Source organism: Silene latifolia, chromosome X (genome assembly GCF_048544455.1).
Source record: "Silene latifolia isolate original U9 population chromosome X, ASM4854445v1, whole genome shotgun sequence".
NCBI lineage: Eukaryota > Viridiplantae > Streptophyta > Magnoliopsida > Caryophyllales > Caryophyllaceae > Silene > Silene latifolia.
The window spans coordinates 175,295,975-175,350,549 of NC_133537.1; the positions used below are offsets into that span (position 1 = coordinate 175,295,975).

At 38.7% G+C, this 54,575-nt stretch overlaps 2 protein-coding genes and 1 non-coding gene across 3 annotated transcripts; all 3 read left to right on the top strand.

The window, feature by feature from the left end:
* The first annotated feature begins 2,232 nt into the window (after nt 1–2,232).
* Nucleotides 2,233–2,339, top strand: LOC141625877 (small nucleolar RNA R71). The gene has a single exon (XR_012535623.1). It is a non-coding gene; the product is annotated as a small nucleolar RNA R71 (small nucleolar RNA).
* Nucleotides 2,340–30,002: 27,663 nt separating this feature from the next.
* Nucleotides 30,003–31,777, top strand: LOC141618763 (uncharacterized). The gene is made up of 2 exons (XM_074435845.1): nt 30,003–30,059; nt 31,046–31,777. The coding sequence occupies exons 1-2, from the start codon at nt 30,003–30,005 to the stop codon at nt 31,775–31,777; spliced, it is 789 nt and encodes a 262-aa protein (XP_074291946.1).
* A 295-nt stretch (nt 31,778–32,072) lies between these two features.
* On the top strand, nt 32,073–42,791 carry LOC141618764 (uncharacterized). Its single transcript, XM_074435846.1, has 4 exons — nt 32,073–32,199; nt 32,306–32,799; nt 32,896–33,042; nt 42,045–42,791. The coding sequence occupies exons 1-4, from the start codon at nt 32,073–32,075 to the stop codon at nt 42,789–42,791; spliced, it is 1,515 nt and encodes a 504-aa protein (XP_074291947.1).
* The last annotated feature ends 11,784 nt before the right edge of the window (nt 42,792–54,575 follow it).

Consider the following 54,575-nt stretch of genomic DNA (forward strand, 5'->3'; position numbering starts at 1 on the left):
AAGTAAATAAAATAAATCCAAAGATGACAAAAATGCAATACAAGAATTGAAATGCGAGTTAGGGAGTTAGAAATATTTACAAGTGGTGGTTTAGGGAGGACTCCACCAAACTCTCATTCTTGATGAGATGTCAAGGGGGCATGTTCAAGGTGTTGTTGATGTTGCTCAACACCTTGAAAAAGTAATCAAAAGCTTGTTCATTATTATGGTAGAGGTCTTCAATAGTCCTTTGCCCTTGTTTTTGGTCTTGATCGATGGCATTACCAATGTAGGGATTAAAAATCCCTTCAAATTCGTCGTCCCAAAGACCACAAACTTCATTAAGTTGATCATTGAAAATCTCTTGATTCGATGGAGACAACTCTCCCAAATTCTTCTTTTGGCCAATGAGGCCTTCCTCTTCTTCTTTGGTTGATTTTGATGAGTTTTGCAAGCTCTCCTTGTCACAATTCACTTGCTCTTTGAATTGAGCATCTTCAATTTTTTTCTTCCATTGGAGTTACGATTTCTTCCTTTCATCCTTTCGGCTATAATGATCAATCATAAAACATGGTTCATGCAAATGAGGAGCTCTCATAGTCTTGTCAAGATTAAAGGTTATGCTTTCATCTCCCACTTCTAGAGTGAGCTCACCATGTTTCAAATCAATCACCGCACCCGCGGTGTGTAGGAAAGGTCTTCCTAGAATGATTGGAATGTTGGAATCTTCCTCCATATCAACAATGACAAAGTCCACCGGGATGAAAAACTTCCCAATTCGTACGGGGACATCTTCCCATAGCCCTAATGGTGTCTTTGCCGATCTATCGGCCATTTGGAGTGTGATGTTGGTGCATTTAAGCTCTCCCATCCCCAACCTTTTACTCACCGAGTACGGCATGACACTCACATAAGGCTTTGTTGATCGTTGTGTCGCCAATGGTACACGGTATTGAGAAGCTTCCCGGATCCTTTAACTTTGGAGGTGAACTCCCTTGAAGTATTGCACTACTCACCTTAGTGAAGGCGATAGTCTCAAGCTTCCGGATCGACTTCTTCTTTGTGAGGATATCTTTCATGTATTTCGGATAGGCCGGCACGTGATTGATTAATTCCGTGAAAGGAATCGATACTTCCAAATTCTTCACAATTTCCATGAACTTTCCAAGTTGATCATCAAATTTGGGCTTGGCTTGACGACTTGGAAAAGGAAGTCTAATCACAATGGGCTCCTTCTCCTTGACCTTGTCTTCATTTTTCTTTTAACTTTCTTCTTTTGATGATTCTCCATCTTTGGAGCTTTGCACAATTTCTTCCTTGTTACTAGCTTCCACAACTTCATCCTCAACTTGCTTCCTTGGTGCTTCATACCTTGTACCACTTCTCAAGTGAATGGCACTAACCGTTTCATGTCTAGGGGGATTACTTTGAGGTGGTAATTGCACCTTTTGTCTTTGTGAGCTTGAAGATGCTAGTTGAGTCAATTGTGTTTCCAACATCTTGGTGTGAGCTAGGATGTTGTTGATGGTGGTTTCCTTTGCTTGGCTATCTTTTTGCATTTGAGTGAAAAATTCTTGTTGATTCTTTTGCATTTGGAGGACCGCTTTTTGGACATCAAAACCTTGGTCATTTTGGTGATTGTATGGATTTTGATTTTGGTAACCTTGGTTTTGATTGTAAAAGGGTCTTTGATTTTGGTTTCTCATGGGTGGTGGAGTGTATATTGTTTGAGGGTTTTGAACATTTTGGCTTTTGTATGAGAGATTTGGATGGAATTTGGTGTTTTCATTGTAATAGTTGGAATAAGGGGTACCACTCTTGTATGCTTGGAAAGCATTCACTTGTTCATTTGTTCCCCTACATTCACCTTGGTCATGTCCCAAAGTTCCACAATTCTCACATATCCCACTTGGGATTGATGAGGATGCCGTCATGGCATTAACATGATGCTTTGGTGATTTTGAGACTTCTTCAAGTCTAGCCATAACTTTTTCAAACTTCAAATTGATTGTGTCAATATGAGCACTAAGTTGAGCACCCAATTGAGTAACGGAGTCCACTTCATGCTTTCCTCCTCTAGTAGCCTTGCGAGGTCTACTATATTGTGAGTTATGGACCGCCATTTCCTCAATCTTGTTCCAGGTTTGATTGTCATCAACTTCGGTGAACATTCCATTTGATCCCATGTTGAGAATGTTCCTTGAATCCTCATATAGACCATTCCAAAATTGTTGTACCAAAAACCATTCGCTAAGTCCATGGTGAGGACATGAGCGACAAATTCCCTTGAACCGCTCCCAAGCTTCATACAAAGATTCTTCATCCCTTTGCTTAAAACCCGTAATTTGAGCTCTTAGCATGTTAGTCTTTTCCGGTGGGTAGAATTTTTTGTAGAAGGCTAGAGCCAACTTCTTCCAAGAATCTATTCCGAAGGTGGCCTTATCAAGGCCCTTCAACCATTGCTTCGCGGTGCCGATTAGATAAAAAGGAAATAAGACCCATCTAATTTGGTCTTGAGTCACACCTGTTTGAGAGATTGCATCACAATAGTCGCAAAAGGTTTCCATATGAGAATGAGGGTCTTCACTAGGCAACCCCCCAAATTGGCTCCTTTCAACTAATTGGATGAAGGCGGACTTGGCAATAAAATTTCCGGTTAGATGTTGCGGTGTAGGAGTACCATTTGGTAGGTTCTCCTCGGTGGGTACGGAGTGTGACGAGAATTTAGGCATTGTAGGTTGATTTTGTGGGGTATTGTGTAATGGGTTCTCCTCTCCTTCTATTGCGAAAGGATTGACGAACTCAATAGTTGGTTGAACAACTTCACTAATACCTCTTAAATTCCTCCTAACAAGTCTCCTATTGTTCGTCAAGGTTCTTTCGATTTCACGGTCAAAAGGTAACAAATCACCTTGTGACCTTCTAGACATACAAAATATCAAACAACTCGAAAATAATTAGAACAAACCTTGAGGAATTTTACTTCCCCAAGGCGAAGAAAGACACAACTAATAACAATAAAAAGGAAATCTAAATCAAACAAACACCGTCCCCGGCAACGGCGCCATTTTTGATCGGTCCGTTTCGTGTGAACAATTAAAGGTATGGTCGTTGGGTCACGTCCGAATCAAAACACAATTTATAACTTCACAAACAACTCTACAATTAGTAAAGAGGCAAGTAAAGGTCGGATCCCAAGGGACGGGTATTGAAATGAGATTTCTATTGAAACTAGTGGTGTCTTAGGGGTGTCACAAATTGGGTTGATGTAGAAGGTCACTAACTAAAATAGCAATGAAAATAAACTAGCAAGATGAATTAAAAGGGGTGTAAACAATTGATTAAAAAGCACTAGGGTGTCATGGGATCATAGGGGAATCATGGGAATTGATCATACAAACATGTTTTCAAATTATAAGCAAGCAATAATTGTTGTGATGGATTGAGTTGGGTTATATCTTACAATCCTAGGAAAGTTTGGGTCCCGGAGCCGAATCGATTAGATTGTACAACACCTACAAGTCGACTTAATCTTCCCTACTCAACAACATGCATGGTCTAATGAGACTCGAGTTGGGTTATGTCTTACAAGTCTCATTGAAAAGATAGAAGATGATAGTAAATGCAAGGATTCATAGGCTTAGCATTTCATCAAATATAACATGTGCATGAGTTGAGATCAAAACAAGCAAGCAAATAAAACATGAAAACATATTAATTTAAGCATGAATCATTCCCCATGTTGGTTTCCCCTAATCACCCATTAACCCTAGCTAAGAGACTACTCACTCATTATCATGTTGATCATGCTAGCAAGGTTGTCAATCATACCAACAATATGAAACATGATGAATAAATGAAAGTAATTAACAATAATTAAAAAGGGATTAAGAGAATTATACCTACTAATGATTCCAATAATAAAGCAAAGATAAAAGAAGTACTTGATGCTTGATTGAGAGGTTGTCAATCTCCCAACAATAACCCAAATAATCTTCAATTACCCAAAATAAAGGATGAACAAAAGAGAGATTAAGGAAATAAAACTTGTATTAGAACTTGATTAATTGTTGATTACAAAACTAAAGAGAGATTTTATTGATATTAACTACTCTAATTATTGATAAGAAGAACATGCTCCTCTAATTAGACTAATGGGGTATTTATAGTGGAAATTAGGGAGGATGCATTAGGGTTAACTAAGGGCTAAACTAGTAATTACACTTTTTAGATTGAGCAGGGAGGAGCCGGTATTTTCCGAAGGAAGGGCTTCTTTCTTTTTAACTTGGAGAAAAGGAAATCGTGCTGTAGAGGAATCCGGGCGTATTGGGGTCGGGACGGGCGGATTCTGGTGGTGGAAGACGAGCGGATTCGAGGGAATCCGGGCGGATCTCAGCGGTGCAATCCGAGCGACTTTGGAGGAAACCGCTCGGATTGTGCTGTGAGGAGACGGGCGGATTGGAGACAATCCGCTCGGATTGTAGCTCAGCACAAATTCTTCTTCTTTTCGTCCCTTTTCTTCATGAAATCCTTGGGGATTTCCTTGGGGACTCAAGGATCCTTTCTCAACATTGCTCATCTACTATCATATGTACAAAGGCCTTCTAATCTTGTCTCTCCTTGATGCTTGGACATTGAATTCGATCAATTTAATCTTGTTTTGCCATGAAAATGCAAGATTCTTACTCCTTGCCTACCAAGGGATCAAAATCTCAAAGAATATGCAAAACAAATAACTAAAGATAATAAATGACCCAAATATGCACTAAAAAGCATGGGAACAAGGCTAATTCGGGGGCTAAAAATGCGCTATTATGGTCACATCAGGCATGTAGTTGCATGTTAGAAAATTTTGCGAAACCGTCTACTTGGGAAGCTTGACAAGTATACATAGGCCCTAGTAGATGCTTTTTCTTCTTAAGACTTTGCTTGTTAGAATACTTGTAAAACACCCTAGGATGTGTCATGCTAGTATCCTTTGACCCATGGATTAAGGCCTAGTCAAGAGTACCTTGTGGTGTGATAACTCCTTGGCTACCGTTTATTCCAAGGTGACCCTTGAAACCATGTGTCCATCATCCATGTTCTACCACATTTTTGTCATCAAAGGGAATGGGCACAAAAAGAAATTATTCAAATTTGAGTTCAATGAAATGAAAAGTGAAAGGAAGTTTGCAAAATGCATCAAATGAAGAGAGGAGCAAAAATAGACTCCTAAAGCTTCAAATATAAGGCACCCTCACTACATATGGGGTGACTTTGAAAATGTTCAAAAAGAAATGCAAAATGTTGAGAAGTTGCCAAGTATTGAAATGCCAAAAATCAAAAGAAATGGCAAAACAAAGTGTTCTCAAATGTTTTATGCCACAAGAAATTGGGGGGAAAACAAACAACAAAAGCAAACTCCCAAAATGAAACTCAAATACTATCGATCCCTTTATCCATCGTATCCATTTTTGTGCATGGTAGAGAGGGGACGGCCCTTCTTCTTGTCTAGGCAAGAGAGGGAATTCCGCGATCCTCCAGTGTTTCTAACACCATAGGGAGTATACTCTTGACAAAAGCATTTAACGATTGAGTACAAAGGTACCCTAGCTTGACACAACTTGGACGTGATTTATTGGTATCTTTCTAGGCTTAGTAGTTTGAAGAAATTGCATCTATGAAGGAGTGTGTAGCCTTGAATTGCTTCCCCTTTAGATAATTTCCGCCACTTAGATGAGGAAAGTGGCTATTCTTTTGTAGATGCATCCATTACTTGATTTTATGAGCTTTAATGTTTGGATTTGTCGCCATTTTGGCAAGACCCACCTTGCCTTGCAAGAAGGCATCCTACCTCATGGTTGTCTTGTTATGAGTGGAAGGGGCGGAGTGAGACCCGCTAATTGTCTTATATCGGCTATGCTATTAGGTTAGTTTAAATAACGGTCCTAGTCTTTGTCACCTCTTTACTCGGGACGAGCAAGGGTTCGGTTTGGGGATATTTGATGTGACCATAATTTGAGCATATTTAGTCCCCAAATTAGCCTTGTTCCCATGCTTTTTAGTGCATATTTGGGTCATTTATTGTCTTTAGTCCTTTGTTTTGCATATTTTTTGAGGTTTTGATCCCTTGGTAGGAAAGGAGTGCAAACCTTGCATTTTCATGGCAAAATGGAGCTAAATTGATTGAATTCAATGACCAAGCATCAAAGAGAAGACAAGACTAGAAGGCCTTTGTACATACTATAGTAGATGGGCAATGATGAGAAAAGATCCTTGCATCCCCGTGGAATCCTCAAGGATTTTATGAAGAGAAAGGAATAAAAGAAGAAAGGAAGAAGCTGACAGGGAATCCGAGCGGATTGACCACAATCCGCCCGTACAGCACATGCAATCCGAGCGTCTTCCTCACCTGGACGCCCGTCCAGAACCACCACAATCCGCCCGTCCACCCCGCGAATCCGCTCGTCCAAGACACCCACAATCCGCCCGTCCCGTGCCCTGGACGCTCGGATTGTGTGACAGCTAAATCCGTCTTCTACTTGCTCAAATGAAGGATGCGCATATTTTTCAAAGACCGACGAAAAGGAGACCGGAGTCTCTCTTGAGACCGGCGATTCCTCAAGGACTTAATCATCATTTAAGCCCTTAGTAAACCCTAATTTATGTACCTAATCCCCACTATAAATACCCCATTAGTCTAATTAGATTATCATGTTCGTTTTAGCAATCTCTAGTGTAGTTTATATCAATCAAATCTCTCTTTAATCTTGTAATCAACTTTTAATCAAGTCTTAATACAAATCTCATTTCCTTAATCTCTCTTTTGTTCATCTTTCATTTTGGGTAATTGAAGATTATTTGAATTATTATTGGGAGATTGACAACCTTCCAATCAATCATCATGTACTTCTATTATTCTTTGCTTTATTATTGGAATCATTTGTAGGTATAATTCTCTTAATCCCTTTTTAATTATTGTTAATTATCTTCATTTATTCATCATGTTTTACTTTGTTGGTATGATTGACAACCTTGCTAGCATGTTCAACATGATAATGAGTGAGTAGTTTCCTTAGCTAGGGTTAATGGGTAATTAGGGGAAACCAACATGGGGGATGATTAATGCTTAAATTAATAGGTTTTCATAGTTTATTTGCTTGCTTGTTGTGATCTCAACTTATGCACATGTTATGTTTGATGAAATGCGAGCCTATGAATCCTTGCATTTTTTTTACCCATCACCTATCTTTTCAATGAGACTTGTAAGACATAAACCAACTCGAGTCTCATTAGACCATGCATATAGTTGAGTACGGAAGATTAAGTCGACTTGTAGGTGTTGTACAATCTAATCGATTCGGCTCCGGGACCCAAACTTTCCTAGGATTGTAAGATATAAACCAACTCGATCCATCACAACAATAATTGCTTGCTTATAATTTGAGAATATGTTTGTATGATCAATTCCCATGAACCCCCTATGACCCCATGACACCCTAGTGCCTTTTATCAATTGTTTACATCCCTTTTTAATCATCTTGCTTGTTTACTTTTATTGCTATTTAGTTTAGTGATCTTCTACTTCAAACCCCAAATTGTGACACCCCTAGACACCACTATTTGCAATTGAAAATCTCATCTCAATCCCCGTCCCTTGGGATCCGACCTTTACTTGCCTCTTTACTAATTGTAGAGTTGTTTGTGGAGTTATAATTGTGTTTTGGTCTAGGTGCTCCTAACGACAAGTACCGAAAACTAAACCTCCAAGTGAGTCCGACCACTAGGCTTGGGGTACAAGCCCACAAAGCCGAAACCCTCGAAATGCATACTGATGTTCAGAATCGCAAAAGTAAGGGAGTCCAAATGCAACCCTATCTCCCTACACTAAATTGGTACTTCAACAGGGAAGGAGATTGTGAAAATTTTTATGGATTTCCCGAACCTTGGTGGTACAGAGGCGATCAACTAGCTATAATCGGGGTCTTCCATGATTTCTACTTCATTCCTCCAGAAACGGTTCCTACCGTCAAAACCCGTCAGACACATTGTCTTGACGAACAGGTTGTTAGCCTTCTAATTAGAGAGGATCGATTCATCGAGGCAGTGCAGGATGAGATCATTATCATGATACTTCAAGACGAGCATTTCAACCCTACAACACTGATCATTGACACCAGATCAAATCAGCAGAAAGGATGGAGAAAGTCGATCAAGTGGACCAACAATCAAGGAAACCTCTTTAAGGTCACTACTGGAGAAGGAGAGATGTTCAAAGGAGAACCCGAAGACGATGAATTCGAGTAAGTCGGAATCAGATTCGGAGTCGGAATCTAAGTATAGAGAAGTCGCTAGAGAGTCTCGTCCTATCGTCACTCCCCACCCTCTTGTTTCTCCTAGCAGAGTATCGCCTAGTAAATGTGATGGCAGCTTGGGAATGTTCCAAAGAATCTGTCCCTTTACCGCCATCGATCATCTGCAAGTGGTGACTTCTTTGTTTCAGCTATTTTCGAACATTAATATGAATAAATCTGATTCTGCGTACTCCTTGTGTTATTCTGAATACAATTCTGTTTACGATGATAATAAGGATGATCCTGACCCATACTCAATCGAATTACCACCCTATATAATTAAAGAAATACTAGAAGAGGGGGAAGTGGTACCAGTTATAGAAAACACCGACCCTATCAACGTAGGAACGGAATTAGAACCACAAGAACTTTTGATAGGGATGACCCTAGACCCAACTGAAAGGGCCAATTTCATCGACATCCTACACGAGTTCAAAGACGTCTTCGCTTGGTCTTACAAGGACATGCCAGGGATCGACAGGGATATTGCAGAACATCGCATTCCAATTAAGTCAGGTTTCAAACCTGTAAAGCAGAAGCTTCGTCGGATGAGGACAGAGTGGGCTCTTAAGATTAAAGAAGAAATCGATAAGCAATTCAAAGCCGGATTCATCAAAGTTTCCGAGTATTCAGACTGAGTGGCTAATATAGTCCCCGTAACCAAAAAGGATGGGCGAATCCGGATTGTGTTGATTTCAGAGACTTGAACAAAGCGAGTCCAAAAGACGACTTCCCTTTACCACACATCGATATATTGGTAGATAATACAGAAGATGACACGTTTTTATCCTTCATGGACGGGTATGTAGGGTATAACATAATCAAAATGGCCAAAGAAGATATGCACAAGACAGCCTTCGTCACTCAGTGGGGCACATACTGCTATACTGTTATGCCATTCGGGCTAATCAATGTTGGGGCTACGTACCAACGCACTGCGACTACTTTGCTACATGGCATGATGCATAAAGAGGTGGAGGTTTATGTGGATAATATGATCATCAAATCTAAGGATAGAAAAAGGCATATCGCTAACCTCAGAAATGTGCATTCGGAGTAACGTCACGCAACCTTCTGGGATACGTTTTCAGCTAGAGGGGGATAGAAATTGATCCACCCAAGATCAAGGCCTTAATCGAGATGCCACAACCCCAAACAGAAAAAGAGGTTAGAGGATTCCTGGGCAAAGTGCAGTACATAAGTCGATTCATATCGAAACTTACTATGATCTGCGAACCTATCTTCAAAAAGCTCAAGAAAATGGACCATACCGTGTGGGACGATAACTGTCAAAAGGCATTTGATAGGATAAAGGAGATATTGGCCAAGCCACCAGGGCTGATGCCTCTCCAACAAGATCAACCTCTTGGTTTATATCTCACGGTTACCGAAATAGCCATGGGGGCTATGCTCGCACAGACTGTTGGAAAAGAAGAAAGAGTTATGTACTACCTTAGTAAGAAGTTCTTGGAGTACGAAAGTAAGTATACACCTCTCGAGAAGACATGCCTCGCTCTTGTGTGGGCAACAAAGAAGCTACGCCATTACATGCTTAGCTACTCGGTCAAAGTGTATTCTGAAAGGGATCCCGTCAAATACCTCTTCGAGAAACCCGTCCTCAATGGACGCTTGGCAAGATGGACCTTAATGCTCTTAGAGTTCGATCTCAAATACATACCTTTGAGAGTCATAAAGGGGACGCGCCGTGGCTGAATTCTTCGCAGATAATCCTATCAATGATACGCACGCAATAGACACATGGTCGTTTCCAAATGAGGATATTTTAAAAACCAGTACGGATTCTTGGGATCTTTACTTTGATGGGGCATCCAATTTGAGAGGATTTGGAATAGGAGTGTTGCTCATTTCTCCTAAAGGCGAGCACACACCACTTTTTGTCAAACTCGACTTCGAGGTGACAAACAATACAGCAGAGTATGAGGCTTGCCTCATTGGTCTACAAGCAGCAGTGAGTTTAGGCATCAAGAACCTTCGAGTTCACGGGGACTCGTCTTTAATCGTTAACCAAATCATTGGATCCTGGAAAATCAGAAATGAATGTCTGGCACCCTATCAGGCGAGGATATATCAGATTGCTCAATTCTTCGATCAGGTTACTTATTTACACCTGCCTCGCAAAGAAAATCAGTTTGCGGACGCTCTTGCAAAACTCGCATCCTTGATTAATATGCTAGACAACATGGTTGAAATGCCTTTGTGCATCGAACGACGGTCAAAGCCAGCCTATGTACACTCCCTTACAGATGAAGAGGAAAACCCAGGGGAACCTTGGTTCCATGCCATTCTAAATTTCAAGCTTAATGGTACATATCCACCAGATATGGATAAGAGAGGACAACGCGCCATACGCCTACTTGCCTCTAAATACCTCCTCGTGCAGGGAGAGTTGTACAAAAGAACACCACTTGGTGTCCTCTTGCGTTGCCTTGATCATTCACAGGCACAGAAAGTAATGGAAGAAGTTCACGATGGAGAATGAGTGGACCTATGATGGCAAAGAAAATTACGCGTCTAGGGTATTACTGGACGACAATGGAGTCAGATTGCATCAAATACGTCAGGTATTGTCATAATTGCCAGATCATCGGGAATGTGCAACATGTTCCTCCCTCAATGCTATATACCATGACATCTCCTTGGCCATTTTCTGCTTGGGGAATATACATCATCGGGAAAATCACTTCAGCTGGGACAAGAGGTCATTGTTAAATTTTAGTAGCTATCGACTATTTTGCTAAATGGGTCGAGGCGGCATCTTACACTAGCCTTACAGCCAAATATGTGGCAAAGTTTATACAAACCAATATCATTTATTGATACGGTTGCCCACATGAAATCATCAGTGACAACGGGTCACATTTTCAGGCCGAAGCTGCATAGTTGCTAGCTAAGTATAAGATCAAGCATCACCATTCCTCGCCATATAGACCTCAAACTACTGATGCGGTAGAGGTAGCTAACAAAAATGTCGTCACGATCCTCAAGAAAATGATCGACAATTATCGCGATTGGCCTAGCAAAATACCCTTTGTGTTATGGGGATATCGCACGTCAGTTAGGACGCCCACTGGGGCTACTCCTTTCTATTTGACTTACGGCATGGAAGCTGTACAGTCAGTAGAGCTAGAGATCCCATCCCTACGCATTTTACTCGAAAGTCAAATTCCAGAAGCTGAATGAAATAGGGATAGGTATGATGAACTCATCCTCTTGGACGAACGGAGGCTACGCACATTACATAATGTGAAGACATATCAGGCACGTATCAAACGAGCCTTTATTAAAAGGGTCAACCCCAGAATTATCAAGGAAGGGGATTTAGTAATCAAGTCAGTCAGAGATCTCTTACCTGTTGATCCACGGGGAAAATTTAAACCTAATTGGGCAGGACCATTTTTAGTCAAGTCCATACTTTCAAGGGGTGCGGTTAAGATCACAGACCTAGAAGGGAATGAGTTTTCTAATTCGACTAACCTAGCCCAATTGAAATGGTACTACCCTTAGAATAGGATAAAACGCGCCTCGCGTGACACACGTGCCACTCTTGCGACACGAAATAAAAACGACCCCTGGCCCGCTAAAAATCTTATGACATTTCGCTCTTGTGTTTTGACATTTTAACATCCTCATATCATCAAATAAATTGAATTTCATTTCCTTGGGAGTAAGTAAAGCACACGCTTATATTTCTAAGTTCATTACAAGCTCTTTCTTCGAACATTTATTCTTTTACATTTTTCTGAACTACGTACAGGGTTTGATTTCATTTTTCTAATGAATACGTAGGCAATCCTTTACATGATAGAACCCGTCATTTCAAGATGTAAATAGAAGGACATTTGCATGTTGCATTTGAAAATTGACAAGAATAAATAAAGAAAATTTATAAAAGTTTCTTAACTAATAAATCATTTATTCATTACTCCTTAAATAATAGTAATATGCAAAATACATATAAATTTAAAAATGCTAAAAATTAAAATGCTAGGCTAGGATTCTAAAAACCCCGCTATTTATTATAACTCAAATAATAAATAATACTATTTAAAAATGACTAAGGCTACTCTTCCATTTTCCCCGTGCCTTTGTCGCCTTTGTCACATTTCTTGTCTCGACCGCAAGCGGAACGCTCTTGCGTTATTTCCGACCTAATCACTAGCGGCCGTGCTCGCGGTCTAGTTTTCCCATTTTGACCCACCACCATCTTCTCTTCAGGAGCATTCTTTGGTTTCTTTGACGGACGAACGACCCGATATCCGGCCTCTTCTTCCTCCTCAGTTACGTACTTTTGGTTCTCCTTCGCCACTTTGCGGATCTTCTAGTCTACGGGCTCGTGCTTCCTTAGCTTTTCACGATCCTTGGGAGTGCTAGCTTTCCTCCACTGCAGATAGGGATGCTAATTTCACCCGCACCCGATCAAAATCCGATCGACCCGATCCTAAAAGACGGATGAATACTCGACTTAAATGGATGATGGATGAAACGGATGACGGATGGATGGTGGGTTAGATGAAATCTCACACGTTATCCATCCATCACCCGATATTTATTTTATCTTTTTAGAAAATATATATAATACGTACAAATTTTCTAATGCTCATCTACTGGTCATGTCATATGGTACAAGAGTAATGAATTTAATTGTGAGGGAATGACATTAATTAAGTATCAAAATGGCACTTATGAACCAAAGTCAAATTAAACTGACTTTTATACCATGTAAATGAATTAAATTCATCTTTTATGAATTTATATTAGTCACCCGTCTATCACCCGATTCACCCGTTTCATCCATGGATGATGGATGGGTGGATGACAGATGATAAATTTCGCGGATGACAGACGGGTTGGATAAGATTTTAAAGTGACGGATGGATGACGGATAAAGACTCATCCGATCCAAAACCGATCCATTGACATACCTAATTGCAGATATGAGTCAGATACCCATAACGAGCCAACCGGAACGGGTATGAACCACGTATTCCTTTGGGGCCAACGAATTTCCCACTCTCGACAAGACTCAGAAGTATGCGCCAAGGCATTTTGAGGGACGGTGTCTAGCTTCAGGATTTTCTGTCTCCGGAAAAGTATAGACCATGAATTCCGGAAAAGTATAGACCATGAATTCCAAGCCGAGAATGCGAATTGACCGTGTCGGATCCAAAGACGATACTCCAGTCACCGATCTAAGATGCCACCATGGCACGATACACCTAATCAATGGCCCACCTTCACTCTTTAATTTATTTTCCCAATAATTGCATACTCGAGTGAAGTCTACCATGTATAGGATCGTTCTCATCATAATTGATCGGGAGCAATATCCTGTCACGTCAACTGGGGGCTCGATTAACCGCAGCCTTTCCATTAGCTAGAACTTCAAAAAAGGGGACGGGAGTTAATATCGAAAACCGGCCGAAAAAAAAACGGCCGAATAGGACAGAAAACGGGTTCTTACCTGTAAAATAATAGGACTCCCAAGATAAGGATGCTCGCGGTTGGCCTTCCTATTGTCCAATCCTAGAATGGTCTCCCCTAGGACTAAGCATGTTGGGCTCCTGCGCAGTTTCATTTGCTCCACTATGCCTAAAAATCGAGGGTCACCCCTCATCTCTTTGTCCACATGCCCTCGCAGGACATAGAAATGAAGAAGGCAAAATCCATAAGCTCTGCGCCTCACCACATAAGAGATAGTAGGGTCGTCCCTATTTATAAATCGATCGACAAATTCAAACATACGGACACCTTTTGAGGTCACAAGACGGTCAACCTCAGCCTTGGTCAATCTAAGCAAATCCCTAAATTTATTTTTATAGTCTTGAGAGCTAGGGGGTATAGTCAGAACACTTTTTGTGTCACATCCTCAAACCGAAGCAATTCCATTAGGAAAGGGACAAATTTCGCCTCCCGGAAAGGCAAATACGTGAAAATTCGGGTCCCAATATTCAAGACAAGAATCCAAAAAGAGCCTAATTACCTTCACTAGTTTAAAACTTATGATTGATCCTAAGTTAAAAGCACCCATGTCGTGTTTCTCCACATTCCCAAATTCATCGTCCACTCCTTAATGCGATTTTCAAAGGCGTCCATATTTTTTGGTACAATTTAAGAAGATATATGAGATTTTATGTAATAGACGAAGGGAGAATTGTGGGAATAGAAGCTCAACTGAGGCCTCTATTTATACTATTCGACGTTTCCTAAATTCTGTCGAGAAGCGACTAGCTGGAGATAAGACGCAGCAGCAGCTGCGCCTCTTCGAAAGGTCGCAGCTCTTGTTGCGCCTCTTCCCCATGCTCTTATCCTCGTTTGACAGCCGTGGGATCTTTCCTAATCTGTTTTAGTTAAAGTTTCCTATTCCTATAGGGACTTATCTCAACAATTTCGATTAATTACCAAATTTATGTTTGCTAATCTTTTACGGGTTCGCTTTTCGAGGCAAAATCAACATTTTCGCCAACGCACACTTACTCGTTTTTTTTTTTTCGGGGAATCGTTTCACTCTCTCTTTTCAAAAATGTTCATGACACACTTGGACGTTTCATTTAAATTCTTTTTTTAGGGGGTAGCCCTCCCTACCGTCCGGTCGCGTCATTTTGTCCATTTTCGGACACTATTTTTATTCATTTTCTTTGTTTTTTCGCGCTAATTTAGGCCATTTTAATTTTCTACGTGAATTATTTTTTTGCTATATGTTTTGCTTGTGATTTTCTACGTGAATTTCGACAGCATGACGACGGAAACCGTCACATGCCAAACCTGTTTTTCAAAGCTAACCTGCAGATACGACAAACACCCAGCAGCAAAAGCACGCATGCCGCCATATATACAACCAAAATGCAAAAATATACATAAAAAAACGGGCTCCTGCCCGAAGGACATCCAAAATGTACAAATGTACAAACATAAGGTCAGCAAACTAGTCCTGACGACCCCTCAGCTCAGCCACTGTCGCCTCAAGGGCAGCGATCTCAGCATCTCTGGCCTCGAGCTCTCTCATCACACAGGCCATCTCCTCCTGGGACTGCGCCAGCTCACGCTCCAGGTCATGCTCTCTCTACACAGAAAAATGGAGTAATGCTTCACTTCACAAAATTGGAGGTATTAAAAATAAAGACGGGTACAAAAGGTTCATACTGTTAGGTTTATTTACCTCTTATTAGACTCCTCTAATAGTGAACTGATTAACTTCTTAATTATTTGTTCTTGAGATCCAGTGCATGCATAACAAAATAAGAGATTTATGAGGAAAAACAATGTCCCTTACATTGTATATAGGTCCGAAATATAGGGCACAAATAAGGTCACTTTCCTTATTTGTTCTTGAGCTTAATATGTTGGAAGATCCTCCAAAAATCCCAAAGTAGAGATCCTCCTTAGATTTCACCCAAGACTAATCCCTTAAACTAGTATAGTAATTAATCTTAGATTGCACCCAAGATTAATACACTAGTACCTTTAAAATTAATTCTAATATCATTACTATTACTACACTAGTAATCTTATTTTGATATTAGAATGGATGAACAAATGCTTGTATTTCTAAAAACTTGTTTTAGAGATATTGAGAGAATATGAGAATGTTTTGCATGTAGAAAATGTGAATGAATGAGTGAATGGAAAAATGAGAACAAAGTTCTCATAAAGAGGAGGTGGAGGCCGGGTAGGGTGTGTCCAAAGAGGGCATCTTACTTTCCCCTTTTTGTCTTCACAAAAATTGGATGTGTAAGATGTGTAAGAGTAGGTGTAAGGCTAGTTGTAGGTAGGCATCATCATGCTATTTTATCAAATAAAATAAAACAACCATTACCCACTAACACTCCCTCCATTTCGGTCCAACCTACATAAAATGGACTACCATTTTATGTTGTCAATTCGTCATTTGTCACACAATATGTTACATATAGTATTTTACATGTTATTAATTAATTTAATGCATATTTATCACATAAATATCATTTTATAAATTAATTAAATTACATACAATAAATTGACTAGTGATACTTTATCACATAAATAAAATGGGTCATATAATTATAATTCACAACATCTTGTAATTATAATCAACCATTCATTCTTATCTCAATTGTTTCTCAAACAATAAACAATTTTAGTAATAAAGTATTTCAATTATTAAAATGAATCTTATTTAATCCCGTTACAATAAGATAAAAATATTCTCTCTCACAATTGAATTGTTCAATTTTAAGGAATTGATTAACTTGTATCATCATACAATTAATCAATTTATCCATTAAGGAAGTTATCCTTTAGGTGTGACCTTAAGGGATCAGCTGACCACCACCGTCATATGGCAGTAATATCAAACTCTAGTCAGCCAATCATTACCGATTAATGATGATCAGTTTATTATATAATGAATCATCCCTTACGTATTCTTATTATGAGTTTTAATTATGATATTAAATCATGTGATCGTACTATTGTTGAGGACACATATTCCAACAATCTCTCACTTGTCCGAGACATGTGTGCGTCGCTAATTCTCTTGTACCATTACAATCTCCCACTCAATGCAAGGTGTCTTGTAGGTCGTACTTGCACTCAATCATATCTTGAGTGGTTTCCTCGATCTGGAGTGTAACTGTCTGACTTGAATTATCTACCATAGATACTTTCCTAGCGTGGCCACGCATTTCCAGTTCACTACTCCTCGCGTGGCCTTGAGATTTCAAACAACCCTGACAAGGGGTGGACAATTCCTATCACCTTATTCCCTTCATTCAAACACGGTTCATCATAACCCAAAATATACCCATTTGACCTCATTTACGGCAGTCTTAGAGCATAAATCAAAGCTAATCAGAATTTGTGCCAACTTGGGCGAATAGTCTCTAGGCAAAAGAATTGACTCATAAGAATACTATAGCAGCACTTGCCACGACCAGGCTTTATGAACTACCAGAACTCTATAAGCGGTCACTGCCCAACAGAGTGTCCCATACAGTCTGCCTATGTGATCGACTAGTCATCCCGTATGACTCTATGGCACTTGAACTTGCCATCAATCGCATCACACTCCAGTCACTTCGAGACGTCACCTCATATAAGTAAGTAGGGGCGAATACCATGTCAATCCAGTTCACTTTAATGGGGTTCAATTTGTCTCTACAACCCATTTGGATATAACAAGGTAACGGGTGAGTTTAATAAAACTAAAACGATAAATGCGATTCTCACATATGAATAGTCAATACACTATTACTACTTCATATCTTATAATCTCTAGTGTACCTTTTACACCAGTTTAAAATGCAATAAAAGCTTGGCAAGTGGATATACCCTATATCCATATATTCCAACTTTATCAATTGATATTTCCTTCTTTTCAATGTTATATCTAATAACATGTATTTATCTAAGTATATGTCTAGACTTCTTACTAGACTTGGACTCTTGATGTGACCATAATTAGCGCACATTTAGTCCCCTAATTGAGCCTATTTTGCATACTATTATAACATTCAATGACCATTTTATCCGTCAAAACCTTCCTATTTGCTTTTCTATCGCATTTCATGTGTTTTGTAGAAAAGGAGATAATAAGGCGGAAATTCCCGTCTTTCGTGCATATTTGGAAGCTTATTGATGACACTAGATGGACTAGTATGAAGAGGAAGCAAAGGCTAAAGACCAATCTCGCAAGAATAAAATGGAAATGAGCAAAAAGGGGAGAAAAGAAGAAGAACCACTGCTGAAGAACAATCCGAGCGGATTGTCTCAAATCCGCCCGTCTCCACTAAACAATCTGAGCGTCCTGCTCAGAATCCGCTCGGATTCATCCACCCGAATCCGCCCGGATTCTTTTGAATCCGCTCGGATTCCTTTGCCAGATTCCGTCCGTCCCGACCCCAATACGCACGGATTCCTTCACAGCATGATTTCGTCTTCTCCAAGCTTCAAAGAAAGACTCCCTTCCTTCAAGAAATACCGGAGTCTCCCTGCTCAAATCTAAAAAGTGTAATTACTAGTTTAGCCCTTAGTTAACCCTAATTGCATCCACCTAATTTGCACTATAAATACCCCATCTTTGTAATTAATCAAGTGTGTTCTTTTTAGCTAGAAAATCCTTCTTTAGATTAGATTAGGAGTAGATTAGAATAGATTACTCTTTAATCTTTCCACAAATCTAACATTAATCTCTCTTAATTATTGTTCAAGTTTATTATTCAAGTTTATTATTGGGTAATTGAAGATTATTGGGTTTATTGGGAGATTGACAACCTTCCATCAATCATCAAGTTCTTCTATCATTCTTTGCTTTATTGTTTGGATCATCTTAAGTTGGTATAATTCCTTTACTCTTTACTCTTTATTGTTCATTTCTTCATTCCATTATCATGTTTATACTTGTTCTGATGATTGACACCATTAATGACATGTTTCCCATGATAATGAGTGAGTAGTCTTTTAGCTAGGATTAGTGGGTAATTGGGGGAAACAAACATGGGATTGATTCATGCTTAATCTAATATGTTCACATGATTAAATTGCTTGCTTGTTGTGATGTCAAATTTATGCACATGTTATGTTTGATGAAATGCTAAGCCTATGAATCCTTGCATTTTCAACCATCTCTTATCTACTCAACTTGACTTGTAAGATATAAACCAACTCGAGTCTTGTTAGACCATGCATAGAAGTTGATTAGGAGGAAAGTAAGTCGACTTGTAGGTGTTGTACAATCTAATCGATTCGGCTCCGGGACCCAACTCTTCCTAAGAACCGTAAGGTATAACCCAACTCGGTTCCTCCACAACATTAATTGCTTGCAACCTTGTAAACATGTTTGTATGATCAACACCATGAATCCCCTATGACCCCATGATATCCTAGCACTTTTAGCCATTTGTTTACATCTTTCCTTTTATTGCTTGATTTACCTTGTTGTTTGCATTAGCCTAGAACACAACTACAAACCCCATCAATTGTGACACTAGCATAAATTGAGATAGATAGACTTAGAATCCAAAGCACACCGTCCCATGGATCGACCTCGACTTACCGCTAACTAGTTGTTTGTTGAGTATTATAAATGTGTTTGATTGGATGAGTGACGACATCGTTCCACATCAAAATGGCGCCGTTGCCGGGGATGGTGCTATGTGATTAAGTTCTTACTTGTTTGTCTATTTTAATTGTGCTTTCACCTTGAGGAACTCGTTCCTCAAGGATTGTTCTTACCGTTTTTGTGTAGTTTCCATGCTTGTAGTTATCTCCTTGTCTTAGTTATGATGACTCAAGACATGTGTTGTGGAGTATGTGGTGGATCTTTTGAGTATGACTATGGGTATGGGGAGTTTGAGGAGCAAGGCAACACAAACCTACCTTACTATTTGTACAATGAAAATCCTAACCACTACCCCAATTTTTCCCACCAAAATTACCACACCCAATATCAACAACAACCACCCACTCAATACCCATTTCACAATGAACTTCAATTACCACAATACAACCATTTTCACACCCACCCACAACAAAGAAATGAACCCATTCAAAACATGATCCTCCAAATGATGGGAGACCAACAAAACTTCTTCAAACAAATGCTAGAAGAGAGCCGAAAAGAAGAAGATGTTCTTAAAAACATCGCTATCCAAAGAAAGGAATTAGGGATTCAAATTGCCCAATTAAAAGAATCCCAAGCAACCCCTCACCACCGTTCTTTGGATATTGAGCATAAATGCGAGTTTGAAGTAGTGACATTTGACATGGAAGATGAAAAGTGGGAGGAGCCAAGTTCCTTGAGCTCTTGTGACTATGAGAGTGTTGTGTTTGATGAAGAAGACATAAGGTTGAGCAAACCAAATGTTCTTAACCTTTGCGAGTATGAAGGTGTGTCCTTTGATGTGAACGTTGTGGTGTTGAAAAAGGAGCTAGATAAAGCCCTCATTCATGATTTACATGAAGATAGCAACAATGATGATGAACCTAGAGGAGAGATTCACAATATCGCCTTCTTTGAGGAGCCTATCCTTGAGACATTTGAGATACCTTATCAAGAAGAAGAACGTCCTTCCTTTATCCTTCATGAAGACCACTTGGCACCTATCATGGAGCCAATGATCATTGAAGAGGATATGTTAGATCTTCTTCAAAAAGCCAAAGTGTCTTACAAGAGTTATTTGGTGAAAAAGCTCAAAGAGAAAATTGCTCGTGAGGCTACTTGTGAAGATTTGGCACCCATAATCTCAACTCCTATGGTATCCGATCATCAAAGTCATGAAAACTCTCCTTCCACCTTGGAAGGATTGAAGAATCAAAATGCTATCATCATCACCAAAATTGAAGAAGAAGTTGGTAAGTGGAAGTCCACGGATGAAAATGAACCACACTTCAAGCTCAATCTTAACAAGAATCATGAATATGTTTACTTGAAACATTGGGAAAGCTCTAACGCTAAGGAGGAGACAAGAAAAAGAGCATTTTACAAGCCTCCTTGGCCAAATTTCATTTTCAAATGGAGCAACCCATACTTATGCTTGTTTGGAGCTTGTTCACAAGCTTTTGACCTTTTGTTGAGAGCCTTGAGCTCTATGGATAAGAATTGTTACAAATTGAACTAGTTTGGTGGAGTCCTACCTCAAACCACCATTTGTAAGATATTTCTTGAACCCTTTTATTTTGTATAATATTGTACATTTTATTTTTGCATTTAATTTCTTGCATAAGAGAGAAGAGAGAGAGAGTCATCTTACATGTTTCCTAAGCAAATTTCAGAAAAGGATAAGGAAAAAAAGAGGAAATCGGTGAAAAAGGGTTTATCATTTCACGAAAGAAGAAAGAAGAAGGAAAGAAAAGCAGAGACGCTCGGATCCAAGCAAATCCGCCCGTCCAGGGCCAAACGGAAAAGAAAAGCTGAAATTGAGCCAGAATCCGAGCGGATTCAAAGAAATCCGCCCGTCCCAGACAATCCGTCCGTCTTCTTCACGGGACGCCCGTCCCGTATGACGTCCAGAAGCAAGATTTTAATCTGTGCCAAAATCCGTGCGGATTATCAAGAATCCGCCCGTCCTGATCAAGCCGTCCGTCCTTTGCAGAATCCGCCCGTCTTCTTCCTACTTCTCAACCAACAGATTTCTCTGTTCTAGAATCCGTGCGGATTCTACAAAAGACGCCCGTCTTCCCCATCGAGAATCCGCCCGTCCCGACTGCAATCCGCTCGGATTGTACTGTTCACACGAGAAAAACGGGTTAGGTCCAACCCTATCCGTTCGGATTCCCTTCTTCTTCTATATAAACACCCCCCCTTCTCCCTCATTTCCTCATCTTACCAAACCCTAAACACTCTCTTCAATCCTCAAAATCACCTTCATATCCTCAAAAACACCCACATCACTCCCATCACCAACATGAGTTCAAAGGGAAAGGCCAAGAAATTGATTGAATCGATCGGGAAGAGGCGCAAGGGATCATCCTCTTCAACACCACGAGATGTGATAATGAGGGGAGGTATTGAACAACTCAACAACTTCCAAGAAGTGATCTTCCTATCCGACGACCACCGCGAAAAATTCGTCGAGCTTCTAGGTAAGAAATACGAACCTACTCAATTTGTTGACACTAGGGTGTTGGAAATCCTTAAGATAAGGTACCCTACCGAGATGTTCTTCAATGGCCTTGGCATTGGGGACCTTTTCCATGCTCATGAAGAGACTTACCTTAGTCTCACCCTTGAGTTCTTGAGTAGCCTTCGCATTATAGCGGATGCCCGCAACAATTTAGGCATGGAGTTTAGGTTATGCAACCGAGACCATGTTCTTTCTCTTGAGGAATTTGCCTATGTTTTTGGTCTTCAAGTACCCACCGCCTATACCGAAAAGCCCGATAATTTTAATGTGGATTTTCTTTGGAAAGCTATCTCCGGGAGGGACTTTACCAATATAAAGCGTTGCAATACATTTGCTATCCAACATCCGGTGATTCGATTCACCGAACGCTTTGTAGCCGGGTGCATCAATGGGAGGTACGAGCAAGATCGGTGTACTCTCATCGACTTAACTTTTCTTGAGTCTTATTTGAATGTTCGAGCGGTGAGGCGTTATAACTTCAATACGCCCCTTGAGATACTCACTAGGTTCCATGACTTTGCTCAAGGGACATCTCAACTTAAGACCTTCGTGATGGGAGGTCTAATTACAATTTTGGCTAAACACCTTTGTCCCGGGTTCAATGCCCGAGGGGCCTATATTCCTCTTGAAGGGAGGACTTTGATTGATGAGCACACCATCTTCTATAGTCACCGATGGTGCAACTACACTCAAGATGGGAGTGTGGAATGGTACACCAAGGGTTGCACTTCGATGATCCTTGAAGGATGGAAGATACCGGGCATTGACCCAAGATTGAGTCCATACTCTCCTCCACCAAGCTACCTCCTTGATATCCAAATTCTTGAAAATCCCCCTCAAAGGGAAGAGCCACACCGTCAACCACCTCGTGGAGGGCCGGGCATACAAATGCGCCCACCTTCCTACGTCCCTATCCCACCTTACCCTATTCCGCATACCCCTTTCCAACCGGCAATCCCCAACACCCCGGGTATTAATGATTTGATGGCACTCATGAATAGAGTGGACCTTGGGGTGCATAAAGGGAGGGAAGACAACTACTTAGCCCTCTACCCCCAATACTATAACATGGCTCAACAAGGGTATATTGACCCCAATGGTCCTAAGCCCTCTTGGGCACAACCGGAGCTCTTGTTCCCAAATTATGGGGACCAAACTAGGAGTCGCGGCGATGGAGGGCATTCTAGCAAAGGTGGAGGGTACTCGGGACAAGGAGGAGATTTTGACTAAGGAGGATATTGGGGCCAAGCTCCGGGACATGATCAAGCCGGAAGCTCTCATGGTTATGGCTACGACCAAGATGAGGATGACGAGTGAAAGAGGCCTACTTCACCACTTCCACTTGTATGATACCCATCTCTCCCTCTCTCTTTTATATTTACATTGCATTTAGTATAGCATTTAGCTTGCATGTGTATTATATTTCATATTGCATTTTGCATTAGTTAAGTTCATTTACATTAGTTTGCATTGTAATATATCTCACATGATTCATGTAGTTAGTTGCATATAGACTAGAATTCATGCATAGGCACTAATGGCCAAACCTATTCATTTCTACACTAGAAATAGTGTTTAAATCGGTTTGGGGAGGTTTGATCATAGGTGACCATAGTTTACTACAAAACATGCATCATATAGTATAGTTTAGATTGCATTCATTTGTTATATATGTCATATAGAATTGCATTTAGTTAGAGCATGCATTCATATCATATCATATTGCATTTGTACTTCAATTTCCAAAAAAATCAAAAATCCAAAAACATGTTTTTCTTTTTATTCCTACTCCTACATGTACCTTGAGGACAATGTCCAAAATAAAGTGGGGGATGGGAATTTATATTCCAAAATGCATAAAAATTGAAAAATTTCGAAAAATCCCAAAAAAAATATGTTCTTTAATTTCATAAAATCAAAAACCATAAAAATTGAAAAATTGAAAAATCCAAAAACATGTTCATTTCCTTTGTAGTGTAGTCTTGTATATATTGTGTTTGTTCATCCTTGTTCACATTGATTGACTACGCCACATCCGAGACATGAGAATATTGAAGACCGCATGGTATGATCTTTCCAATCTCCTTTTTCCTCTTTATGTTAATGACTATGTGGCTTTATTTTGATTGATGCGGTATAAACAATGTGAATTTAGGACTTGCATTTAGATTATTTGGCATATTAGTTGGTAGAAACATTTGCATTAGGATGTTTATATGTTAGTTGCATCATGGCATGTAGTTGCATGTTAGAAAAATTTTGCGAAACCGTCTACTTGGGAAGCTTGACAAGTGTATATAGGCCTTAGTAGATGCTTTTTATTCTTAAGACTTTGCTTGTTAGAATGCTTGTAAAACACCCTAGGATGTGTCATGCTAGTATCCTTTGACCCATGGATTAAGGCCTAGTCAAGAGTACCTTGTGGTGTGATAACTCCTTGGCTACCGTTTATTCCATGGTGACCCTTGAAACCATGCACCCATACATCCATCATTCATCCATGTTCTACCACATTTTTGTCATCAAAGGGAATGGGCACAAAAAGAAATCAATTTGAGTTCAAAGAAATGAAAAGTGAAAAAAAAGTTTGCAAAAATGCATCAAATGAAAAGAGGAGCAAAAATAGAAATCCTAAGCTTCAAATACAAGGCACCCTCGTTACTAATTGGGGTGACTTTGAAAATGTTCAAAAGAAATGCAAAAAGTTGAAAAGTTGTCAAGTATTGAAATGCCAAACATCAAAAGAAATGGCAAAAAGAAAGTGTTCTCAAATGTTATATGCCACAAGTAATTGGGGGGAAAACAAAAACAAAAGCAAACTCCCAAATGAAACTCAATTACTATCGATCCCTTTATCCATCGTATCCATTTTTGTGCATGGTTGAGAGGGGACGACCCTTCTTCTTGTCTAGGCAAGAGGGGGAATTCCGCGATCCTCCAGTGTTTCTAACACCATAGGGAATCTACTCTTGACAAAAGCATTTAACAATTGAGGACAAAGGTACCCTAGCTTGACACATTTTGGAGGTGATTTATTGGTATCCTTCTAGGCTTAGTAGTTTGAACAAATTGCATCTATGAAGGATTGTGTACCCTTGAATTGCTTCCCTTGTAGATAATTTCCGCCACTTAGATGAGGAAAGTGGCTATTCTTTTGAAGATGCATCCATTACTTGATTTTGTGTGCTTAATGATTGGATGTGTCGCCATTTTGGCAAGCCCCACCTTGCCTTGCAAGAAGGCATCCTACCTCATGGTTGTCTTGTTGTGAGTTGAAGGGGCGGAGTGAGACCCGCTAATTGTCTCATATCGGCTATGTTATTAGGTTAGTTTAAATAAAGGTCTAGTTTTAGTCACCTCTTTACTCGGGACGAGTAAAGGTTCGGTTTGGGGATATTTGATGTGACCATAATTAGCGCACATTTAGTCCCCTAATTGAGCCTATTTTGCATACTATTATAACATTCTATGACCATTTTATCCGTCAAAACCTTCCTATTTGCTTTTCTATCGCATTTCATGTGTTTTGTAGAAAAGGAGATAATAAGGCGGAAATTCCCGTCTTTCGTGCATATTTGGAAGCTTATTGATGACACTAGATGGACTAGTATGAAGAGGAAGCAAAGGCTAAAGACCAATCTCGCAAGAATAAAATGGAAATGAGCAAAAAGGGGAGAAAAGAAGAAGAACCATCTTTGAAGAACAATCCGAGCGGATTGTCTCAAATCCGCCCGTCTCCACTAAACAATCCGAGCGTCCTGCTCAGAATCCGCTCGGATTCATCCACCCGAATCCGCCAGGATTATTTTGAATCCGCTCGGATTCCTTTGCCAGATTTCGTCCGTCCCGACCCCAATACGCACGGATTCCTTCACAGCATGATTTCGTCTTCTCCAAGCTTCAAAGAAAGACTCCCTTCCTTCAAGAAATACCGGAGTCTCCCTGCTCAAATCTAAAAAGTGTAATTACTAGTTTAGCCCTTAGTTAACCCTAATTGCATCCACCTAATTTGCACTATAAATACCCCATCTTTGTAATTAATCAAGTGTGTTCTTTTTAGCTAGAAAATCCTTCTTTAGATTAGATTAGGAGTAGATTAGAATAGATTACTCTTTAATCTTTCCACAAATCTCACATTAATCTCTCTTAATTATTGTTCAAGTTTATTATTCAAGTTTATTATTGGGTAATTGAAGATTATTGGGTTTATTGGGAGATTGACAACCTTCCATCAATCATCAAGTTCTTCTATCATTCTTTGCTTTATTGTTTGGATCATCTTAAGTTGGTATAATTCCTTTACTCTTTACTCTTTATTGTTCATTTCTTCATTCCATTATCATGTTTATACTTGTTGTGATGATTGACACCATTAATGACATGTTTCCCATGATAATGAGTGAGTAGTCTTTTAGCTAGGATTAGTGGGTAATTGGGGGAAACAAACATGGGATTGATTCATGCTTAATCTAATATGTTCACATGATTAAATTGCTTGCTTGTTGTGATGTCAACTTTATGCACATGTTATGTTTGATGAAATGCTAAGCCTATGAATCCTTGCATTTACAACCATCTCTTATCTACTCAACTTGACTTGTAAGATATAAACCAACTCGAGTCTTGTTAGACCATGCATAGAAGTTGATTAGGAGGAAAGTAAGTCGACTTGTAGGTGTTGTACAATCTAATCGATTCGGCTCCGGGACCCAACTCTTCCTAAGAACCGTAAGATATAACCCAACTCGGTTCCTCCACAACATTAATTGCTTGCAACCTTGTAAACATGTTTGTATGATCAACACCATGAATCCCCTATGACCCCATGATATCCTAGCACTTTTAGCCATTTGTTTACATCTTTCCTTTTATTGCTTGATTTACCTTATTGTTTGCATTAGCCTAGAACACAACTACAAACCCCATCAATTGTGACACTAGCATAAATTGAGATAGATAGACTTAGAACCCAAAGCACACCGTCCCATGGATCGACCTCGACTTACCGCTAACTAGTTGTTTGTTGAGTATTATAAATGTGTTTGATTGGATGAGTGACGACATCGTTCCACATCAACTCTGTATTTTGAAATATGCTCCCACTGTTATCGCATAACTTGTGATAAAGTCATTTGTAGAGCGATTCACCCTTATTCCCTACATTGACCATTTTATCACAATTTACTTAGATTCCTTTTGTAGAATTTGCAATGCGTGAAACTAAAACACTTTTCTAGTCTCTTACTCCCAAGTCAATAAGACATCCTAGGATTTCAGCAAATCCCTTTTGGTTTGGAAACTAAAGTTTGTGCAACCCTTAAACACCTAACTTAGTTTATCATCCAAACATATGAACAAATCCTTAATTCTTCTCAAGAATCTCAAGGATGTTCTTTAAGGCTTTCACAAGCCATATCATGGGAATTATCTTGTCATTGACTTATTATTCCCTAGGCATATATCATATCATGACATGTACGTCTGTTGGCATACATGATCATTTTAATGGCGGAAACATTAGAAATCGATTCCATGTAATCAACAACTTAATAGGTTCAGTGAACGACTGTGACTTTATCATAGTAATTCCACTTCCATCAACATGAATAACCCATTCAACCTTGTTGATGTTAAACAGATACGAAAGATCTTATCATCATAAGATTCTTAACTCTTTGCCAATATTCTCTCACATAGATTCAAAAATATAGAATACTTTGCATCCTTTTCCAAGTCTCCAATCACTCTTTCACATAAGAGAGCATTGGTACATTATTCTAAATAAGTAATATGTCATCAACATATAAGACATGGAGAAACAATTCTAACTCCCACTTAACTTCATGTATAATCATATGATTCTTCAATCATGTGAATGAAACCATTCACTATTATCACATGAACTAAAAGTGTAATCCTTTAATACTTGCTTAAGACCATTCTAGGATCACTTAAGAAAGTTACGCATAAGATGTTAGGATTCTTAGATCTTTATCTAAAGTTTTGTGTTCCAAACACATCCTTTTCTAAATTCCCATTTTAGAAAAGTGAATTTTTAATATCATTTGCTATGAAATGTGGCAATTCCTAACATAATTTTATCTTGATCAACATCTTCATGTCAATCTATGCATTGGAGTACTCTAAAGCTCTATATTACTTTTAAAGAGACCCTCGCTTTAAAGTAAATCTACTCTTGAGTAACAATTTTCGGATTGTAATGCTACGGCTCGTATGTAACAAGGTCATAATACTATCACTTTCACACAACAATATTTTAAACAATAACACATGTGCGATAAACTCCCACTGAACTATGCTCCCACGCTATATTTATAGATTATAGTTCAACTATACACCCACTCTATAGTTCCATTACTTTCACAAAGTAACACTACAAGACATGTTTGTGACGATCCAATCTACTCCCACTCTATCTCTCAGAAATACATCTATCTTCTTGAGAGATAGCTTTGTGAGTTACAAACATATATACGGTGGAGTATTAGGAGTTTATCTAGACTATGCATTAGCTTTCAAAAGGCCATCCCTATCATGGCAGCTTGATTCATGTGATATGCAAGTCTTATCCATGTCATATGTTTAATAGACTCTCTATTTTAGGTATCTCCTAGTTGACCATTCGTTTTAGAATAATGTGTCTGTAATGTCTCATAAATTCCCTACTTTATGAGTTCAATAGCTCATTACAACTTTATAATTGATTTTACATAAGTAAGTTGTCACTTATAGTAACAATGACATAAGCAGAATCAAATTCATTGCTTATGGACATATAATGATCTAATCACTATATCTTGTCTATTTGATCAATTTAAGTTGATAATCTAATGTTTCACTATGCAAGTAGTATATGATGATGGTCTTAGAACAAATGATAAAATAAGTGACTTTGGTTGAAAACCAAATCACAAATATCCAAAGCACAACAATTGTTTAAAGGATACAAACAAATTTCCAAGTCACACAAGGAAATCAAAATAGTTCTAAAAATCTCAAATACATCATAAAATTAAAGACAAAGCAAATTGAAGCTATAGATCCATCATCACGGTTGGCTACCACTAGCTTCCCTCATGATCATTTAAGCTTCATTTTCCTTGCCGTTGTCCTTGATAGGAAGCCTTATTTACAATAAAAAGGGTAATAATCACAACTTGTATCAACATACCAAAGTTGAGATCGAAACATAAAAGATAGGGATAGTTATATACCTACTGGAATAACCTTTCCAGCCATAATGTCGCCAAGGTATTTTGAACAGTTTCTCTTCCAATGCCCAACACCACAACAATAGTTGCACTTGTCCCCGGAGGAGGCACTGTACTTGGGCTTGGAGGAACTAGCTTCACAAGCTTTACCTTTCTTCCTGTTGGGAGTTCGCTTCTTTCCCTTGTTCCCACTTTTATTGAAAGTTCCCTTTCTCTTATGATTGACATTGAGCACATCTTTGGTGGAGCTAACACTTAGCCCCATATCCCTTTCGGTTTGCACAAGCATTTTATGCAACTCGTCAAGGGAAACTTTCTTGTCTTGCATATTAAAATTCACCCTGAATTGAACATATGCTTTGACTTTGTTAAGGGAATGAAGAATCCGATCAATCATGAGTTCCTCAACAATCTTTACCTTATGCATTTTCAATGTCTCAACATGCTCCATCAACTTGAGCACATGAGGGCTAACTTTTTTGCCCTCCTTAATGTTGAGATCAAAGAATGCGGATGCCGATTCATATTGTATGATCCTTGGAGCTCGTGAAAACATGTTCATAAGTTTCATGTAGATCTCATGAGCGGTGCTAATCTTTATAGCACTTCTTTGGAGTTCGGCCTCCATTGCAATGATCAACACATTTTTGATCGCGGCCGACTCATTTTGGTAAACCTCATAGTCTTGCCTAGCGGCGGTGGTAGACCTAGCATTAGGATCGGCGGGAAAGGCCTCGGTAAGGTAACGAAGCTTGTCGTCACCCTCCGCGGCTAATCGAAATTGCGCGACCCAATTGGCGAAATTGGACCCATTCTTTTGTAGCTTATATCGATCTATGAAGGATCGGAGTCATGACACATTAGTAAGCGTGTTGGAACTAGTGGTTGCATATGTGATTGGAATTGCCATTGCAATTGAGAAAACAATTTTGACTACAAAATAGGAAGTGGAAGAATTAATGAACATCTATCATTTTGACAATACTTGTAAACATTTTAAACAAGTTTTAAGCATTTATATAGTGACCTCTACCCAACTATTATAAATGATCCCGAGATCTAAATTCATATTAACTCGGGCACGGTGAGCCGATTCATCCCTTATTAATATAACTCGGTGGATTAACTCTTAATCGATTCTACTTCTAGAACTCTCGGTCGATAAAAATTACTTTAATATTTATCTTTAGCCCGAAACACATGCGACTACGGTCACTAATACTTCCGTTGAGCTCAATCCAAATTTCGATGTAATAACATTTTATTACCCACTTACCGAACGTAACAAGTTTAGTACCCCAATGAGCCGAGCCTACTTCCTCATGAAATTGGAACTCATGGTTTCTACTATTTGGTAAGGCTAATTCTCAATTATTATAAGTGAGAGGTCTTGTCAATTTATTATCTATCACATTTTAAGTGAACTAAAGCGGTGAACTACGATAATTTTAATTGACACGGTCGATGACACGATATAATATGCATGTGTTGTTATGGCGATTTGGCAATGCACGCAACATATTAAAGAAATGCAAAGCAATAATAAAAATTACTAGTATGGCCTTCCTAAAAATAGAAAATCAAATAATCTATTACATATTCGGAAACCAACTCCTTTGGTCCCTTAAATCTTCAAGTGGCATGCTTCCCAAGAACATCGTCTTCGTCGGAACACCTTTCCGAATGGCACCATCTTGAAGAAGCTCCATAATTACAAATAATAATAAAAATACAAAGCTATTCCTATTATACATTTGTAAAATGGAAAAACTAATAAAATAAAATAAAAGTGATACGATATCACATTAAATTATAACCGAATCAATATTCCCTTTCATTACGGGTAATATCGATTAAAACTGCTTTTGGTCACTTTCAGGAGCCTGGTCTATATGATCACTCTCTTGTTCTAGTCCAAATTTCTCAGGAAAAAAAAGTTGTTAAGAGATTTAGTTTTCTTAATAGTTGGGTTGGCCATCCTGACTATTTACAAACTATAAAGGCAGCTTGGATTACTCCTTTGCAGGGTAGTCCTATGTACTGTTTCTTTCAGAAATTAAAAAGTGTTAAGCATGCTCTTACCCATTTTCATAAGCAACATTTCAGCAATATTTCTCAAAGAGTTCAGTCTGCTAAGAATGCCTTGGTGGAGTGTCAACAAAAACTTGCTTCCAATCCTTTCTGTGATATTCTTATTCAGGAGGAAAGGTTCTTAATTCCTGATTATACCAAGCTTAAAGATCATGAATTTTCAATTCTTTCTCAGAGGGCTAAAATAAAGGATATCCAGGACTCTGATTGTAGTTGTAAGTATTTTTTTGCAAAAATTTCTGAGAGAACTCAACAGCAGGTTATTGGTGGAATTCATGATCACCATGGCAAGCTTCATATGGGGTTTTCTTCTTTTAGTAATGCTTTTAATCAGTATTATGAGGATCTGTTGGGGCATAGCCCTCCCACTACCCCCTTAGATACTGATTTTATCTCTACTGGTGCTGTGGTTACTTCTTTTGATAGGCACTCCCTGATTAGAGAGATTTCTCCTACTGAAATCAGAGATGCCCTTTTCAGTATGGATTCTAATAGTAGTCCTGCTATTGATGGATTTTAAGCTGGGTTCTTTAAATATGCCTGGCAGATCATTGCCAAGGATTTTTTTTAAGGCTGTGAATCAGTTTTTTTCGTCTGGCAAAATGTCCAAGCAGGCTAACTCAACTGTTATTTCTCTGATCCCTAAGAAGGCCATAACTAATGCTGTTACTGATTATAGACCTATCTCTTGTTGTACTGTCTTCTATAAGACAGTTAGTAAGATCTTAGCCAACAGGCTTCAAAGTGTTCTTCCTTCCATTGTTGGTGTTTAACAAGCTGCTTTTATAAAAGGTCGTAGCATTTTTGAGAACATAATGTTATCTCAAACATTGGTTAAAGGATATAATAGGGCTAATGTTTCACCTCATTGCATGATCATGTTGGACATAAGGAAGGCTTTTGATTCCCTCCAATGGTCTTTTATTGCTACTATACTTTCAGGTTTGGGTTTCCCTCAGCATCCAATTCATTGGTTGGGTGCTTGGTTGCATTCAAACTCCTTGGTATTCTTTAAAAATCAATGGCAAGCTTTCTGGTTTTTTTCAAGGAAAAAGTGGGATTAGGCAGGGTGATCCCCTTTCCCCTTACTTGTTTGTGCTCAGCATGGAAGTCTTATCTAGATATCTTAGGACACTTTGTGATAAGCCTCTTGTTTCTTATCATCCTAAGTGCTCTAAGCTTAAACTTAATCATTTGATCTTTGCTGATGACTTGATGATCTTTGTCAGAGGGGATGTTCCCTCTGTTGCAGCAGTTAAGAGCACTCTTAGTCTTTTTGCTAAGCTATCTAGACTTCATGCTAACATTGAGAAAACCAACATTTATTTTGGAGGGGTGCATCCTGATGTGAAGGAGGTTATGCTTGCTGCAACAGGTTTCTCTGATGGTCAGTTTCCCTTCAGATATTTTGGAGTACCATTGTCTACTTCTAGAGTCTCTGTGACAATGTTTGATTCCCTCATTCTCAAGATCAAACACTCTATCCAGCATTGGTCCTCTAACTTTCTTACCTATGCTGGTAGGGTACAACTGATTAATTCTGTAATATTTGGCATGGAAACTTTTTGGTGCTCTTGTAATCTTTTACCACAAGAGGTTCTGCATAAGATGAACAAGCTATGTAAGGATTTCTTTTAGGGTATATCGTTTGAAGGTAGAAGAATGGTGTTTAAAACATGGAAGGATATCTGTTTGCCCTGGGATGCAGGAGGTTTCAACATCAAGGATCTCTCCACTTGGAATGATGCTTTGCAGTGCAGATGGCTTTATCTGTTGGCTCATACTGTTGGAGGTGGTGTCCTCCAGTTAGTGCGGATAACGTCATTGCACATACACTTGTATGGACAAGTGGGAGCTTGTTGGGGCTGGTGTCCTTTACAGTTAGTGCAAGGACTTATAAATCTCTAAAAGGATCAAAAGGGTATACTTTTGTATCATAATCAGTTGGTCCACGTTTATCAATAACGGTTGGCTTGCTAGATAAGTTTGACGTTATTGTCATACAGATGGCGGTGATCAACTGGTCCCTAAAAGTCACACCTATAGGATACGTTTGAGAGATGTGACGGTATGAAAATACAGTCATGTAGATGCCAAATTTGACTAACCAGTTAGTCTGAGTTATTTGACTATCAATTAGTCAAAAATGCGATGTTGAGATATCTTATTTAATACGGATTAAATAATAATGGCTAAAGCGAATTAAGCAGTTAATTCGTAAAATTAAATATAAGCGATTTATATTTGATTAATGTATATTGGATGAATTAATTATACGATATTGTCTTTGTCGGACATGTATTAATGATTCAACTAATCCGTGGTATTAGTTGATGCTTTAATATCCGATAACCGATGACGATTTATAATAAAAACCGCATCATATACATTTAGAATTTAACGAACCGGACCACGAGTTAGAACCAAGAGGAAGTGGAAGCCCACTTCCCCTTGATGGTCTCGGTTTTGGCCGAATGAGAGGAGACAAAAGGAGAGCTCTCTCCTCACTTGAAACCCGATCATTCATTTGCTAAAAATTTAGGGTTTTGAGAAAAGTGCCTCTCAAAATTCGGATCTCTCATCCAACAAAACCTCACAAAACAATCCTCTCAATATTGCAAGGCAATTAGGGGATTCATTCTAGCACAAGGGCATTTCTCGGACAATCTTGGGTGCAACAATTAGGAGGAGATCTACTTTGATCTCTCACTGCCGAATTGCACTAGGACCGGAGGTTATTGCTTAATCTTTATCGTTTCCTTGTTATTTTCGTTTTATGACTATAAATCGCGTATTAAATTTGCGTTATAATCCTATAAAGAAAGGGTTTTATACGGATATTACCCTTCAAGTGGTATCAGAGCGAGGCCACGTAAATTTTTCTATGTGATTTTCATCAAACGAAATGGATCGATTAATTTTTGTTGAAAAAAAATCCACACGGCTGGAATTTTTTTTTGCACGGTTGTTGTTTTTTTTTGTTGAAAACCGTGTCATGTATTACACGGCCTTTTTGATTTCCGTGCCTTTTGTTTTTGTTTTTCGATTTTGATCTTTGCATATTATTTTGTAATCGATATTCATTGTAATATGTTAAAGATCTATTAATTGCAAATTCATTTCTATACGGATTAGGTGATATCGCAATTGGTTTTTATTAAATCGATATTTTTTGTATAAAATTTTTGATAAACCGTGTGGTATGTTGGTCTCGGCAATTTTTTTTTATGTGCCACGGCCTGTTTTGCTTTGGGAACCGTGTCTAGTTTACACGGTTGCTTTGTCGATCTTTTGTTTTGTTTTGTTTTCGATTTGTTCTTTGCGAATTGTTGTTTTAAACGATAATTACAACAATATGTGAAGATCATGTCATTTGTAGTTTGAATTCTATACGGATTAGATTAAAATTGCAATTGAGTTTTGTCAAATCGTTTCGGCATTGTTTGTTGTTGCTCACGGTTTGAGCAATTTTTTTGTTGTTTTTTTTTTTTGTTGCTCACGGTTCAGCAGCAATTTTAAAAAAAAAAAAAAAAAAAAAAATTTGGGTACTGTTCACGCCCAGCAGTGACGAAAAAAAAAAAATTTGTTTTTTTTTCGGCCCTTTATTGCATAAAACGGATTTATGCTCTCGCTTGATAGTGAAACGGTTCACCCACATAAAATTACGTTACTTTAAAACGGTTTATAGTAACGGATTATCTCGGATTAAAATTAAGTTGATGAAGCGATTTTGTCACATAATTTTAATTATCTTTGGTGGTTTGGATAATTTAACATAATTACGGAATTATGTCACGAATAAATTTAATTTAGTTGATGCATTTTATTTATCGTTATTGGTTAATTTGAATGCTTTTAATTACGTATTTATTTATTAATTTTGCAAACGGTTGTAACTTAGTGTGGCCTTAGTAGAACGTGTTACCGTAATGATGGAACACGGTCTTGGTTGTATTTTGAGATCTCGTATCTCCTTTATTTCTTTTAATTACAGTTTTTATTTAGAATGTAAATAGGTTTATATTTTGTAAATTTTAATTGTAATTTTGAGAAGACTAAAGAAGGAGACCGGATGCTCACTCCCGCTACATGGACAAAGATGGAACATCAAGACAAGCTTTTCGGGTCCAACGGTGGATTCCAAAGTTGTATTATGTTCTTTTTACTAGGATAGGCCACACTAGGAATTTTTATTTACGTATTGCATTCATTTATTTGTTTTATCGCAACGATAGTATGCATCATTTTCCGCCTAAAAACCAAACCACCTAATAATTGCATGAAAACTGACACATATAGAGGTCACGAGTTAGTTTTCTTTGACATTCTCATGTCACACGTTTTAAAGCCATCATCTAAATTAATTCATTCACGCAGTTGCTAGCTATTCGTTCACTTAAAATGGATTGAAACTTAGTTGATGGGATCTTCCTCGTATAAACAAAAATTGAGAACGGTCTTTATAGGTCAAACTCCAATGAATCCCTTCTTTGTCGGTAGGCATAATATGACCCCTTCTACGTCGGGTAAGTTGGAATCGATTGACCTATTTTATCTCAACACTATGATCACTCGTACGATCCTGTGATTATGGTGGACTATAGATAGGATTTCCAGAAATCTATCGACCAAGAGTTTTTACGGAAGAACTAGCTAAACAGTTGGCTTATCAATTTACGGAAATTGAGTCTTGGGATCACTTGTATCATTCTTGAGGAAGATCAATTATGCAAGTGCTTGAGTCTACACGAGTAAAATGAATTTTAAATAGACTTAAATCACCTCGATGAGTTGCTTATTTCGTTTTTGTTTTTCTTTCTTTTCAGTGTAGATCACGAACTTTTAAACTGCTAAAAACAAATGGCTGGTTCTACAGACAACCCAATGCCAAGTGCCACATTGGACCGTGAGTCCTGGCTTCGGATCTTCATGAATCAGATGAATCAGTCTACTCGACTGAAGAATGATGGATCAAACTTCGCAGATCGGGAGGCGGCATTACGGAATCTTGCCGCATTGCTGCTGACGGGAAGCTCAAATATCTATTAGAGCCCATCCCGGCAAACCCAGGTCCCACGGCTAGAGCTGCTGAAATCACCAAGTTTAACGATTTCTGTATGGAAGCGGGTGCGATTAAAAACGTACTCATTTTTGCAATGGAACCCAATTTGCAGAAACGCTTCATAGCCCATGGTGCGAACAAGATTTTCACCACGCTCACCAAGGAATTCTCGAAAGCACCGAGAATCGTGACCTATGAGCATACCACTCGCTTCTTTGATGCGAGACTCCAGAAGGGCCAACCAGTTAGCCCACACATTCTCAGCATGATTGAGAATGTCGAGAAGCTGGAGACCTTTGATTGTAAGATCAGCGAGAACATTGTGATCGACCGCATGCTTCACTCACTCCACGATGGTTTTTCGCAATTTAGAGCGAATTACTATATGAATGATTTGAAGAAAAGTGCCCATGAACGCACTCCTTCTCGTACATGACCGAGAAGGACATGAAGTTCAGTGGGAGCTTGAAACAGGATGTTCTCGTTGTGACAAACAAGGGGAAAGGTAAGGTCAAAGCTCGGGCAAACCTAGCGGTGTAGGTAAACCGAAGTTCAAGAAGTCGGGTTCAGGTAAGAGTGGGCCTGGTGAGTCGAGCACCTCATCAGGCGCGACAAAGAGCAAGAATGAAAACATGGAATGCCATCATTGCCACAAGACTGGGCATTGGAGGCGTACATGTCATGTTTATCATGAGGACTTAAAGGCAGGTCGTGTTAAACCTGTTGGTATGTCTTCTTCTTCTACTTTTATTCATATGATTGAGATTAACCACGCAAGTTACGGAACTTGGGTACTTGATACTGGTTGTGGTTCTCATCTGTGTAATCATGTGCAGGGGCTCCGAAACATCGAACCCCTCGTAAAGGGTGAGGTGGACTGCGTGTCGGGAATGGAGCACGAGTGGCTGCCGTCTCAAGGGGAACATACGTGATCCAGCTTCCTAGCGGATTTGAGTTATTTTTATATAATTGCTATTATGTACCAGTCTTTGAAAAACATTATTTCAGTTTCTGCACTTGACAAACTTGGTTTTTCATTTGTAATAGAGAATAATAGTTGCATTTTCTCTTTACACAATATGATTTATGGCAAGGCAGTCTCCATGAACGGAATTTATGTTTTAGATCAGACCACCGAAATATTACACGTAATGAATAAAAAGTTAAAGGTTGGTGACAAAGATCAAACGTATCTATGGCACTGCCGTATGGGACACATTAATGAGAAACGCGTAAAACAGCTCATTAAAAATGGAGCTATCTCGGCCTTTGATTTTCAATCATTTGGCACGTGTGAATCATGTCTCATCGGTAAGATGACTCGGATTTCCTTCAAAGGTGTTGGAATGCGCGCTTCTGACCTATTAGGACTCATACACAAGGATGTATGTGGTCCTATGTCAATCACCGCACGAGAAGGCTATAGGTATTTCATCACTTTCACGGACGATTTAAGTAGATATGGCTATGTCTACTTAATGAAGCACAAAAGTGAATCCTTTGAGAAATTCAAGGAATACCAGAATAGGGTACAGAACCTATTGGGTAGAAAGATTAAAACACTGCGTTCGGATCGTGGTGGCGAGTATCTTTCTCACGAGTTTGATCAACACCTTAAAGATCGTGGGATTGCCCCTACTAACTCCACCTGGAACACCTCAAATTTGAATGGTGTGTCCGAACGGAGAAATCGAACACTACTTGATATGGTTCGATCCATGATGAGTCACACCGTGTTGCCTGACTCATTGTGGGGTTATGCTCTTCTGTCAGCTGCTCTAATACTTAACCGAAGTCCGTCTAAAGCTGTTGAGAAGACTCCATATGAACTGTGGAAGGGAACGGTCCCGAACTTGTCCTTTATACGGGTTTGGGGCTGCGAGGCTTATGTCAAGTGGAGACACGAGGATAAGCTCGGCCCGCGATCGGTCAAGACATACTTTATAGGTTATCCTAAAGGAACACTTGGTCATTACTTCTATTCGCCAACTGAACAACGTGTTTTTGTTGCGCCTAGTGCGACATTCTTAGAGAAGGAATTTCTCGAGAATGCAAAGAGTGATAGAACCTTCTACCTGTCGGAGATTCCAGAACCAAATACCGAGCAACCATTGGAGGAACCAATTCCTTCAATCCCGGCTGCGGTGAATATTCCTGAGGAACCTAGGAGGTCGGGAAGAGTCTCTATTCCTCCAGACAGATACATTGGTATGGTCGAGGAACATGACATAGACGACGTTCTACTCTTAACGAGTAGTGAACCCGCAACCTATAAAGGTGCCATGACTAGTTCTGACTCAAAGCTATGGCTTGAGGCCATGCAATCCGAGATGGACTCCATGTATGAGAACAACGTATGGGATCTTGTTGACTTACCTGCTAAGGTTCGTCCCCTACAATGCAAATGGCTTTACAAGATAAAGCATTCTGTGGAAGGTCAACAAGATATCTATAAAGCACGACTAGTTGCTAAAGGTTTCACCCAAGTGCCAGTTTTGCACTACGATGAAATTTTTGCACCCGTAGTCATGTTGCGTTCCATTCGGATTATCTTAGCGATTGCCGCTTTTCATGACTATGAAATTTGGCAAATGGATGTGAAAACCGCCTTCTTAAACGGCTTTTTGGAGGAAGAGTTGTACATGGTACAACCCGAAGGTTTCATCGATCCACAACATCCTAAGAAAGTGTGCAAGCTTAAGCGTTCCATTTATGGACTTAAGCAAGCATCTTGGAGTTGGAATCATCGCTTCGACCAAGTGATTAAAGAAAATGGATTTACTCGATCGGTCGAGGAACCATGTCTTTATATCAAGTCGAGTGGGAGCAAGATTGTCTTCCTAATATTGTATGTCGATGACATACTCCAGATTGGGAATGACATACCTCTCTTAACTTCGGTGAAAGTATGGTTGAAAAACCATTTCCAGATGAAAGATCTGGGAGAGGCACAAAGAATTCTAGGCATCCGTATCTATCGAGATAGATCACGACGGATGTTATCTCTCAGTCAGGAGTCTTACATAGACAAAGTCCTAGAGAGATTCAGCATGACTAACTCCAAGAAGGGGTTTCTTCCTATGGCTCCAGGGGTGCATTTGAGCAAGTCTCAGTCACTAGAGACACCGGAAGAGAAAGAGCGCATGACACGGATTCCTTATGCCTCGGCTATAGGGTCAATCATGTATGCCATGATATGCACACGTCCAGACGTGGCATATGCATTGAGTATGACAAGTCGATTCCAACAGCATCCAGGTGAATCACATTGGATGGCTGTCAAGAACATTCTTAAGTACCTACGGAGGACTAAAGATTGGGCATTGACTTATGGAGGCGATCAAAAGCTATGCGCAACCGGTTACGCAGATGCTAGCTTCCAAACGGATCGTGATGACTCGAAATCTCAGTCTGGATTCGTTTTTACTCTTAATGGCGCTGCAGTCAGCTGGAAGAGTTCCAAACAAACTGTTACAACAGATTCTACGACTGAGTCCGAGTACTATGCCGCGTCTGAAGCTACAAAGGAAGCGATATGGATGCGTCAATTCTTACATGGACTATCTGTAGTGCCTAGTTCGAATGACCCGATCACCATCTATTGCGACAATAGAGGTGCCATCTTCCAAGCTAAGGAGCCAAAGTCTAGCAACAAGTCTAGACATGTACAACGGAAAGCTCATCTAATCCGGGATTACGTGGAGCAAAAGGAAGTAGTGATAGAAAAGATTGCTACAGATGATAACATAGCAGATCCTCTCACTAAACCATTACGACAAGATAAGCATGAAGGGCACGTTAATTCTATGGGAATTAAACGTGTTCCTAAGTTGTAGTACTCTTTTATGGATTAGATTCATCCTCTTTTGTACTCTATACGACATCATCGTTTTGATATTTTATATATATTTTGTTTTTCATGTGGATTTGTACGACAAATTTTGAACACCACAAAGTGAACTGAACAAGCATTATATTTTTGGTCCTTAATTACCCACGTGAGCTGATAACTCAAGGTAATTATTTTGTGACGTTGGTTGATGGTGGGTTCAACGAGCCATAAGTCAACAGGTTGGTGACCAATCACGAGGCGATTTATAAGGATATCTCGTAGGACACAATTGTGACATCAACGTGGAGTCCTAAATGTTTTACAACATTCGGTGCCCGGTCGTGGATAGGACCTCCATAGTGATCCTAAGAGTCGATTCTTTTGACTATCGACTGTCTCTTGAGACTAAGGCAGATTTTGGGTGACTTTGGTTTCTTTCTCACGGTCATCCGTAACAGGGGGCCAAGTAGATTGTTTCTGGGTCATTTCATGCTGTGCTTAGATCGGAAGGAGTTCGAGTTGAAGGAGATATTCAGCCTTTATCAGGTACTCGACATTTCTCAGGGCCACTCGAGGAGCTGTAACTGAAATGCATGGCCATGCTCGGATACGGATTCGTTTTATCAGTTAAGTTACTCTCTAGTCGGGGAAACCACTCTAGATACAGATCGATTTTAAAATACGACCTTTGCGGATCCGGATCTGCAAATTGTTTTACATTGAGTGGGAGAAATTTTAAATGAATATGAGAATCGGTTATCGCACATACACTTGTACGGACAAGTGGGAGTTTGTTGGAGGTGGTGTCCTCCAGTTAGTGCGGATAACGTCATTGCACATACATTTGTACGGACAAGTGGGAGCTTGTTGGGGCTGGTGTCCTTTACAGTTAGTGCAAGGACTTATAAATCTCTAAAAGGATCAAAAGGGTATACTTTTGTATCATAATCAGTTGGTCCACGTTTATCAATAACGGTTGGCTTGCTAGATAAGTTTGACGTTATTGTCATACAGATGGCGGTGATCAACTGGTCCCTAAAAGTCACACCTATAGGATACGTTTGAGAGATGTGACGGTATGAAAATACAGTCATGTAGATGCCAAATTTGACTAACCAGTTAGTCTGAGTTATTTGACTATCAATTAGTCAAAAATGCGATGTTGAGATATTTTATTTAATACGGATTAAATAATAATGGCTAAAGCGAATTAAGCAGTTAATTCGTAAAATTAAATATAAGCGATTTATATTTGATTAATGTATATTGGATGAATTAATTATACGATATTGTCTTTGTCGGACATGTATTAATGATTCAACTAATCCGTGGTATTAGTTGATGCTTTAATATCCGATAACCGATCACAGTTTATAATGAAACCGCATCATATACATTTAGAATTTAACGAACCGGACCACGAGTTAAAACCAAGAGGAAGTGGAAGCCCACTTCCCCTTGATGGTCTCGGTTTTGGCCGAATGAGAGGAGACAAAAGGAGAGCTCTCTCCTCACTTGAAACCCGATCATTCATTTGCTAAAAATTTAGGGTTTTGAGAAAAGTGCCTCTCAAAATTCGGATCTCTCATCCAACAAAACCTCACAAAACAATCCTCTCAATATTGCAAGGCAATTAGGGGATTCATTCTAGCACAAGGGCATTTCTCGGACAATCTTGGGTGCAACAATTAGGAGGAGATCTACTTTGATCTCTCATTGCCGAATTGCACTAGGACCGGAGGTTATTGCTTAATCTTTATCGTTTCCTTGTTATTTTCGTTTTATGACTATAAATCGCGTATTAAATTTGCGTTATAATCCTATAAAGAAAGGGTTTTATACGGATATTACCCTTCACATACTACTGTGGGAAGCTGGGTTTCCTGGCATCAGGCTTACAATCTGCAGCATCAGTCTATCTGGTTTGTGCAACCCCAGGATAGTTTTTCCTCTAGTCTCAAGGGAATCCTGAATGTAAGTGATAGGTTGGTTGCTCTTGCAGGCAGTATTACTAATGCCTCCTCTTTGATAAATAGTTGGTGTTCTCATGGTAAATTCAGAGTCACTGCAGCTTATAGCTATCTGAAAGGTACTGTCTTGGCTGGTCCTTGGGCTAAAGCTTTGACTCATCCTCGTATTGTTCCTAGTCATAGGATTATTTGCTCTTTGGCAGCTCAGATGAAATTGGCTACTGTGGATAATATGCAACATAGAGGTTTTTATATGTTGAATAGATGCTCTCTCTGTGAAGTTGATCTTGAGGATCATGCCCATTTGTTCTTTCATTGCTCCTTTTCCAAGGATATTTGGCAACAGCTTATGCATTGGATGGGTATCAATCGTGCTGGTTCGTGCTTACTTGCTGAACTTGAACAAGCTGGAGTTGGCAATAAACAGAATTGGAGGATGGCTTGGTTTTGTACTACTTTGGCAGCTGCAGTTTATCAGATCTGGAATGAACGTAACTCTCGTCTGTTTAGAGGAAGGAAGGCTACTGCAAACGAAATTATCAGGAAGATTAAGTTTCTAGTTTCTACTCGTCTTCTAATGTGGACTCATCATAAGCACTATTCGCTTATAGTTGGTAGTTTATGTGTTTCTTGTATAGTGGATAGTCTTTGCAAAAGAATTCTCTTGTAATTTCTTTCTTTATTGAATGAAATGATAATCTTTTTGCAAAAAAAAAAAAAAAAAAAATATCGATTAAAACTAAGGCCATACTAAGATAAAATTACATAATTTAAAATTATATAAATAAAAACATTCAACAATTGAAATATACAGTATTATAATATGTATCTATCATGCCAAATTATGTGCCAAATCGCCCTATTTAACTTATATCGTATAGATAACCCGGTTTTATGGAAATGTGTGATAATAACTTCTTAAAATCACAAATTAACACTTAAATCACATCTAAGCTCAAGTTAATTATCCTAACACTCTTAGGACTCAAAAATTAGTCATCACTCAATTTTTGACAATAATTCAACTTGATTTAAGTTTTATGCTCATTTTTTACCTTAAAATCATAATATTTATGAAATAAATCCAAATTAAATTACAATAATTTCAAATTTTGAATTTAAAATTTTTGAACATTCTGGAATATTTCCATGACACTCATAATGTCAAAAGTCATGGTTAAAATTTTCGAATTTATTTCGAGAAAATATAGTTGCATTTTATCGGTTTTATCTCATAAAACATCTAAAGTATCCAAAAATTAATCCAATAAATTTTACAAACTTATATATGATTAGTGGGATATTTATTCAACCTAAAATAATTTTCTCACGCCATGTAATTCGTTTTAGCTATTTATGCTAAAATAGTTACTATTTATGCCATTTTTACACTAAAAATTCATAAATCATGCTAAATGAGATCATTTCATCTCAAAATTTACATACATTGTGTAAATAATTCATTTGACAACATATTAAAGTTTTATGGCCTAATTCGAAATTTAACTATTTTTAACCATTTTACCTCTTTTAATCCATTTTTATCTCATAAAAATCATAAATCTTGCAATATTAATCAACTTAATACGAGATTTTTCACACAACTTGTAAAATATTCATGCAAGGTCATATAAAATTTTCAAGGTCAGAGAGTAAGTTTAACCAACTTTAGTCATTTAACCTCCATTTATGCCATTTTTTATAATAAAAATTCATAAATCATGAAATATTAATCACATTAATATGATATTTTACATGCAATACATAAAATATTCATGTGATTTCATACTAAAATACCACGGCTAGTAGTGAAGGTTAACTTATTTTAGTGAATAAAAGTTCATTTTACTCATAAAAATGTAATAAAATCACTAAAAATCATTAAAATGAGCAATAAATTTTCATAAATCATAAAAATGACCTAAAAACATTTTAAGACCAGAATATATAACAGGCATCATGATTTCGTGGCTTACTCATATAAATCACAAAATTTTAGTTTTATATGTTAACATTTTAACTCGGAAAAACAATAACCGATTATGCATGCAAAATCCTTATGCTCTGATACCACTTGTTAGGTTCATATACCTATTATTAGACTCCTCTAATAGTGACTAATTAACTTCTTAATTATTTGTTCTTTAGATCTAGTGCATGCATAACAAAATAAGAGATTTATAAGAAAAACAATGTCCCTTACATTGTAAATTTCGAATATGGGGGCACCAGTAAGGTCTTCTACCTTCACTTGTTCTTGAGCTATAATGAATATTAGGATGATCGTCCAAAATCCCAATGTAGAGATTCTCCTCTTGATGGCACCCAAGATTAGCCCTTATCTCTACTAAATAATATTAACTAGATATTTATTTAGTGGTCTACCTTAAAATTGATTACTAATACTCATATATTACACTAATAATATTAGTAATTTTATTGAACAATTTGGATCAAACTCCTCAAGTTTTAAGAGGAAAAATTATGAACAAGAGAGAGGTTTTTCATGTTGCATATTTTAGAGAACGATAAGAGTAAAATTAGAAGAACAAAATTGATGCTCTCTATCTTACACCAACCGTCCAAATGCTCTTTTTGTAGCATTTGTTGGTCTTCTCAATTTGTCATATGCAATTAGCTTTTTAGTGTGTAGGTGTAGATTAGCTTTAAACTATGTCATAAGTTGTTGGAGTATCTTTCCAACAACTAAATGACAAAGCCAAAAATTCAAGCATCCACACCCATTTGGACGACACACATGAGCTCTTATGGTCCATTTTTGTCTTATAATATTTGTCCCACAAATGCTTATAAGTCTTATGTTTAATTATCTTACATAATGAAATATTAATTTGATCATACAACAATTATGTGACAAATTAATAAACATATATTCACTCAACTTTTTGACTAATATTTTACCATTATATCAACATATAATGGGTCCCATAATAGCTAGTTAGTTAAATTTACAACATCTTATAAATGTGGTCGGGCTCACTTGGAGCTTAATATTCGGTTACTTGTAGTTAGGAGCACCTAGACCAAAACAATATTTATAACTTCACAAACAACTCTACTATTAGTAAAGAGGCAAGTAAAGGTCGGATCCCAAGGGACGGGTGTTGATGTAGGATTTTCGATTTCAAGTAGCAGTGTCTAGGGGTGTCACGATTTGGGTTGAGATGAGAAGATCGCTAAACTAAATAGCAATAAAAGTAAACAAACAAGATGATTAAAATGAGATGTAAACAATTGATTAAAAGCACTAGGGTGTCATGGGGTCATAGGGGATTCTTGGGAATTGATCATACAAACATATTCTCAAATTATAAGCAAGCAATTATTGTTGTGATGGATCGAGTTGGTTTATATCTTACAATCCTAGGAAGGTTTGGGTCCCGGAGCCGAATCGATTAGATTGTACAACACCTACAAGTCGACTTAATCCTCCCTACTCAACTATATGCATGGTCTAATGAGACTCGAGTTGGTTTATATCTTACAAGTCTCATTGAAAAGGTAAGTGATGTGTAGAAAATGCAAGGATTCATAGGCTCGCATTTCATCAAACATAACATGTGCATAAGTTGAGAGCACAACAAGCAAGCAAATAAATTATGAAAACATATTAAATTAAGCATGAATCATCCCCCATGTTGGTTTCCCCTGATTACCCATTAACCCTAGTTAAGGAAACTACTCACTCATTATCAAGTTTAACATGTTAACAAGGTTGTCAATCATATTAACAAGGCAAAACATGATGAATAAATGAAGATGATTAACAATAATTAAAAAGGGATTAAGAGAATTATACCTACTAATGATTCCAAAATAAAGCAAAGAATAATAGAAGTACTTGATGAATGATTGGAAGGTTGTCAATCTCCCAACAATAACCCAAATAATCTTCAATTACCCAAAATAAAAGACGAACAAAAGAGAAATTAAGGAAATGATATTTGTATTAAGACTTGATTAGAAGTTCATTACAAGATTAAGAAGAGATTAGAATGATATAAACTACACTAAGGATTGATAGGAAGAACATGATTAATCTAATTAGACTAATGGGGTATTTATAGTGAGGATTAGTTACACAATTTAGGGTTTACTAAGGGCATAAATGACGATTAAGTCCTTGAGGAATCGCTCCTCTCAGAAAAGATGCGAGTCTCCTTTTTTCCGGTCTTTCACAAATATGCGCATCTTTCATGGAGGGAAGAAGAGGACGGATGGGCCTGTAAGACAATCCGACCGTCCAAGGGGTCGGGACGGGCGGATTCTGGGGTGGCTGGACGAGCGTCTTGATGGCTGGACGAGCGGATTGGGGCGTGGTTGGACGGGCGTCCGTATGGAAAAGACGCTCGGATCTTTGGAGTCCTGGACGGGCGTCTTGCTATGTTGGACGAGCGGATCTCATCACAACTTTTCTTTTTCTTCTTTTCTTCCTCTCTTCTTCCAATAATCCTCCGGGATTTAGTCGGGGATGCAAGGATTTCTTCATCATTGACCATCTACTATAATATGTACAAAAGGCCTTCTAGTCTTGTCTTCTGTTTGATGCTTGGTCATTAGATTCGATCAATTTAGCTCTATTTTGCCCTGAAAATGCAAGGTTTGCACTCTTCTCCTATCAAGGAAACAAAACCTCAAAGAATATGCAAAAACAAGGACTAAAGATAGTAAATGACCCAAATATGCACTAAAAAGCATAGGAACGAGGCTAATTCGGGGACTAAATATGCTCAAATAATGGTCACATCAAATATCCCCAAACCGAACCTTTGCTCGTCCCGAGTAAACAGGTGACAAAACTAGGACCCTTATTTAAACTATCCTACTAATATAGCCGACATGAGACGATTCGCGGGTCTCACTCCGCCCCTTCAACTCACAAAAAGACAACCATGAGGTAGGATGCCTTCTTGCAAAGCAAGGTGGGTCTTGCCAAAATGGCGACACATCCAAACATTAAAGCACACAAAATCAAGTAATGGATGCATCTACAAAAGAATAGCCACTTTCCTCATCTAAGTGGCGAAATTATCTACAAGGGAAGCAATTCAAGGGTACACAGTCCTTCATAGATGCCATTTCTTCAAACTACTAAGCCTAGAAGGATACCAATAAATCACCTCCAAGTTGTGTCAAGCTAGGGTGTCTTTGTCCTCAGTGTTTAAATGCTTTTGTCAAGAATAGACTCCCTATGGTGTTAGAAACACCGGAGGATCGCGGAATTCCCCATCTTGCCTAGACAATAAGAAGGGTCATCCCCTCTCTACCATGCACACAAGTGGATACGATGGATAAAGGGATCGATAGAATTTGAGTTTCATTTGGGAGTTTGCTTTTGTTATTGTTTTTCCCCCCAATTTCTTGTAGCATATAACATTTGAGAACACTTTCTTTTTGCCATTTCTTTTGATTTTTGGCATTTCAATACTTGAGAACTTTCAACTTTTTGCTTTTTCTCTTGAACATTTTCAAAGTCACCCCAATTAGTAACAAGGGTGCCTTATATTTGAAGCATAGGAGTTTTCATTTTTGTTACTCCTCTTTTCTTTTGATGCAATTGCAAACTTTTTCTTTTCTTTTCTTTTCTTGAACTCAAATTTTTGAACAATTTCTTTTTGTGCCCATTCCCTTTTTGATGACAAAAATATGGTAGAACATGGATGAATGATGGTTGCATTGTTTCAAGGGTCACTTTTGAATAAACGGTAGCCAAGGAGTTATCATACCACAAGGTACTCTTGACTAGGCTTTAATCCATTGGTCAAAGGATACTAGCATGACACATCCCAGGGTGTTTTACAAGTATTCTAACAAGCAAGGTCTTAAGAAGAAAAAGCATCTACTAGGGCCTTATATACACTTGTCAAGCTTCCCAAGTAGACGGTTTCACAAAAATTTTCTAACATGCAAACTACATGTCATGATACAACTAACATTTATACATCCTAATGCATATGCTTCTACCAACTAGTATGACAAATAATCTAAATACAATCCTAAATTCACATTGTTTTTACCGCATCAATCAAAATAAAGCCACATAGTCATTAACATAAAGAGGAAAAAGGAGATTGGAAAGATCATACCATGCGGTCTTCAATATCCTCATGTCTCGGATGTGGCGTAGTCAATCAATGTGAACAAGGATGAACAAACACAATATATACAATAATATATACAAGACTACACTTGATCGGTCCATTTCGTGTTCACAATTAAAGGTGTGGTCGTTGGGTCACGTCCGAATCAAAACACAATTTATTGCTTCACAAACAACTCTACAATTAGTAAAGAGGCAAGTAAAGGTCGGATCCCAAGGGACGGGTATTGAAATGAGATTTCTATTGAAACTAGTGGTGTCTTAGGGGTGTCACAATTTGGGTTGATGTACAAGGTCACTAACTAAAATAGCAATGAAAATAAACAAGCAAGATGAATTAAAAGGGGTGTAAACAATTGATTAAAAAGCACTAGGGTGTCATGGGATCATAGGGGAATCATTGGAAATGATTATACAAACATGTTCTCAAATTTTAAGCAAGCAATTATTGTTGTGATGGATTGAGTTGGATTATATCTTACAATCCTAGGAAAGTTTGGGTCCCGGAGCCGAATCGATTAGATTGTACAACACCTACAAGTCAACTTAATCTTCCCTACTCAACAACATGCATGGTCTAATGAGACTCGAGTTGGGTTATGTCTTACAAGTCTCATTGAAAAGATAGGAGATGGTGGTAAATGCAAGGATTCATAGGCTTAGCATTTCATCAAATATAACATGTGCATGAGTTGAGATCAAAACAAGCAAGCAAATAAAACATGAAAGCATATTAATTTAAGCATGAATCATTCCCCATGTTGGTTTCCCCTAATCACCCATTAACCCTAGCTAAGAGACTACTCACTCATTATCATGTTGATTATGCTAGCAAGGTTGTCAATCATACCAACAAAATGAAACATGATGAATAAATGAAAGTAATTAACAATAATTAAAAAGGGATTAAGAGAATTATACCTACTAATGATTCCAATAATAAAGCAAAGATAAAAGAAGTACTTGATGCTTGATTGAGAGGTTGTCAATCTCCCAATAATAACCCAAATAATCTTCAATTACCCAAAATAATGGATGAACAAAAGAGAGATTAAGGAAATAAAACTTGTATTAGAACTTGATTAATTGTTGATTACAAAACTAAAGAGAGATTTGATTGATATTAACTACTCTAATTATTGATAAAAAGAACATACTCTTCTAATTAGACTAATGGGGTATTTATAGTGGAAATTAGGGGGATGCATTAGGGTTAACTAAGGGCTAAACTAGTAATTACACTTTTTAGATTGAGCAGGGAGGAGCCGGTATTTTCCGAAGGAAGGGCTTCTTTCTTTGTAGGTTGGAGAAGACGAAAATGCGCTGTAGAGGAATCCGAGCGGATCAGGGTCGGGACGGGCGGATTCTGGCGATGGAACACGAGCGGATTCAAGAGAATCCGGGCGGATTGTGGTGGCTAAACCCGAGCGTCTTGGTGGAAAACCGCACGGATTGTGCAGGTGGAGGGCGGCCGGATTGTAGACAATCCGCACGGATTGTGCCTCAGCAACACTTCTTCTTCTTGTCTTCCCTTTTCTTCATAAATTCCTTGGGGATTTCCTTGGGGACTCAAGGATCCTTTTTCAACATTGCTCATCTACTATTATATATACAAAGGCCTTCTAATCTTGTCTCTCCTTGATGCTTGGTCATTGAATTCGATCAATTTAGTCTCGTTTTACCATGAAAATGCAAGATTCTTACTCCTTTCCTACCAAGGGATCAAAATCTCAAAGAATATGCAAAACAAAGAACTAAAGATAATAAATGACCCAAATATGCACTAAAAAGCATGGGAACAAGGCTAATTCGGGGGCTAAATATGCACTAATTATGGTCACATCAAATATCCCCAAACCGAACCTTTGCTCGTCCCGAGTAAAGAGGTGACAAAGACTAGGACCATTATTTAAACTAACCTAATAACATAGCCGATATGAGACAATTAGCGGGTCTCACTCCGCCCCTTCAACTCACAACAAGACAACCATGAGGTAGGATGCCTTCTTGCAAGGCAAGGTGGGTCTTGCCAAAATGGCGACACATCCAAACATTAAGCACACAAAATCACATAATGGATGCATCTACAAAAGAATAGCCACTTCCTCATCAAGTGGCGGAGGCACTAAAGAGGAACAAATTTAAGAGCATGTACTCCTTCACAAATACTAGTTCAACCAATTACTAAGGCTAAGAGGATGGCACTAAATCACCTCCAAATGGTGTTAAACTAGACTACTTTCGTCCTCAATTTCCAAATGCTTTCGTCAAGAGCGATCGGATGGTGGTGGAATGATGATCCCTATGATGCTAGTAGCATATGACATGACAAGTCTCGAATTCTCTACAAAAGTAAAGGCCATGGATCGTCCCAAGCTCGACAAAGTGGCTTAACAAAAAGGCTTTTTGGGAATGAAATGCTCAAATCTTTATACACAACGGGTGGATATGACTAGTATTCAAAATTGACCTCATTTCAACTTTCACATTTCAAAAATTTTAGATGGGGTTTGTCCCTTCCGGGCTAGTGTCCTTTGCTTTCGCCAATCGCTTATTAGGCAACCGGTTAACCTCTAGACAATAGCTTTTCGGGGTGATAGTCACTCTGTCTCTGGGCGGCCGAATTCACAACCGTGTGGGGGCCCAATTCAATGGATCCCGCTCCAAAGCACATCGAAGTGGTACGCCTCCATCAAAACAATTTAAATTTCTCAACATTCAACAATTCATAACATTTGAGGTTTCCTTGGAATTAAATTACTTCCACATGACAAAATTCCTTGAAATGAGCACTTCAAGCTTATTGATAGAAAATATTTTTGGGTTGCCTTACCACAAGGTCAATCAAGGTCACCTAGACAAGTTAACCAAGTCCACATCGCATCACGGGGTTGGATAGGTGACTCACATGCAAACCCTTGACTAGGCCTTGGGTCATGGGTCAAAAGATACTAGTATGAAACTATCTAGAGTGTTTTACAACCATTCTTATAGAAAAAGTCTTAAGTTGAACAAGTATTTGTAATGGCTTAGTTGCTCTTGTCAAAATTCCTAATTAGGCATTCTTCAAAACATTTCTAACATGCAACTACATGCCATGATGCAACTAATATAAACATCGTAATACAAGTGATTCTATCAACTAATATGACATATAAACTAAATGCAAGTCCTAAGTTCACATTGTTATACCGCATCAATCAAAATAAAGCCACATAGTCATTAACATAAAGAGGAAAAAGGAGATTGGAAAGATCATACCATGCGGTCTTCATTATCCTCATGTCTCGGATGTGGCATAGTCAATCAATGTGAACAAGGATAGAACAAACACAATATATACAAAACAATATATACACAAGACTACAAAAGGAAATGAACATGTTTTTAGGTTTTCAATTTTCAAATTTTTATGATTTTCGAACTTTTTCAATTTTTTTGGATTTTTTGAATAAGAGTTAAATGTTAGAATTCCCATCCCCACACTAATATGGGCATTGTCCTAAATGGCCAAAATGATGGAAATTATGCAAAGATGATGCATGATTTCTACGCTAAATGCAATCTACACTAAGCTACACTACATGATGCATGGTTTTTGTTATGACGGAGAGGATAATCTAGATTACCTCCCGTTGTGTATGCATTAACTTCCCCAAACCGAGTTAGACACTATTGCTAATGTCCAAGGATGGGTGTAGTTCATGCACACATTATGCAATGCATGAAATGAATTTGTCAATTTGGATTTTGAAAATGGGAACAATAAAATGAGAACACCTCAATGGTACCGAGGTGTCAGTCCTCTATGGTGCTAGGACTACTCCAACAATGATCAAGAAAATAATTAAAACAAAGAGAGAAATAGACAAACCATGAGAGGGTAGGAGCCTCCAAGGCTTGCTAATCTTCCATCATATCATCACCATCATCACTTTCCTCATTAGAAGTGGTCTCATTGCCACTTCCTTCTTCATTTGCTTCTTCACCTAGCTCATCATCTTGCTCACCATCCTTTTCTCCTTCTTCACTTGCTTCCTCATCAATGTTATCATCAACTTCTTCATTACCAACAACCTCATTGTCACCCGAAACGACCCTAGATGCACCCGGAAATAGGACTTCTCTATCCGCCCAACTAGGCAAAGGACATGATGGATCAAGTAGTCCTTTCCTAGCTAAGTGTAGGAGGGGTGGATATTGAGCCAAGTAAGCATTTTTCCGATCCTCAAAGGCTTGCTTGTGCATTGCTTGCATGAGAAGAGTCAAATAATCATTTCTAGCTTCAACTCCTTCCGGCTTGAACTCTTGATACTGAAAGGGGTAAGGTGGTGTGACAATGGAAGAGGAGGGTATTTCAAGTTCACCCTTTTGTTGTTGGATAATATACTCGGCCTCTTTAGAAAGGGGAAGTAGATAATTGGTCCGGTGGACGCTTAGACGGCAAATCTTTGAAGGCAAGGTGAACGATCTAGCTTCACTAGTGAGCCATCCATACTCGGTGTCAAGAGGGTTATGGGCAACCCACTTTTACTTGTGTATCATAGTATGCAAATCAACAAGATGACCACCCTCCTTTGCTTTATACTTGTTATCCTTGTTGAAGTTACGATCAAAGTATTTAGCTAGGATAGTGACTAGGCCGCTATTGACAATAACGGTAGTGCCCTTCTTCCCACAATCAATGTTGAGCCATCTATCTACCAAAAGCCTCAAAGAGTTGAAAGGCTTGGTGTGTACTCTTCCAATGTTCAAAGCCGATTCAAGAAGAATAAAATCAAGTTTGGTGAAATGGTTGGTATCTTTCCTTCCAATAATGGTGTTTCCTATGACCTTGTACCATACCCTTATGCCCGGATGGTGGACTAAAAGAGCACGACTCACATGAAAGTCCTCAAATTTCCTCCCGGAAATTGCCTCCCAAAGAGGGTCGGGGTCATACTTTCCATAATTCTTAAAATAACTCGGTTCATCACTAAGACCCAAGATTTCACCCAATTCCCTAAAGGAAATGCGTCTACTAACATTAGCTAGACGAAACTCGAGATTCTTCCTAGTCTCAACTTTGGTGACATTCAAAGAACTCAAAAACTCCAAGGTAAGGGAGGGGTATGTCAATTCTTTTGATTCAAACAATTTCTCTAACCCCATGGCTTTGAAAAAGGCTCTAGTTTGCTCAAGGACACCCAACTTATCTAAGGTGTCTTCACAAATAAATTTGGTGGATTGAAGTGATTTCCTAGCAAACTTGGCAAAAGTATTTCTATGGGTTTCGGAAATAAAAGTTACCTCCGGATAATGCAAAAGTTGATCGATTTCCGGAGTAGAAGATGTTGTTGCTCCCATAGAAGGTTGTTGTTGTTGTTGCACTTCCAAGTTTGGGGTTGCTACCACCATAGCCAATGCTTTCTTTGCTTGAAGAGCCTTTTGCCTTTGTGAAAGTGTCTTTGGTGCCTTTGTTGCTCCCTTAGTCCTTGCCATTTGATGAATTAACCAAGAAAAGAATGAAAAATCTTCAATTTGTAGTGTACCCAAATCGATTAAAAGGTGAAAGGCTTTGCCTTAATGAATTCAAAAATCGACTCAAAGGTTGAAGATTTTGTGCTTAGTTTTTATTTTTATTGAAAAAGGAGTGATTGATTTGTTGTTAGAAGGATGATTTGATTTTATTTTGGTCAATGTAGTTGAGGAATTTTGTTTTTGTGATGGAGAGGATGAGGGTTTTGATGTTTTGAAGTAGTGTTATGAATGAATGAATGAATGAATGAATGAAGGTGGGAGGGGTTTTATAAAGACCGAAAAATTCGAACTGCAGGGGCAATCCGTGCGGTTTCTGCCCAATACGGGCGGATTCTGCACTTTCTGGGTTTGATAAAACTCGCCTAAAGACGGGCGTCTTTAAGGGAAGACGCTCGGATTCGCTGACACGGGACGGGCGGATTCTTCAGAAGATGGACGGATTTCAGTCCAGGAATCTTTCTTGTTTTCCTCAGCAGAGAAGACGGGCGTCTTCTTTCCAAGATGGACGGATTTTCAGATACGGGCGGATTTCAGTCCAAGACGCCCGGATTCTCTTACAGTCAGAAATCTTTCAAAATTTCAGCTTATAGGGACGTGCGTCTTCTACCCAATACGCTCGGATTGCATGAAGACGGGCGGATTCTCTTGAATCCGCTCGGATTCGACCCCTTTGTACCCGGATTTAGTTCCATCCGTGTACAATGCATATCCCTTATCATTCTTCTATTCTTCTTCAAATCTTGTGTTCTTCATTGTGGGGGCACTACTAAAGCAAGGATAGCCTAGGCAATTGCCATCCCCACACTAAGCTAG

What these genes read in the sequence shown, in the direction of transcription:
- LOC141618763 (XM_074435845.1), top strand. Translation starts at nt 30,003, where the DNA reads ATGAAGGATCGGAGTCATGACACATTAGTAAGCGTGTTGGAACTAGTG. An exon ending in TGGAACTAGTGGTTGCATAT is followed by an intron (nt 30,060 to 31,045) that starts GTGATTGGAATT and finishes GGTCACTTTCAG; the next exon opens with GAGCCTGGTCTATATGATCA.
- LOC141618764 (XM_074435846.1), top strand. Translation starts at nt 32,073, where the DNA reads ATGTTATCTCAAACATTGGTTAAAGGATATAATAGGGCTAATGTTTCA. An exon ending in GGGTACAACTGATTAATTCT is followed by an intron (nt 32,800 to 32,895) that starts GTAATATTTGGC and finishes GATTTCTTTTAG; the next exon opens with GGTATATCGTTTGAAGGTAG. An exon ending in TTTATCTGTTGGCTCATACT is followed by an intron (nt 33,043 to 42,044) that starts GTTGGAGGTGGT and finishes TCCTGGCATCAG; the next exon opens with GCTTACAATCTGCAGCATCA.